General features: G+C 44.6%; 2 protein-coding genes across 2 annotated transcripts; both read right to left on the bottom strand.

Annotated features, from left to right (window-relative positions):
- Positions 1–1,380: 1,380 nt before the first annotated feature.
- Positions 1,381–18,071, bottom strand: LOC130360980 (uncharacterized). The gene is made up of 8 exons (XM_056563540.1): positions 16,660–18,071; positions 14,548–15,210; positions 13,797–14,430; positions 8,970–8,985; positions 7,877–7,967; positions 7,423–7,753; positions 3,892–4,586; positions 1,381–1,711 (listed from the first exon to the last, which is right to left on the bottom strand). The coding sequence occupies exons 1-8, from the start codon at positions 18,042–18,044 to the stop codon at positions 1,381–1,383; spliced, it is 4,146 nt and encodes a 1,381-aa protein (XP_056419515.1). The 5' UTR covers positions 18,045–18,071.
- Positions 18,072–41,203: 23,132 nt separating this feature from the next.
- LOC130360981 (uncharacterized) lies at positions 41,204–43,201 on the bottom strand. Its single transcript, XM_056563542.1, has 3 exons — positions 43,150–43,201; positions 42,063–42,153; positions 41,204–41,939 (listed from the first exon to the last, which is right to left on the bottom strand). Exons 1-3 carry the CDS (start codon positions 43,199–43,201, stop codon positions 41,204–41,206), a joined length of 879 nt encoding a protein of 292 aa, XP_056419517.1.
- Positions 43,202–72,089: the final 28,888 nt, after the last annotated feature.

Genomic DNA, 72,089 nt, shown 5'->3' on the forward strand with positions numbered 1-72,089 from the left:
GGTGATCTGATACTCAACATCCCCATTCATGGTAAAATGAGGAAATTTCTGGTCAGCTTCTGGTTCCTCTGGTACTACCGCGACATTTGCCCCTGCAGTTCCCAGAGCGGGGTGTCTCACTTGGTCAGTCCCAAAGTTACCCCGAGACTAGATTTAAGACCTGTTGGCCAGGTAGGGAAGTATCTTCTTCTTCCGCCGCTAACACCTGCAAGGGAAAAAGGTCATCCCTACACATTTCAGGTGGACCCACATTTTGCATCCTGCCCGTCATTGGTACCATTGTTTGCAATGGTTGTCTCACATGTCCCATTATTAACAGGGAGAGGTACAGATTCTGCCGGAGTTTCTTCCCAAACTGGAGAAATACTTCCCCTTTTCCACTCCCAGAACAATGCCTAATATAACTGCATACATAAGTATTTTTACTACCCTGACTTTGTAGGTCACAGTTCCAGATGGAGTAATCAACTTAACAGGGGCCACAGGGTAAGCTACAATATCCCCGTGGATGCATAGCACTCTTATGTGTTTGTTCGGCACATAGTCCCTAGCTACAAGGCTGGCCCGAACCAAAGATACCAGGCTACCCGAGTCCAAAAGGGCCTTCACGGTGCAGTCATTTATCTTTACCATACAAACGTGTGGCTCAGTCTCTGACCCTGGATCGGCTGCACAAGCAGGTTCTGCAAATAGCGACTGTCGCCGGCTAGCGTCACACACCATATGCTCTGTGGAAAGATAGGTGGCTATGTGTCCCCATTCATGGCAACTCCAGCACTGGAGGGGTCCCTGGCCTCTTTAGCAGAGAGTGTCTCTTCTAGGACTGATGGGGCCTTGCGGTTCAGAATCAGACTTCTGCCCTCTCCCAAACTCTAGAGCCCTGCTCTCTCTCACACTTTTTCACATACCTCCAGCTCGAACTCTCTTACCCACAGATGTCATGAGTTTGATGGTCCTGAAAGGTGTCCAGAAGTAATGGTCCACACCACCTATTCCACGATCTGGGCTGGTGTAGAGGATTCTGGTTCCAGCCACTTTCGTACCAGGTGTCCACTGGAGAACTGAGAGTTCTTACTAAAGGTGAACATCTGGAGTATCTAGGAGTGGAAATTATTTTTTATTCTTAGATAATTTTGTTGTAGATAGAGTCACAGCAGCATGAAATATATGTTTCTAAATGTTTTGATTTGTCTTTATATATGATTTTTTTTATATGACAAGAAATTAAAATAAAAAAACAATAAATAATGACAAAAGCATTAGCTTTGATTTTTTTATCGGATACATTATTTTTTAATACATAACTTCACTAAAAGTAATAATCCTTTTGGTTCTGTATAATATCCGCTTATGAAGCTTCCACCTAAAATGAGGCTCCTTCTACTCAGTGCAGATGGGCTCTTCAGCATCCTCAGGCCTGCGGGTCATGTCGCTGGGAAGGATTTCTTCCTTGGGGAAGGGGCTGAAGAACCCTCTCTCTATACAGAGGGCTAGATGGGCTCTCATTTTGCTGTTATCATATGTATATGATGGATTTCCAGTTTCAATTAGAAGCTCAACTGCATTGGCTATTGCATATAGTCCACAGTCAAGGTTGTTTGGCTGCCGTTCCACATCCAGAAATGTCACCACTTTTAGGGGATCATGAGCAACAGAACTGTAAATCTGCTTTAGCTGCCTCTCCCCTGCATGTGAAAGTGTTCTATAAATGCTGTCAGCAATAAAGATGTTACTGTCACGATGCCGGCTGGCAGGTAGTGGATCCTCTGTGCCAGAGAGGGATTGGCGTGGACCGTGCTAGAGGATCGGTTCTAAGTCACTACTGGTTTTCACCAGAGCCCGCCGCAAAGCGGGATGGTCTTGCTGCGGCGGTAGTGACCAGGTCGTATCCCCTAGCAACGGCTCAACCTCTCTGGCTGCTGAAGATAGGCGCGGTACAAGGGAGTAGACAGAAGCAAGGTCGGACGTAGCAGAAGGTCGGGGCAGGCAGCAAGGATCGTAGTCAGGGGCAACGGCAGAAGGTCTGGAATCACAGGCAAGGAACACACAAGGAACGCTTTCACTGGCACTAGGGCAACAAGATCCGGCGAGGGAGTGAAGGGGAAGTGAGGTGATATAGGGAAGTGCACAGGTGTAAACACTAATTGGAACCACTGCACCAATCAGCGGTGCAGTGGCCCTTTAAATCGCAAAGACCCGGCGCGCGCGCGCCCTAGGGAGCGGGGCCGCGCGCGCCGGGACAGAACTGACGGGGAGCGAGTAAGGTACGGGAGCCGGGGTGCGCATCGCGAGCGGGCGCTACCCGCATCGCGAATCGCATCCCGGCCGGAGGTGGTAACGCAGCGCCCCGGGTCCGTGGAACCGACCGGGGCGCTGCAGTGAGGGAAGTGTAGCGAGCGCTCCGGGGAGGAGCGGGGACCCGGAGCGCTCGGCGTAACAGTACCCCCCCCCTTGGGTCTCCCCCTCTTCTTGGGGCCTGAGAACCTGAGGATCAGACTTTTGTCCAGGATATTGTCCTCAGGTTCCCAGGACCTCTCTTCTGGACCACAACCCTCCCAATCCACTAAAAAAAAAGTTCTTCCCCTGACCTTTTTAGAGGCCAAAATCTCTTTGACAGAGAAGATGTCCGAGGAGCCGGAAACAGGAGTGGGAGGAACAGATTTAGGAGAAAAACGGTTGAGGATGAGAGGTTTAAGAAGAGAGACGTGAAAGGCATTAGGGATACGAAGAGAAGGAGGAAGAAGAAGTTTGTAAGAGACAGGATTAATTTGACACAAAACTTTAAAAGGACCAAGATAGCGTGGTCCCAACTTATAGCTCGGGACACGGAAACGGACATATTTAGCGGAGAGCCATACCTTGTCTCCAGGGGAAAAAATGGGAGGAGCTCTTCTTTTCTTATCTGCGAATCTCTTCATGCGAGAAGAAGCCTGTAAGAGAGAATTTTGGGTCTCTTTCCATATGGTGGAAAGATCACGAGAAATTTCATCCACAGCGGGCAGACCAGAGGGCAAGGGGGTAGGGAGGGGGGGAAGAGGGTGACGGCCGTACACCACGAAAAACGGAGATTTGGAGGAAGATTCAGAGATTCTGAAATTATACGAGAATTCGGCCCAAGGTAGAAGATCTGCCCAGTCATCCTGGCGGGAGGAAACAAAATGTCGTAAATAGTCACCCAAGATCTGGTTAATTCTCTCTACTTGTCCATTGGATTGAGGATGGTATGCAGAAGAAAAATTTAATTTAATCTTGAGTTGTTTACAGAGAGCCCTCCAGAATTTAGACACAAATTGGACGCCTCTATCCGAGACGATCTGTGTAGGCAACCCGTGAAGACGAAAAATGTGTACAAAAAATTGTTTAGCCAACTGAGGCGCTGAAGGAAGACCAGGAAGAGGGATGAAATGTGCCATTTTGGAGAATCGATCAACGACCACCCAAATAACAGTGTTGCCATGGGATGGGGGTAAGTCAGTAATAAAATCCATACCAATCAGAGACCAAGGTTGTTCGGGGACAGGTAGAGGATGAAGAAAACCAGCGGGCTTCTGGCGAGGAGTCTTATCCCGGGCACAGATAGTGCAGGCTCGCACAAAGTCCACCACATCAGTCTCTAGAGTCGGCCACCAATAGAAGCGAGAGATGAGTTGCACAGATTTCTTGATGCCCGCATGACCTGCGAGATGGGAGGAGTGACCCCATTTGAGGATCCCAAGGCGTTGGCGTGGAGAAACAAAGGTCTTTCCTGGAGGAGTTTGCCTGATGGAGGCTGGAGAAGTGGAAATCAGGCAGTCAGGAGGAATGATGTGTTGAGGAGAGAGTTCAATTTCAGAGGCATCTGAGGAACGAGAGAGAGCATCGGCCCTAATGTTTTTATCAGCAGGCCGAAAGTGAATTTCAAAATTAAATCGGGCAAAGAACAGAGACCACCTGGCCTGACGAGGATTCAGCCGTTGGGCAGACTGGAGGTAGGAGAGGTTCTTGTGATCGGTGTAAATAATAACTGGAAATCTTGATCCCTCCAGCAGATGCCTCCATTCCTCAAGTGCTAATTTAATGGCTAGAAGCTCTCGATCCCCGATGGAGTAGTTCCTCTCCGCCGGAGAGAAGGTCCTGGAGAAAAAACCACAAGTAACAGCATGCCCGGAAGAGTTTTTTTGTAGAAGGACAGCTCCAGCTCCCACTGAGGAGGCATCAACCTCCAATAGGAAGGGTTTAGATGGGTCAGGTCTGGAGAGCACGGGAGCCGAAGAAAAGGCAGACTTGAGTCGTTTAAAGGCGTCTTCCGCTTGAGGAGGCCAAGACTTGGGATCGGCATTTTTTTTTGTTAAAGCCACAATAGGAGCCACAATGGTAGAAAAATGTGGAATAAATTGCCTGTAATAATTGGCGAACCCCAAAAAACGTTGGATGGCACGGAGTCCGGAGGGGCGTGGCCAATCTAAGACGGCAGAGAGTTTATCTGGGTCCATTTGTAGTCCCTGGCCAGAGACCAAGTATCCTAGAAAAGGAAGAGATTGGCATTCAAACAGACATTTCTCTATTTTGGCATAGAGTTGATTATCACGAAGTCTCTGAAGAACCATACGGACATGCTGGCGGTGTTCTTCAAGATTGGCAGAAAAAATCAGGATATCGTCCAGATATACAACAACACAGGAGTATAGTAGATCACGAAAAATTTCATTAACAAAGTCTTGGAAGACGGCAGGGGCGTTGCATAGACCAAAGGGCATGACCAGATACTCAAAGTGTCCATCTCTGGTGTTAAATGCCGTTTTCCATTCATCCCCCTCTCTGATGCGGATGAGATTATAAGCACCTCTTAAGTCCAGTTTGGTAAAAATATGGGCACCTTGGAGACGATCAAAGAGTTCAGAGATGAGGGGTAGGGGGTAGCGGTTCTTAACCGTGATTTTATTAAGACCGCGGTAGTCAATGCAAGGACGTAGAGAGCCATCTTTTTTGGACACAAAGAAAAATCCGGCTCCGGCAGGAGAGGAGGATTTACGGATAAAGCCCTTTTTTAAATTTTCTTGGACGTATTCAGACATGGCAAGAGTCTCTGGGACGGACAGAGGATAGATTCTGCCCCGGGGTGGAGTAGTGCCCGGGAGGAGGTCAATGGGACAATCATAAGGCCTGTGAGGAGGTAGAGTCTCAGCTTGTTTTTTGCAAAAAACGTCCGCAAAGTCCATATAGGCCTTAGGGAGACCGGTTACATGAGGAAGCACAGGGACACGGCAAGGTTTACTGGGAACCGGTTTTAAGCAGTCCTTGGAACAAGAGGGCCCCCAACTCTTGATCTCCCCAGTGGACCAATCCAGGATTGGGGAATGGAGTTGAAGCCAGGGAAGTCCAAGAAGGATTTCAGAAGTGCAATTGGGGAGGACCAACAGTTCAATCCTCTCGTGATGAGATCCGATGCACATTAGAAGGGGCTCCGTGCGGAAACGTATAGTACAGTCCAATCTTTCATTGTTTACACAATTGATGTAGAGGGGTCTGGCGAGACTGGTCACCGGGATGTTGAACCTGTTGACGAGAGAGGCTAAGATGAAATTTCCTGCAGATCCAGAGTCCAAGAAGGCCACAGCAGAGAAGGAGAAGGCAGAGGCAGACATCCGCACAGGCACAGTAAGACGTGGAGAAGCAGAGTAGACATCAAGGACTGTCTCACTTTTGTGCGGAGTCAGCGGACGTCTTTCCAGGCGGGGAGGACGGATAGGACAATCCTTCAGGAAGTGTTCGGTACTAGCACAGTACAGGCAGAGATTCTCCATGCGGCGTCGTGTCCTCTCTTGGGGTGTCAGGCGAGACCGGTCGACCTGCATAGCCTCCACGGCGGGAGGCACAGGAACAGATTGCAGGGGACCAGAGGAGAGAGGAGCCGGGGAGAAGAAACGCCTCGTGCGAACAGAGTCCATATCCTGGCGGAGCTCCTGACGCCGTTCGGAAAAACGCATGTCAATGCGAGTGGCAAGATGGATGAGTTCATGTAGGTTAGCAGGGATTTCTCGTGCGGCCAGAACATCTTTAATGTTGCTGGATAGGCCTTTTTTAAAGGTCGCGCAGAGTGCCTCATTATTCCAGGATAATTCTGAAGCAAGGGTACGGAACTGTACGGCATACTCGCCAACGGAAGAATTACCCTGGACCAGGTTCAACAGGGCAGTCTCAGCAGAAGAGGCTCGGGCAGGTTCCTCAAAGACACTTCGAATTTCCGAGAAGAAGGAGTGTACAGAGGCAGTGACGGGGTCATTGCGGTCCCAGAGCGGTGTGGCCCAAGCCAGGGCTTTTCCAGACAGCAGGCTGACTACGAAAGCCACCTTAGACCTTTCAGTGGGGAACTGGTCCGACATCATCTCCAAGTGTAATGAACATTGGGAAAGAAAGCCACGGCAAAACTTAGAGTCCCCATCAAATTTATCCGGCAAGGATAGTCGTATTCCAGAAGCGGCCACTCGCTGCGGAGGAGGTACAGGAGCTGGCGGAGGAGATGATTGCTGGAGCTGTGGTAGTAACTGTTGTAGCATAACAGTCAGTTGAGACAGCTGTTGGCCTTGTTGCGCAATCTGTTGTGACTGCTGGGCGACCACCGTGGTGAGGTCAGCGACAACTGGCAGAGGAACTTCAGCGGGATCCATGGCCGGATCTACTGTCACGATGCCGGCTGGCAGGTAGTGGATCCTCTGTGCCAGAGAGGGATTGGCGTGGACCGTGCTAGAGGATCGGTTCTAAGTCACTACTGGTTTTCACCAGAGCCCGCCGCAAAGCGGGATGGTCTTGCTGCGGCGGTAGTGACCAGGTCGTATCCCCTAGCAACGGCTCAACCTCTCTGGCTGCTGAAGATAGGCGCGGTACAAGGGAGTAGACAGAAGCAAGGTCGGACGTAGCAGAAGGTCGGGGCAGGCAGCAAGGATCGTAGTCAGGGGCAACGGCAGAAGGTCTGGAATCACAGGCAAGGAACACACAAGGAACGCTTTCACTGGCACTAGGGCAACAAGATCCGGCGAGGGAGTGAAGGGGAAGTGAGGTGATATAGGGAAGTGCACAGGTGTAAACACTAATTGGAACCACTGCACCAATCAGCGGTGCAGTGGCCCTTTAAATCGCAAAGACCCGGCGCGCGCGCGCCCTAGGGAGCGGGGCCGCGCGCGCCGGGACAGAACTGACGGGGAGCGAGTAAGGTACGGGAGCCGGGGTGCGCATCGCGAGCGGGCGCTACCCGCATCGCGAATCGCATCCCGGCCGGAGGTGGTAACGCAGCGCCCCGGGTCCGTGGAACCGACCGGGGCGCTGCAGTGAGGGAAGTGTAGCGAGCGCTCCGGGGAGGAGCGGGGACCCGGAGCGCTCGGCGTAACAGTTACCATCTCTGAAGCAGGATGTGAATGCGTGACAACGATCGTCATCATAATGAACTTGGACGGAAGGGCCAAACGCTGGTAGAAATCCTCGTATTGCCCCCCAACAGGATTGCAGTCCATTTGACGCAAATTGTGTTTGGAGGATCCTCTGGGAAGCGTCTATGATGTCATCAGTTATCGGCCTTTCCTTACTCTCCAGGATTTCTCTCTGTTTTTTGGTGAGTTTCTCCGGAGATCGCCTTGGTGTAGGTATAGGCATGTTGTATGGTTGGACAGCTTCATGTTCCATTGATCTGTCCAAAATTTGGTCAGATTTGCTGGCTGGGATCTTATGGACAATTATTTCCCGTAGGTCAGCATTGTCTCTTTGAGCTTTCCTTTTATTTCTAAAAAGTTAAAAAAAATGTAAAAACATTTGATTAAAAATATTGTTTAGTAAAAGAGGCATATGTGCCCAGTTTTATTAGCTAATAATAATTAATATATACAGTATATTGCCAGTAACTTACCGGATACAAACAGCCACTATACAACAAGTAAAACCCCACGATAATACTGCAGTCACTGCAGCCACCACAATAATCAGTGTTTTCACATAATCTGTTGGAGAAAAACAGAGAGAAAACTTTATTTATTTATTGGTAACGTACAATGTGTGACCCATGTTCTATATGGTTTATTAGTGTCCGAAATACACTGCGTATCTGAAATCTCTAATCTGTGTCACTGCACGGGGACAATAACATTTGATTTTAATAGTTCAGACTTTTCTGCATGCGGTGATACCAAATATGTTTGGTTATTTAATAGTTTGCCCCCCCCCCCCCCCATTTTGTAGGGTAAAAAATATTTTAGGGGGACAGGCTTGTTCCCATTTATTAAAACTCAGGGCATGCTGGGAGTTGTAGTTGGGTACCATATAGAGAGACACATGCCTAGGGCAACAAGCCCCAACCTATGACTCTCCAGCTGTTGCAAAACTACAACTCCCAACATGTCCTCACTGTCAGGGAATGCTGAGAGTTGTAGTTTTGTATCATAGAGTGACATATGTTAGGGAAGGTTGTCCTCTAGGGATTAAACCATTTGCCTATGCCTAGTCATTTTTCTAAGTATGGTCCCTGCCAGTGGGGGGATTGCACTAAAATTGGGGGATTTGCGACTCTTTTGCAAAAAAAAAGTCACAATGATAAATTCCTAACCACTGCATTTGCAGACAGATTTGACTACAGTGATTTCTCAGCCACCTGCTGAGTGATAAAAAGGTGCAAAAAAAGTTGCACGCAATAATGAAAAAAGAGCTTAAAATATGTCTTGTATTTGGTGCACAAAATGTCCTCCACATTTTTTGGCCAATTTCCCTTCCAGTATTTCTGTAATAAGTCTTCCCCAGTATGTTAGCTAAAGTGTTTCTGCACAGCTTCTGAGGTTTGTACATCTCCTATGTGTTTCCTGTTATCTCAATAGAATTCTTATTGCTAAAGGAAATCAAAGCAATTGGATGCTGTGCTGATGTATTACTCTCTGGTGTCAGCCAGCTAGGGGAGTGCCATATAGACATGAAATATAAAATATGTATTGCAGAAGATTTATATTACATACCTTCCATCTTGCCTTCCTGTCGCCACAAAGACCTCAGGCAGTCGGTCAACATTCTATGTACAGTACCTCAACATTGTGACATCATCACATGTCATCGTGCAAAGGAGAAGTTGACTGGATCTTACTATGGACTTTTTACATGCTTCTATATAAGGCCCTTTTACTTTTTTATGTTGAGGTGTTGTGGTCAAATCAAAAAATTCAAAATTTCCTTCTTCAATCTGCACCCAACATCCTATAATGAGAATGTGAAAGCAGAATTCTGCTGTAGAAAGGACAGAAGGGTTTTGTGTGGCCCCAGCCATACAAACCTAACAAAACAGGTCGGGTTTACAATAGTAAATCAGGACCTATCTATACATCTACGTCATCTTTTTACATTCATTTGAAAGTCAGGACCCTCTTCGCTTCCATAGCCAATTATAGCAAACACAGAAGGTCTGTTTCATTGACCCTCTTTGAATTGTACTCTAACATCTTCTTGATATAGGACAGATTTTACCACCAGAAAGGGGGTTTGGCCATGGACCTGAATGTACCCCCCCCCCAATGCAAATATATAGGAAGATTGTAAACGTGAAATAGCAGGAGAGGGGGAGGAGGGGCAGAGAGCACACTGTTGGCTGGAGGCAGGGGAGCTAATGCAGGGGTACATGGCTTTACAGCAAGAGGCTTTTTTGACCTGAAAAAGTATGTGTTGCATGTGTGATAGCCTGGGGAAGTTGGGTGTAGGGAGTGTAGCTGTGCGGTTACTAAAGTGTGCTTGTTAACCCTTGCTATTCGTGACGCCATGGTAAGGGCCCCTCTGTAATGCTTGTCCTACCGCCACCCTTCCCAAGAGCGATCATTGAATGTCCACAACCGGAGAGTTTGCTGAAAACAGTTGGAACTTTTACTGAAGATTTTATGCAAGCTTCATAACAGGAACAGTCTCTATACATGCAAAATCTCTCGGAGATTGACAGTGGTTGGGACCTTAAGCAATTTAGAGTCCTTAGACTGATGTGCGCTGTCCCATTGGAGTCAGGGGAACTAGTTGCGGTCCAGTAGTCACGCCAGCTTTAGCGGGGATTAGTTTAGAACTCACGATTTAGTTTAGGCTGAGGCCGGTAGGTTTTCTGGCCTAGGGTGTCTTTGAAAGTTGCGCAGATCCGTCCTACTAGTCCGGCATCCACGAGAGCAGCAACCCAAGAGAGCGATAATTGGCTACAGCTCCCTTATATGGGCAGGGGCTTGACTAGAGCTGATTGGAAAACAAAGAAATCCCCAAGGGTAACTGACCCAACGCTATTCATAGCAAAAACAGAAAAACAACTGCGTTTCTATGGATCAAACAATCTTTATTAATACAAAAATGCACAAACAGTGCAAACAATTGGATAAGAGAAATTAAAAAGACATGGAGTGTAATCCAGAAGTGGTAGTCCAATGGACCAGAACTAACAGGCGGTGACTTGGATCATAAGTAAGTATGAATATTACAGGTCAGTGGCTGATCATTACAATAACACCAGGGTAATATGCAATGAAATGTTTATAAAGTGCATTACATTTATCCATATAAGAATAAAACAGCCATAAACATGGTCAACAAAGTGCAATACAGCAGAGATATAACTATAGATATCTCTGCATTCCCCTGAGTTACCAATTAAGGTATCAAAAATGCATATATATTACATGGACAACAGGAGAAAGGTGCATAGAATAGCTAATACAGCCCACACAGCCTGTAAGGAACTGCATAGGAGAAAACTTCAAGTTGACAATAGCTACTACAACCTGGTGTTGGAGGCCCTGGTCACACGCCAGCCCGACGTTTCGCTTCTCACTTCAACTTGAACTCAGTTGAAGAGAGAAGCGAAACATCGGGTTGACTTGTGACCAGGGCCTCCAACACCAGGTTGTAGTAGCTATTGTTAACTTGATGTTTTCTCCTATGCAGTCCCTTACAGGCTGTGTGGGCTCTATTAGCTATTCTATGCACTTTTCTCCTTTTGTCCATGTAATATATATGCATTTTTGATACCTTACCTTGGTAACTCAGTGAAATGCAGAGATATCAATAGTTATATCTTTGCTGTATTGCACTTTTTTGACACAATATTTAGATATGGTTTTCAGTCAGCTCAGCCATTTTGCCATTAAAAGCAATCTGGCAGGTGCACCAGGTGTAATACGTCATGGTTACAGCTCCGAAACCTGAATCACAGGTAGGCATTCCCTGTCTGAACATGCTAGTTCAGTTGATACTTAACAGTAGTATATATAGGATGCATGTAGCATATTTTGTTATGCCATGATTAAGGACCATATGGTTCGAAACGCGTCGGTGTTTCTGCTATGCTTTTATCTTTTTTGTTTCCACCATTTTAAACATATGAATTAAACTTTGGACTTTTAATCTACTTTTTTGGGGAGCTGGATTCTGTTCCTTTTTTGTCAAGTATTGCTCACTCCAAGAATACGGTTGGATGTCAATCCGTGCATCCTTTAATATCTGCAGTTCTCCCCATATACAAGATATATGGCGGTGAGCTGGTTTTCTATATATTGACTTTTTTGACAATGTTTATGGCTGTTTTATTCTTATATGGATAAATGTAATGCACTTTATAAACATTTCATTGCATATCTCCCTGGTGTTACTGTAATGATCAGCCACTGACCTGTAATATTCATACTTACTTATGATCCCAGTCACTGCCTGTTAGTTCTGGTCCATTGGACTACCACTTCTGGATTACACTCCATGTCTTTTTAATTGCTCTCATCCAATTGTTTGTACTGCTTGTGCATTTTTGTATTAATAAAGATTGTTTGATCCATAGAAACGCAGTTGTTTATCTGTTAGAGCTGATTGGTCCAATACTTCTGTCAATCCCCTTCACATAGGATCATGGGTAGCATGTGACCCAAGGACCTCCAAAGGTCCTCCAACATTCCTTAGAGGATTTAACATGGTCACATGACCGAAGGTCCTGCGACGCTAACAAGGTAAGCATACTATACATTATACTAAATATACACATTATTACTAAACATGTACATATAAAAATCACAGAATAGAGGAGAGGCGACTAGGGGCTGTCCCACCTGGGGGACCCTACAAGAGTGTAGATACTCTGGCTTTGGGGACCACCATACAAGGTATGGTATGCAATACGGTACCGGGACACCTCAAACCCCCTTACTTAAAATAAGTCGGCCTCAACGTCTGTCCCCTAAGACAGAGGGACGAAGTGAAGGTTGCTTTATAACAGTCCTGGGCATAACTTTTTCAAATGTCCATTAATCAGGCTGTATATTACTACAAAGCTATTTCACTTTTTTTGAGGTACATACATTTGCATGAGTAAACTCATGAACAGGATTACTTGGTTCATGAATTTAGTAACAGGATGATATTATTATACATGAGATACATCTTACTTAACATTTTTGAATCTCACTAGACATTTTTGAATCTCAGTAGACATTTTTGCCACATTAGCTACCTCTTTAGTACAATGAGGGTTTTACTGGCTTGCCTGAGGCTTTCTACCAATAAACTGGCAACTAGGGTCCATTGGCTACACGCTCTAATCCCTAGAACACAACAGATAAACCTCACCTAGGTTACCTTTTTGATTACTTGTATTATTTTTAGCTCGCAAGATCACCTACTGGCCGGGCAGGGCATCTCGCACACGTAAGAGAGAGAAGAGAACAATTAGTGTACATAATAGTGGCAGGAATTGGAAAATGACTAGGCTACAATTCCTAAAGCGTTTACTTGAGTGTGAGATATTTTTGTTGTTTGGTGTACTAAGTTTAAGTGAGGTAAGTACACTTAAGTGATTAGTTTGAGGTACTATGTTTACAATAATAATTGAGAGGTCAGTCTTGGTACCTTAAGGGTAGTTTCCCTTGTGTATACCTTTGAGACTGACGCAACACCACTTCCTGACTCTCAGGAACCTCATCAAAATACAATTCTCTAGAAACTTCAATCCCCCAGGGACCAACTTGAGGGCTGGGAAGAGGAGTCATATCTTCTGCAGTGCTCAAAAATTTCCACTAGGTGGCAGTGTGTGCTTAAAATTACAGTCCCTATTTGTAATGATTTTTATTGCATTCTATGCAGGGTGAACCTGATTACGGAGCTAAGTTAGCAGCGCTCTGCTCTGACACCGTCTGCAGACATAGTGTCACAGCGCACCGTGATCCATCCATGTTATAACACAGGGACTGAGCGAAAATCTCCTCCTCTGGCTCAACGTTTCACTAGTTGGACCTAGCTTTTTCAAGAGTATGAGGTACAAAAAGCTATGTCCAACTAGCGAAACGTTGAGCAAGAGGAGGAGATTTTAGCTCAGTCCCTGTGTTATAACATGGTTGGATCACGGTGCACTGTGACACTATGTCTGTAGACGGTGTCAGAGCAGAGCGCTGCTAACTGAGCTCAGTGATCAGGTTCATCCTGCATAGAATGCAATAAAAATCATTACAAATAGGGACTGTAATTTTAAGCACACACTGCCACCTAGTGGAAATTTTTGAGCACTATAATTATTAAATTGGAATTTATTAAAAGCTAAGTTTTAGACCGTAGAGGGTCTCTATTCAGGGTTTCCCTGAGGGGATATACATCCCCAAGGTTGTTGTTCAATAAATAAGTGCCCGTAGACCCTCTAGGGGGTATTTGTTAATTTATATCTTCTGCAGGACTGGTGTGACCCATGAGGCTTGGGGAGGAGAGTCCTGGAGTACTTGGAGCTGTCACTGGAGTGCAACTGATGCTGGGCGAGAAGATCAGGGACGTTGGGCAAAAGCTGAACACGGTACGCCATAGATCATTGCAGGCTGATGAGGGGAGAACAGCGGAACGTCTATTGTAGGATGGATTCCCTCTCTTGGAAAATATTCTCTCATTGGCCTTGCTTCTGGGGAAGCAGGAGGAGGCGGCTCTGGCAAGTCGTCCTTCACACACAATCTTATCCTATTTCGGTGGACCACTTGTGGTTGAAACCCTTCCTTCTGTAATTCGTAAACATCCGTGTCAGGATATGGCATTGCCATGACAGTGTAAGGCTCCATCTCCCACAGAGAATCCAGCTTATGTGAGCGAGGGAATTTTCTGAGCCACACTTCGTCTCTAAGCTGCAGTGGCTGAGCGGAGGCATGCGGATTGTAATCCTTTTGCTGCCTGCGCTGGGCCTCGCCCATTTTCTTTTCTACAATATCCTTAGCTTCTTCAATCCTCCTTCGATGCTCATAAACCCAATCTTGAGAGGCCTGAGGGGAATTGTTGAAAGGCGCTTGTAACCCGAAGGCTCTATCCTTGGGCAGTTGGCCATGTTGGCCCGTCATGAGGAAGAAAGGAGTGTATCCTGTAGAGCAGTGGATAGTATTGTTGTAGATCTCCAACAGTTCAGGCAGAAGTCGGGGCCACTCTTCGTGTTTTGACACAGATGCTGCCCTTATCATGTGGATGAATACCTGATTAATCCTTTCGCACAACCCATTCCCTTGAGGGTGATAGGCGGTGGTCCGAAGCTTCTTGCAATCATGGAATTGGCAGAGTTCTTGAAATAACTGAGCCTCGAACGCAGTCCCTCGATCAGTGAGGACCGATTCAGGACATCTCAAGGTTTCGACCCATTGGCTGTAGAAAACTTGAGCAGCTGTTCTGGCAGTAAGATCCTTGACGGGTACAACAACCACCCACTTAGAATAATGGTCCACCATGGTCAGGGCATAGGTATATCCTGATCGGGTAGGGGATAACTTCACGTGGTCTAGAGCAACCAGTTGATTAGGCCTCTTGGTATGAATGTGGTGTAGAGGTGCTCTTGCGCCCTTGCGAGGATTCTTAGTGACGTTGCAGATGGTGCATTCGGCACACCACTTCTCAATATCTCCACGCATTCCCACCCAGTAGAACCTTCTTCTGATGGTAGCCTCGGTCTTGTGGACCCCAAAGTGTCCCGACTGGTCGCGATAGGCATTAAGAACCATGGCTGAGTCCCTTCGAGGGACTAAGATCTGATGCAGGCATTCCCCTGAGACCGGATCCAAGGAATTTCTGCATAGCAGCCACTTGTGGAGGAACAGGCGATTCCTCTCTCGCCACAATCGCTTCAACTCCAGGTCCCCTTGCGCCTTGCGGAGCCTAGTCGGTACTCTCTTCTGCAATAGATAGTCCAAGAGATCCCCCATGACCTGACTCTCATCTTGCAAGGTCTTCCAGGTAAAAAACCTATAAATATGCCACTACAGCGTATAGGGTAAACCCAGCAAGAATAAAAATGTATATAATAAAATAAATAAGAAAATATTAATCTAATAAATCAATAAACATAAATTGAATAAATATAGTTTTAACTTACAAAAAATACATATATCATACACAAGCGAAAAAGATTGATAATATATAGCTATATAACATACATAAAAATAATAATCAATAGCGCAATTTGATAATGTGTATAATTATTTAATAAAAAATGTATATATATATATATATATATATATATGTAAATAAATAAGCTTAAGAAATGCAAAAGATGGCAGGGACGGGAAAAGGATGTAAAAAAGAAAGAAAGAAGTAGATGCGGGGGTCAATTGATCACCAATGGATCATAAAAACACCTGTTGCTATAAAATACGTGCAATGTGACACTCTGTTTAAAGCATAAAAAGTGTATTTAACCTTAGAAATATAAATATGCATAAAGCGCAATGTGCAACACAAAAATATATGTGTATAGAATAAATGTAAAAAAGCAGTGCAAGAGAAACAAAACAAAATAAAGTGCTAAAAGTGAAGGTGTCAGAATGTAAATAATTGACCCCACATGTAAAAAGAAGGTAGGTTCCACGTCCCTGCGATCATCTCCAACGCGTTTCACCGTGACCGGCTTTATCATACTCCTTGATAAAGCCGGTCTCGGTGAAACGCGTTAATGGTGATCGCAGGGACGTGGAACCTACCTTCTTTTTACATATGGGGTCAAGTATTTACATTCTGACACCTTCACTTTTAGCACTTTATTTTGTTTTGTTTCTCTTGCACTGCTTTTTTACATTTATTCTATACACATATATTTTTGTGTTGCACATTGCGCTTTATGCATATTTATATTTCTAAGGTTAAGATACACTTTTTATGCTTTAAACAGAGTGTCACATTGCACGTATTTTATAGCAACAGGTGTTTTTATGATCCATTGGTGATCAATTGACCCCCGCATCTACTTCTTTCTTTTTTTTTTACATCCTTTTCCCGTCCCTGCCATCTTTTGCATTTTTTAAGCTTATTTATTTACATATATATATATATATATATATACATATATATATACATTTTTATTAAATAATTATACACATTATCAAATTGCGCTATTGATTATTATTTTTATGTATGTTATATAGCTATATATTATTATCAATCTTTTTCGCTTGTGTATGATATATGTATTTTTTGTAAAATAAAACTATATTTATTACATTTATGTTTATTGATTTATTAGATTAATATTTTCTTATTTATTTTATTATATACATTTTTATTCTTGGTGGGTTTACCCTATACGCTGTAGTGGCGTATTTATAGGTTTTTTAGTGGTTGTTTTGGGTTTTCCCCAATTTTATTTAGACCACAGTATATAGGACTTCTTTTTAGGTTGTTAAGGTCTTCCAGGTATACAGATCTCCAGGAACCTTAGGAGGCCCAGGGTCATCATCTTCTTGAGCCGTCAGGGTACTCTGACTCACGAACCGCTGGTAAAAGGGTGGCATCTCTACATCTTCCCACACATGTTCCATGGGTGGTTCCTCACCGGGAGCCATACGGGAGAGTACATCCGCTTTGACATTGGTCTTCCCACTTTGATACTTGATGTTGAAGTCGTAGTTGGCCAATCTAGAGGCCCAGCGTTGTTCAATGGCCCCCAGCTTGGCAGTATTCAGGTGGGCCAAGGGATTGTTATCGGTGTAGACCGTAAAAGGAGTAGCCGTCAAATAGTCCTTAAATTTTTCAGTGACCACCCAGACCAAAGCAAGAAGTTCTAGCTTGAAGGAGCTATAGTTAGCATAATTTTTTTCTGCGTCCTGTAGGTATAGGCTGGCATAGGCTATAACTCTCTCTTTACCATATTGTATCTGCGATAGAATGACCCCCAAACCTTCAAAGCTGGCATCAGTGTACAGTCGAGATGGCTGGCTGTAGTCAGGGTACGCTAGAATGGGGGGTTCAGTAAGGAGGTGCTTCAGGGCCCGGAAGGCTATTTCTTGATCTTCATCCCACTGTATCGGGAGTCTTCCATTGCAGTTTTCCTTGGCAACTCCCTGTAACAGAGCAGTCATAGGCCCAGCAATTTGAGCGAAGTGATGGATGAACCGTCTGTAATAGCCCGCAAATCCCAAGAAACTCCGTATGTCACGTACAGTTCTAGGCGTGGGCCACTCTTTCACAGCACTCACTTTATCAGGATCAGGTTGTACTCCTTCGGCACTGATGACATGTCCCAGGTAGTGGAGTTTGGGCTTCAATAAATGGCACTTGGAGGGCTTGACCTTCAGTCCATGTTGTATAAGGACTTGGAAGACTTCTCTGAGATGGTCCAGGTGTTCCTGGTATGTCCGAGAGTAGACAATGACATCATCCAGGTAAAGAAGAACACTTTGAAAGTTCAGGTGCCCAAGGCATCTTTCCATTAAACGTTGAAAGGTTGACGATGCATTGCAGAGTCCAAAGGGCATGCTTTTAAATTCAAAGAGCCCCATCGGATTCACAAATGCAGTCTTTTCCTGATCTTCCTCGGCCATGGGTACCTGCCAGTATCCACTGGTCAGGTCTAGTGTAGAAAAATAGGCTGTGGATCCCAAGGCAGTGAGGGACTCTTCTATCCTAGGAAGAGGGTAGGCATCTTTATGGGTTACATCATTCAATTTCCTGTAGTCCACAAAAAATCGAATGGTTCCATCCTTCTTTTTAACAAGCACCAAAGGAGCAGCCCAGGGGCTCTGGCTCTCCTGAATGACATAAGCCTCCCTCATCTCCTGCAGCATTTTCTTCACCGTCTGGTACATCCCAGGCGCGACTTGCCAGTGCCTCTCTTTGATGGTCGGAATATCTCCGGTTAGACTCCGATGCTGGATCATCATGGTCCGGCCAAAGTCGGTGGGGTGCTTACTGAAAGCTTCCTTGAATTGCCTAGCCACTTGAATGACTCCTCCAACCTGGTCCTGGGTAGGAGTATCTTCGTCCCCTATTTGCAACTGAGTCCACCATGGTTCCACTGGACCCTTTTCGGCCCTTTGGGCAGCCTGAGCAGTCCATTGTCTAGCAACCTGTGGCTTCGACATCAAGTCTCGGGAATCCAGGTGATGTAACTGAGCTATGGGAGTATACTTGGTCAATCTGGTAGCGGCTTGGGAGAGGTTAACTACTCAAACATACATTAATAGTCCTATTTTAGTGCTGGTTGATCCTGGACCTTCACTGGTTACTCCTGGGGTGCGGTCCTCGACCACAGGTTATGCCCGTTTAACCCCTTAAGGAGCTAGGGCATATGGATACACCCTGGCTTTCTAGTACTTAAAGGGGTATTCCGGTGAAAACCTTTTTTCTTTTAAATCAACTGGTGCCAGAAAGTTAAACAGATGTGTAAATTACTTCTATTAAAAAATCTTAATCCTTCCTCTACTTATTAGCTGCTGAATACTAAAGAGGAAATTATTTTCTTTTTGAAATTCTCTCTGATGACATCACGAACACAGTGCTCTTTGCTGATGTAATTATAATTATAATAATAATAACTCTTTATTTATTGTTGTCCTTAGTTGGATTTGAACCCAAGGCCCCAGTACTGCAAGGCAGTAGTGCTAACCACTGAGCCACCATGCTGCCCTTAGCATACATCTGCTATGCACGGTTGCTAAAATGGACAGATGTCAGCAGAGAGCACTGTGTTCGTGATGTCATCAGTGTTCCAAAAAGAAAGGAATTTCCTCTTTAGCATTCAGTAGCTAATAAGTACAGGAAGGATTAAGATTTTTTTAATAGAAGTAATTTACAAATATGTTTAACTTTCTGGCACCAGTTGATTTAAAAGAAAAAAGGTTTTCACCCGAGTACCCCTTTAAGGACCCAGGACGTATCCATACGCCCGTGGGAATTTCGGTACCTGCCGCGTGGTGGGGCGGGGACCGGACCGGGGTGACTGCTGATATCGATCAGCAGACGCCTCGCGCAAATGCCCAGGGGGTTCATCAGATCGGAGGGGGGTTAACTTTTGTTTTCCCCGTCCTGCCAACCCACAATAGACGGGGCAGAACGGGGAACCGAAGGGGACCGGGCGCCGAAGATCCACTTACCCGTCCAGAGGCAGCGGTTGACGGTGATCGGCGTGGGCAGCGGTGTCGTGCGGCAGAAGAGGACGGCTCCCTGGATCGTACGGAAGACGGTAAGTTGCCTAGCAACATCTGGAGGGCTACAGTCTGAGACCACTATACAGTGGTCTCTACACTGTAGCCCTCCAGATGTTGCAAAACTACAACTCCCAGCATGCCCAGACAGCTGTTTGGGCATGCTGGAATATGTAATTTTGCAACAGCTGGAGGGCTACAGTTAGAGACCACTATACAGTGCAGTGGTCTCTAAACTGTATCCCTCCAGATATTGCAAAAACTACAACTCCTAGCATGCCCAAACAGCTGTTAGCAGTCTGGGCAAGCTGGGATCTGTAATTTTGCAGCATCTGGAGGGTCACAGTTTGGAGATCACTGTACAGTGGTTACTAAACTGTAGCTCTCCAGATGTTGCAAAACTGCAAATCCCAGCATGCCCAAACAGCAAACAGCTGTCTCGGCATGCTGGGAGTTGTAGTTGCGTACCTCCAGCTGTTGTATAACTACATCTCCCAGCATGCCCTTTGGCGATCAGTACATGCTGGGAGTTGTAGTTTTGCAACAGCTAGAGGCACACTGGTTGGAAAATACTGAGTTGGGTAACAGAACCTAACTGAAGAATTTCCAACCAGTGTGCCTCCAGCTGTAGCAAAAGTACAACTCCCAGCATGCACGGTCTGCCAGGACATGATGGGAGTTGTAGTTTTGAAACAGCTGGAGGTTTGCCCCCCCCCCCCATGTGAACGTACAAGGTACATTCACACGGGCAGGTTTACAGTAAGTTTCCTGCTTCAAGTTTGGGCTGCGGCAAATTTTTCGCCACAGGGCCACTACACTAACACAAAATGAAGGGTAAAACACTACATATACACCCCCTTACACTGCCCCCCCCCCAATAAAAATGAAAAACGTTTTGTATGGCAGTGTTTCCAAAACGGAGCCTCCAGCTGTTGCAAAACAACAACTCCCAGTATTTCTGGACAGCCACTGACTGTCCAGGCATGCTGGGAGTTTAGCAACAGCTGGAGGCACCCTGTTTGGGAATCACTGGCTTAGAATACCCCTATGTCCACCCCTATGCAATCCCTAATTTAGTCCTCAAATGCGCATGTTGCTCTCTCACTTCGGAGCCCTGTCGTATTTCAAGGAAACGGTTTAGGGCCACATATGGGGTATTTCCGTATGTCGGAATTGCACTACAAATTTTGGGGGCTTTTACTCCTTTTACCCCTTATGAAAAGGAAAAGTTGAGGGCTACACCAGCCTGTTAGTGTAAAAAAATTAAAATGTTTACACTAACATGCTGGTGTTGCCCCATACTTTTTATTTTCACAAGAGGTAAAAGGAAAAAAAGACCCCCAAAATTTGTGAAGCAGATTCTCCTGAGTACGGAGATACCCCATATGTGGGCGTAAAATGGTCTGTGGACGCACAACAAGGCTCAGGAGTGAGAGTGCACTATGTACATTTGAGGCCTAAATTGGCGATTTGCACAGGGGTGGCTGATTTTACAGCGGTTCTGACATAAACGCAAAAAAAGAAATACCCACATGTGACCCCCATTTTGGAAACTACACCCCTCACGGAACGTGACAAGGGGTATACTGAGCCTTAACACTCCACAGGTGTTTCACGAAGTTGGATGGGAAAATGAAAAAAAAAATTTTCACTAAAAATGCTGGTGTTACCCTAAATTATGAATTTTCACAAGGGAAAATAGGAAAAAAGGCACCCCAAAATTTGTAAACCCATTTCTTCTGAGTAAGACCATACACCATATGTGGATGTAAAATGCTCTGTGGGCGAACTACAGTGTTCAGAAGAGAAGGAGCACCATTTCATTTTGAAGAGAAAATTTGTCTGGAATTGAAGGCCACGTGTGTTTACAAAGCCCCCATAGTGCCAGAACAATGGACCCCCCCACACGTGACACCATTTTGGAAACTACACCCCTCATGTAATGTAATAAGGGGTACAGTGAGCATTTACACCCCACAGGTGTCTGACAGATTTTTAGAACAGTGGTCCTGGGGTCCCTGCTGCAGCCGCTTCTCTCCCCCTGCTATCAATGCCACTGCCCCTTCTCTCCCCCTGTTATCGGCGCCGCTGCCCCTTCTCTCCCCCTGTCTAAGGACACCACTGCCCCTTCTCTCCCCCTGCTATCGGTGCCACTGTTTCTCTCCCCCTGTCTATCGGTGCCGCTGCCCCTTCTCTCCCCCTGCTATCGGTGCCGCTGCCCCTTCTCTCCCCCTGTCTAAGGACACCACTGCCCCTTCTCTCCCCCTGCTATTGGTGCCACTGTTTCTCTCCCCCTGTCTATCGGTGCCGCTGCCCCTTCTCTCCCCCTGCTATCGGTGCCTCTGCCCCTTCTCTCCCCCTGTCTATCGGCGCCGCTGCCAATTCTCTCCCCCTGCTATCGGCGCCGCTGCCCCTTCTCTCCCCCTGTCTATCGGTGCCCCTGCCCCATTGCCGGCGCCGATAGCCAGGGGGAGAGAAGCAGCGCTGGCAGACAGGGGGAGAGAAGGGGCAGAGGCACCCATTGCCGGCACCGCTGCCCCATTGCCTCCCCCATCCCCGGTTGTATAATAACTTGTTGCCAGGGTCGGGTCTGCACTGCTGCAGGCCTCCGGTGTGCATCCCCTGCGGTGTTGCTATGCGCTGCGCGGTGCAATGACAAGGCCTGAAGCTGCGTGGACCCGACCCTGGCAACAGGTAATTATACAACCGGGGATGGGGTAGGCAACGGTGCCGCTGCCCCTTTTCTCCCCCTGTCTGTCGGCGCCGGCAATGGGGCAGCGACACCGATAGCCAAGGGGAGAGAAGCGGCGGCAGCAGGGCTCTAGACCCCAGGAAAGGCAGGGGGAGAGAAGCGGGCAGCGACGGCCCCTCTCACCCTGCCATTCCTGGGGGTGTATCGGGGTATACACGCGCACACACATGCACCCTCATTTTACCAAGGATATTTGGGTAAAAAACTTTTTTTACCCAAATATCCTTGGTAAAATGAGGGTGCGTGTTATAGGCCGGTGCGTGGTATACCCCGATAAATACGCTACTCACTGCACCCCTTATTAAATTCTGTGAGGGGTGTAGTTTCCAAAATGGGGTCACATGTGGGCGGGTCCATTGTTCTGGCACCACGGGGGGCTTTGTAAACACACATGGCCCCTGACTACCATTCCAAACGAATTCTCTTTCCAAAAGCTCAATGGCGCTCCTCCAGTTCTGAGCATTGTAGTTCGCAAGCAGAGCACTTGATGTCCACACATGAAAAACTGCATTTTAGGAAAAAAATATGTTTTTTCTCATTTACACATCCAACTTTAACAAAAAGTCGTCAAACACCTGTGGGTAGTAAAGGCTCACTGTACCCCTTGTTACGCTCCTTAAGGGGTGTAGTTTTCAAAATAGTATGCCATGTGGGTATTTTTTGCTGTTCTGGCACCACAGGGGCTTCCTAAATGCGACATGCCCCCAAAAACCATTTCAGCAAAATTTGCTTTCAAAAAGCCAAATGTGACTCCTTCTCTTCTGAGCATTGTAGTGTGCCAGCAGAGCATTTTACGTCCTAACATGGGGTATTTCCATACTCAGAAGAGATGGGGTTACAAATTTTGGGGGGCATTTTCTCCCATTACCCTTTGTAAAAATTGTATATTTGGGGAAAAAACTGCTCTTTAGTGAAAAACATTTTTTTTCATCTACACATCCAATTTTAACAAAAAGTCGTCAAACACCTGTGGGGTGTTAAGGCTAACAGTCCCAAGGTGTGAGTCGGCACTCGTACTCTTTCGTGGTGCTCGTGGATATGTAGTAACAATAGCAAAATGAAATCCCGGCACTCACTGTTTGTTGCTTAGTGAAGATGTGTTTATTCACACAAGGTGGTAGTACAAACTTGACACGTTTCGGCCAATGCCTTGCTCAGACTGACATGCATCACATAACAATGATCGGTACTTATACACTGAAGCCCCTCCCACTACTTCCGGTAACTATAGTGGTCATGGATACCGATATACACAAATCATCAGATTTACAATGCGTTTAACTTATTATTACTACATGTGAATATTTAAATATTTTATCAACCTTTTGAGAATAAATGTACTGATCTTATCAATGCTTGTCCTCTGGCCTCCTCTCATTGTCGTATCTATGAATAAATACAAGGATACAAATTAAGATATATTAAAACAACATCCAGTTATATATTTCTATAGAACAGATGACAGCTCATAGTCTCTATTTAGGCCTCTAGGTTCAAGGGTGGACAACCTGTGAATCCAAAAGGCCTCTTTTTTCCTTAGTAATCTCTTGATGTCACCTCCTCTCCTTGGATGAAATACTTGATCGATTATTTGAAACCGTAATTGTGACACACTATGGCCCATTCTCTCAAAATGATGAGGGATTGGACAAAGTAGATTTTTACATCTGATTGATGACTTATGCCTATTTATGTGGTCCCCCACACACTGGGTGGTCTCCCCAACGTATAGGAGACCGCACGGGCACTTCATCACATAAATGGCATTTTAAGTGTCTCAAGTGCTGAAATGTTGTAGTTTTATTTGTTCTCCTGTGTGAGGATGTGACATGATGTCCCCTTTTATTACATTACTGCACTGTGCGCAGTGGAGGCACGCAAAAGTGCCTTTTCGCTGGGTTCTGAGGACAGATTGTCTGGCTTCGGATTTTTGTGAACCCACATCAGCTCGGACAAGTTTGACCTTCAAGTTTGGGGCCCTTTTATTACAAATCAATGGTGGGTTCACAAATTCCCGAATATTAGGGTACGCTTGTGTTAATATTTGTCAGTGTTTTCTGACTATGGTATCTATCCTGTATAGCAATGGGTGAAACTGTCTGACAAAGGGTATTCTAGGGGGCTTATCCTCCAACCTTATTCTTCTCGCTGATCCTCTAGCCGCCTATAGTATCCTCTCAGGATAACCCCTTTGGCGACATTTGTTCTCTAACTCCATCAATCTTTCCTGTCTTACTTCTTGGTCTGTAACAATACGTTCTACCCTTTGCCTCTGAGCTTTGGGAATTGACTTTTTTACTGCCATGGGGTGTGCACTTTTATAGTGTAACAGCATAAGCGTGCGCACAGGGTGTGCCGGATGTGCCCAGGCACACCCTAATCACCGCGGCCGTGGAGCAAAAGGGGCAGCTTCCCCGGGCCCTGTAATTCCTGGGGGCCCAAAAGCAGCTCGCCCCTTTTGCCCCATGGGCCCTGATAAAGCTGATAAAGGCTGGCGTCAGGGGCCCAGCCAAAATGTTAGTGGGAGGGGGCCCAGGGGGAAGGAGAGGGCCCGGGGGGGGGGGGGTTTGCGCCGCACGCTACCTTTTTATGTTCGCCGCCGTCGTCACTCATCCCCAGGCAGCCAGTACCGCAATGGCTGTCTGGGAGATGGTCACGTGACGTGACGTACGACGTCACGGGCGGCATCATAGAGAGGAGTGGAGCAGAGAGACTCTCCCGCTCCTCTCAGTCACCACACGGCCGCTTCCAGGATCCAGGCCGCATTAGGGGACCCACCGCCGGATATGTGAGTATGTTTAATGTGTGTGTGTGTGTGTGTGTGTGTGTTGGTGGGGGGGGGTATTTATTATATAGTGTGTGTGTGTGTGTGTGGGGGGGTATTTATTATATAGTGTGAGTGTGTGTGTGTGGGGTGGGTGGGGGGGATTTATTATATAGTGTGGGGTGGGTGGGTGGGATTTATTATATAATGTGAGGGGGGATTTATTATATAGTGTGGGGGTGGGGGGATTTATTATATAATGTGAGGGGAGATTTATTATATAGTGTGGGGTGGGGGGGATTTATTATATAATGTGAGAGGGGATTTATTATATAATGTGAGGGGGGATTTATTATATAATGTGAGGGGGGATTTATTATATAATGTGGGGTGGGGGGATTTATTATATAATGTGAGGGGGGATTTATTATATAATGTGAGGGGGGATTTATTATATAGTGTGGGGTGGGGGGATTTATTATATAATGTGAGGGGGGATTTATTATATAGTGTGGGGGTGGGGGGGATTTATTATATAATGTGACGGGGGATTTATTATATAGTGTGGGGTGGGGGGATTTATTATATAATGTGAGGGGGGATTTATTATATAGTGTGGGGGTGGGGGGGGATTTATTATATAATGTGAGGGGGGATTTATTATATAGTGTGGGGGGGTTTATTAAATAGTGTGTGGGGGATTTATTATATAGTGTGGGGGGGGGGGATTTATTATATAATGTGAGGGGGGATTTATTATATAGTGTGGAGGGGGGATTTATTATATAATTAGAGGGGGGATTTATTATATAGTGTGAGGGGGTTTATTATATAGTGTGGGGGGGATTTATTATATAGTGTGGGGGGGGATTTATTATATAATGTGAGGGGGGATTTATTATATAGTGTGGGGGGGATTTATTATATAATGTGAGGGGGGATTTATTATATAGTGTGGGGTGGATTTATTATATAATGTGAGGGGGGATTTATTATATAGTGTGGGGGGGATTTATTATATAGTGTGGGGGGGGGGATTTATTATATAATGTGAGGGGAGATTTATTATATAGTGTGGGGGTGGGGGGATTTATTATTTAATGTGAGGGGGGATTATATAGTGTGGGGGGGATTTATTATATAATGTGAGGGGGGATTTATTATATAGTGTGGGGGTGGGGGGATTTATTATATAATGTGAGGGGGGATTTATTATATAGTGTGGGGGGGGGATTTATTATATATTGTGAGGGGGGATTTATTATATAGTGTGGGGGGGATTTATTATATAATGTGAGGGGGGATTTATTATATAGTGTGGGGGTGGGAGGGATTTATTATATAACGTGAGGGGGGATTTATTATATAGTGTGGGGGGGGATTTATTATATAATGTGAGGGGGGATTTATTATATAGTGTGGGGGTGGGGGGGATTTATTATATAATGTGAGGGGGGATTTATTATATAGTGTGGGGGGGGATTTATTATATAATGTGAGGGGGGATTTATTATATAATGTGGGGGGGATTTATTATATAATGTGAGGGGGGATTTATTATATAGTGTGGGGGGGATTTATTATATAATGTGAGGGGGGATTTATTATATAATGTGAGAAGGGAGGAAATTATGCATGTGAGGGGAGGATAATAATGATTATTATAATCCTCCCCTCACATATATGTAACATCTCTCCCTCACATGTATAATCTGATAATCCCCTCCTCACATTGATTATCCCATCACATATAATCTGAGTATGATATTATATATGTGAGGGGATAATCAATGTGAGGAGGGGATTATCAGATTATACATGTGAGGGAGAGATGTTACATATATGTGAGGGGAGGATTATAATAATCATTATTATCCTCCCCTCACATGCATAATCTGATAATCCCCTCCCCAGTACGTATCCTGTACTGATCCTGTGTTATATCCTGTATTATACTCCAGAGCTGTACTCACTATTCTGCTGGTGAGGTCACTGTGTACATACATTACATTACTTATCCTGTACTGATCCTGAGTTATATCCTGTATTATACTCCAGAGCTGTGCTCACTATTCTGCTGGTGAGGTCACTGTGTACATACATTACATTACTGATCCTGTACTGATCCCGAGTGTGTGTGGGATGGGGGTGGGGGACCGGGGGGGGAACAAAAAAAATTGCTTGCCCAGGGTCCAATCAAAATTAAAGACGGCCCTGTCCATTATACATACACTGTACAGCAATCATACCTCCATTATACATACACTGTACAGCAATCATACCTCCATTATACATACACTGTACAGCAAGCATACCACCATTATACATACACTGTACAGCAATCATACCTCCATTATACATACACTGTACAGCAATCATACATCCATTATACATACACTGTACAGCAATAATACCACCATTATACATACACTGTACAGCAATCATACCTCCATTATACATACACTGTACAGCAAGCATACCACCATTATACATACACTGTACAGCAATCATACATCCATTATACATGCACTGTACAGCAATCATACCTCCATTATACATACACTGTACAGCAATCATACATCCGTTATACATACACTGTACAGCAATCATACCTCCATCATACATACACTGTACAGCAATCATACCTCCATTATACATACACTGTACAGCTATCATACATCCATTATACATACACTGTACAGCAAGCATACCACCATTATACATACACTGTACAGCAATCATACCTCCATTATACATACACTGTACAGCAATCATACATCCATTATACATACACTGTACAGCAAGCATACCACCATTATACATACACTGTACAGCAATCATACCTCCATTATACATACACTGTACAGCAATCATACATCCATTATACATACACTGTACAGCAATCATACATCCATCATACATACACTGTATAGCAATCATACATTCATTATACATACACTGTACAGCAATCATACCGCCATTATACATACACTGTACAGCAAGCATACCACCATTATACATACACTGTACAGCAATCATACATCCATTATACATACACTGTACAGCAATCATACATCCATTATACATACACTGTACAGCAATCATACATTCATTATACATACACTGTACAGCAATCATACCTCCATTATACATACACTGTACAGCAATCATACCTCCATTATACATACACTGTACAGCAAGCATACCACCATTATACATACACTGTACAGCAATCATACCTCCATTATACATACACTGTACAGCAATCATACATCCATTATACATACACTGTACAGCAATAATACCACCATTATACATACACTGTACAGCAATCATACCTCCATTATACATACACTGTACAGCAAGCATACCACCATTATACATACACTGTACAGCAATCATACATCCATTATACATACACTGTACAGCAATCATACCTCCATTATACATACACTGTACAGCAATCATACATCCGTTATACATACACTGTACAGCAATCATACCTCCATTATACATACACTGTACAGCAATCATACCTCCATTATACATACACTGTACAGCTATCATACATCCATTATACATACACTATACAGCAAGCATACCACCATTATACATACACTGTACAGCAATCATACCTCCATTATACATACACTGTACAGCAATCATACATCCATTATACATACACTGTACAGCAAGCATACCACCATTATACATACACTGTACAGCAATCATACCTCCATTATACATACACTGTACAGCAATCATACATCCATTATACATACACTGTACAGCAATCATACATCCATCATACATACACTGTATAGCAATCATACATTCATTATACATACACTGTACAGCAATCATACCGCCATTATACATACACTGTACAGCAAGCATACCACCATTATACATACACTGTACAGCAATCATACATCCATTATACATACACTGTACAGCAATCATACATCCATTATACATACACTGTACAGCAATCATACATTCATTATACATACACTGTACAGCAATCATACCTCCATTATACATACACTGTACAGCAATCATACCTCCATTATACATACACTGTACAGCAAGCATACCTCCATTATACATACACTGTACAGCAATCATACATCCATTATACATACACTGTACAGCAATCATACCTTCATTATACATACACTGTGACTGTACAGCAATCATACATCCAATCCATTATTAATGGATTGGATGTATGATTGCTGTACAGTCACAGTGTATGTATAATGGAGGTATGATTGCTGTACAGTGTATGTATAATGGAGGTATGATTGCTGTACAGTGTATGTATAATGGAGCCTCCAATCAAAAAAAAAGCCTCCAATCCAAAAAAAAGTTTTAATATAGTTTTTCATTTTGTTTGTATTTGTAGGTATGTTTATGTATGTTTGCATGCAAGCAAGAGTGTGTGTGTATATATATCACACACACGCGTGTGCTGCGTGAGTTTGTGCTTTAGGGTGCACACCCTAATGCAATAGGCTGCGCACGCCTATGTGTAACAGACTGTTTCGGTCTGTTTCCTTCCAGAACAAGTCTGTCTTGAGGCCTCCTTTACCATCTTTTAACACCATAGTGTCCAGAAAGCTCACCTGGGTCTGATCACAGACCAAGGTGAATTTCAATTCCGTTCGTACCCCATTGAGATGTTCCATGAACACAAGAAGCAAAGAATGTGGCCTCTCCAAACATTCAAAATAGAGATGGACCTAGAGAGACTGTTCAGGAATATAAAATTTAAGACCTTCTTTGCTGATCAGACACCCCTGGGAGCGGGTCCTCCCGATTTACCAAAAGGTATCTTGGACTTAGGACAATTTAACTTGAGAGTTAAGAGTAGTTTTAATCCTCCTAAAAATCAACATCCAGTTGAAACTTTTGTATTGTTGGTTAAACAGGAGGTGGAACACACAGTGAAACAAATTAAGGAGGATCATGATTCGTACTCAAACCTCACCACTAGCGAGAAAATTGCTATTCAAGAGCTACAGCAAGATAAAAATATCACAATAAAACCCGCAGATAAAGGGGGCTCGCTAGTGGTGATGGATACAATACAGTACAGAAGGGAGATTATGTGCCAATTATCTGATTCGGTCACCTATCAGAAATTGGATAATGACCCGTTACCCCATATAAGACGGAGGATTGATGATTTTAGAACAAGAAATAATTACAAAGAAATCGCACACTTATTTGTTGAAAGAGTCACCAATTATTCCGGTCTTTTATACGGTACCAAAAATACATAAGGATCCACTGAATCCGCCAGGGAGACCTATTGTAGCCTCGGTGGATTCAGTGTTATCTCCCTTAAGTGTCTTATTGGAGAAAGCTTTAACCCCTTTAACAAAAAATACAAAGTCCTTTTTGCTGGATACCACAGCATTTTTGCAGGAAATATCGGAAATCCATGATGTCACCAATGAAATGCGGCTCATATCTATTGACATATGCAGCTTGTACACGTCAATAGTTCATGAGAGGGGACTTGAAGCCACAGAGTGGCTTTTAAGTACAAGTGATTACACTGAGGCACAAAAAAAAAATTCTGCAACTGTTGCGCATTGTGCTAGAGGAGAACTATTTCCTCTATAAGGACAGTTTTTATTTACAGACACAGAGATCGGCAATGGGGGCGAATGTGGCCCCCACATACGCAAATGCATATATGGCACATTTTGAGGAGACACACGTGTACCCACATCACCTCTTCCAGCGGTACATCAAAATCTGGAAGAGGTTTATTTATGAAGTGTTTTTTTGAGTATGGGAGGGGCCACATTCTTTGCTTCTTGAGTTCATGGAACATCTCAATGGGGTACGAACGGAATTGAAATTCACCTTGGTCTGTGATCAGACCCAGGTGAGCTTTTTGGACACTATGGTGTTAAAGGATGGTAAAGGAGGCGTCAAGACAGACTTGTTCCAGAAGGAAACAGACCGGAACAGTCTGTTACACTATAAAAGTGCACACCCCATGGTGGTAAAAAAGTCAATTCCCAAAGCTCAGAGGCAAAGGGTAGAACGTATTGTTATAGACCCAGAAGTAAGACAGGAAGGATTGATGGAGTTAGAGAACAAATTTTGCCAAAGGGGTTATCCTGAGAGGATACTAGAGGAGGCTAGAGGATCAGCGAGAAGAATAAGGTTGGAGGATAAGCCCCCTAGAATACCCTTTGTCAGACAGTTTCACCCATCGGTATACAGAATAGATACCATAGTCAGAAAACACTGGCAAATATTAACACAAGCGTACCCTGATATTCGGGAATTTGTGAACCCACCATTGGTTTGTAATAAAAGGGCCCCAAACTTGAAGGTCAAACTTGTCTGAGCTGATGTGGGTTCACAAAAATCCGAAGCCAGACAATCTGTCCTCAGAACCCAGCGAAAAGGCACTTTTGCGTGCCTCCACTGCGCACAGTGCAGTCATGTAATAAAAGGGGACATCCTGTCACATCCTCACACAGGAGAACAAATAAAACTACGACATTTCAGCACTTGCGACACTAAAAATGCCATTTATGTGATCAAGTGCCCGTGCGGTCTCCTATACGTTGGGGAGACCACCCAGCGCGTGGGGGACCGCATAAATAGGCATAAGTCATCAATCAGATGTAAAAATCTACTTTATCCAATCCCTCATCATTTTGAGAGAATGGGCCATAGTGTGTCACAATTACGGTTTCAAATAATCGATCAAGTATTTCATCCAAGGAGAGGAGGTGACATCAAGAGAAAAAAGAGGCCTTTTGGATTCACAGGTTGTCCACCCTTGATCCTAGAGGCCTAAATAGAGACTATGAGCTGTCATCTGTTCTATAGAAATATATAACTGGATGTTGTTTTAATATATCTTAATTTTTATCTTTGTATTTATTCATAGATACAACAATGAGAGGAGGCCAGAGGACAAGCATTGATAAGATCAGTACATTTATTCTCAAAACGTTGATAAAATATTTAAATATTCACATGTAGTAATAATAAGTTAAACGCATTGTAAATCTGATGATTTGTGTATATCGGTATCCATGACCACTATACTTACCAGAAGTAGTGGGAGGGGCTTCAGTGTATAAGTACCGATCATTGTTATCTGATGCATGTCAGTCTGAGCAAGGCATTGGCCAAAACGAGTCAAGTTTGTACTACCACCTTGTGTGAATAAACACATCTTCACTAAGCAACAAATAGTGAGTGCCGGGATTTCATTTTGCTATTAAGGCTAACAGGACCCCTTGTTACATGCCTTGAGGGGTGTAGTTTCCAAAATGGTATGCCATGTGGGGTTTTCTGCTGTTCTGGCACCATAGGGGCTTTCTAAATGTGACATGCCCCCAAAAATCGTTTCAGCAAAATTCACTCTCCAAAATCCCATTTTCGCTCCTTCCCTTCTGAGCCCCATAGTGCGCCCGACGAACACTTTACATACACATATGAGGTATTTCCTTACTAGGGAGAAATTGGGTTATAAATTTTGGGGGGCTTTTTCTCCTATTACCACTTGTAAAAATTCAAATACTGGGTCTACAAGAACATGCGAGTGTAAAAAAATAAAGATTTTGAATTTTCTCCTTCACTTTGCTGCTATTCCTGTGAAACACCTAAAGGGTTAACACACTAAATGTCATTTTGGATACTTTGTGGGGTGCAGTTTTTATAATTGGGTCATTTGTGGCGTATTTCTAATATGAAGGCCCTTCAAATCTACTTCAAAACTGAAATGGTCCCTGAAAAATTCAGATTTTGAAAATCTTGCGAAAAATTGGAAAATTGCTGCTGAACATTGAAGCCCTCTGATGTCTTCCAAAAGTAAAAACATCTTTATGATGCAAACATAAAGAAGAAATATTGTATATGTGAATCAATATATAATTTATTTAGAATGTCCATTTTCCTTATAAGCAGAGAGCTTCAAAGTAAAAAAAATGCAAAAATTTCTATTTTTTCATCAAATTTTGGAATTTGTCACCAAGAAATTATGTAAGTATCGGCAAAATTTTACCACTAACATAAAGTAGAATATGTCACGAAAAAACTATCTCGGAATCAGAATGAAAAGTAAAAGCATCCGAGAGTTATTAATGCTTAAAGTGACAGTGGTCAGATGTTCAAAAAATGGCCGGGTCCTTAAGGGGTTAAAGCCCAATATTGGCCCTTCCAGTGTCCAGTCTTATTGCAATGACTACAGGCAGGTCGTTGAGTCCCATGTGGTCTCACAGGAGGGGTACTAGGTGGTCTGGCAGGGCGAGGGGCAGGCTCTTTAAGTGAAGGTGAGTTAGTCCTGCCTACCATCTCTTTAAAAGCTTTGTTCAACTGATCAATGTCCTGCCGTACATATTGTAAGTCATTAGCCCAGGGACTAGAGGGAGTCGAGACAGCTGTAGGCTGAGGCGTGGTTACGGTCGGGGCCGGGGCTACGAATGAGTCTACAGAGGGGGGCCTAACTTCTTCCGCCTTGGGCCCTGACTCAATGATTTTGATAGCTAACCTCTTGAAGTCGGGGAAAGCCATGTCGGGGTTCGGTGATGCTAGCATGCTAAGTTGGGCCTTATCCCACTTATTCTGTGCCCCATCTATGAAACGGTCCATCAACACCCTGTTACCCTGATCGGGTGTAATACCATCTAGCTTTTGTACTGCTTCTAAAGCGTTCTGTAGGGCTAAAGCATAAGCCCGAAGAGTCTCACCTGGCTTCTGACGTCGCTCATACATTCTTAAACGTACCTCAGAGGGGGAGTGAGATACAAAAATTCTCTCTACTGTAGCCTTGTCGGCCGGTGGCCAAGTGCGTACCTCCTCCAATGCAGGCCCTTGCAACTGCCCTGTAAGTAACTGCACCTGTTGATGAGGGGGAAAAGCATAAAACCCGAAGAGGCTGTATATCTTCTCCTTGAAGTCCCTCAATGTAAAAGCGTCACCCTTGTAGTTTGGAAGGACGGGATTTTCCAGGAAGACAGGTGCAGCGGCAGATGTTCTTGAGATGAGTGCAGCAGCTGGAGATGAATCAGATTGAACTGGGCCGGCTGACTGTGCTGGTTCTGCGGAGGAAACCACTGGAGCACCACCATCTTGTTGAATAAGGGGTGCAGGTGCCGCAGGTGCTGGAACAGGCATTTGAGCAGGTTTTGGAGGTGAAGCAGGTCCTGGAAGCGGTATTGGTGCAGCCGGATCCGACATTTTGATAAACGGAGCTGGCCCTTTAAATGAAGCTCAGGAACGTCGGTCCCTTTAAGAGATGCAGCTGTTCTTTAATCTGGAACTTGAGTGCGTAGATCTCGAACTTGAGAGCACTGATCTGTAAATTGAGTGCGTTGAGCTGGAACTTGAGTGCGACGATTGGGAGTTGAAGTGAGTCCAGCCAAGATCTTAACTTAGCGATCTGGTACTTCAGGGTTTGATACTTTGCTGGCTCTGCAAAGCTTTCAGTCCTCTGCAACACTCTGCGTTTCTTTACTGTTCTGACTGTGCTTTTCTGTAGGTCTTCCGTTTGAGGCTCAGCCAAGATGGCCGCCGCGGCTCCGGAGACCTCGGTGGGTGGAGTTTCAGGATCTCGCGCGCGGGAAGGACCAGCGCTGCCTTTAACCCCCTTGCACTGCGAATTGCGGCTCCGCTATACTTTTCGCCTCCCCCTTACTTTTCGTGTGCACTTTTTGCACACAGCGCCAGAAACACAGTCCCGTAGCCTTGAATGAAATTCACAATACATAAATAAAGTCCTTTACATAGGGGGAGTACACTCTAATTGGTGGCAACAGCTGGAGGCACACACCCGTATCCTGTTCGTGACGCCAAAAAGCTATGTGATAGCCTGGGGGAGTTTGGTGTAGGGAGTGTAGCTGTGCGGTTACGAAAGGGTGCTTGTTAACCCTTGCTATTTGTGACGCCAGGGTGCGGGCTCCTCTGTAATGCTTGTCCTACCGCCACCCTTCCCAAGAGTGATAGGGAGGTAGAGAATAATTGAATGTCCACAACTGGAAAGTTTGCTGAAAACAGTTGGAACTTTTACTGAAGATTTTATGCAAGCTTCATAGCAGGAACAGTCTCTATACATGCAAAATCTCTCGGAGATTGACAGTGGTTGGGACCTTAAGCAATTTAGAGTCCTTAGACTGATGTGTGCTTTTCCACTGGATTTAGGGGAATTAGTTGCGGTCCAGTAGTCACACTAGCTTTAGCAGCGATTAGTTTAGAACTCACTGGCCTAGCGTGTCTCTGAAAGTTGCGCAGATCCGTCCTGCTAGTCCAGCATCCACGAGAGCAGCAACCCAAGAGAGCGATAATTGGCTACAGCTCCCTTATATGGGCAGGGGCTGGACTAGAGCTAATTGGTCCAATACTTCTGTCAATCACATTCACATAGGATCATGGGTAGCATGTGACCCAAGGACCTCCAAAGGTCCTCCAACATACCATAGAGGAATTAACATGGTCACATGACCGAAGGTCCTGCAACGCTAACAAGGAAAGCATACTATACATTATACTAAATATGCACATTGAGGGGAATTTATCAAAGCTGCTAAGTGACTTTTTTTGCTTATTTTATGCGCATAAATTGTCGCATGTGCACCAAAGCAACTTTTCGTGCAACTTTTTGAAGGTATGTGATCTTAAGCAAGTTTTGTTAAAATTCCTAGATAAGCAAGTTTTCTATTTTTCACTTTGCAGTAGTAGTGAATTTATTATGGCGACATTCGCAAAAAAAAAAGTTGCATGTAAGTAAAAAACAACAATCTTTTGAATTTCACTTATGTACGCAATATCAATGGGGCTGGTAATCTGCTTCTGAATTAATGGCAATTTCCCTTGAATTTGTGCTATTTATTAAAAAATGTTTCCACAAAACTCTACAATCTAAAAAATCCCCTCCAGCGCATTTATAATGTGACCCCGCCGGCGCATTTGTCTTAATTTTCCCGTGCCACGCTATATTTGACAAAATATAGATGTGCTGGGGGCTGACATATAGCGTTATCTGCCCCCCACATCGCTTCTATATACATATGCAGCAGCCGCTCTATGAATGAATAGTATATCTGTCAGCATCATCTGGCCGGGCGGCTGCTGGATACGCTGCTGACATATATACTTGTCACATATTGCGCATTTGTCATAATTTTCCCATGCAGCGGCATTTATATGTATATATCTATACCCCCGGCCAGCGCATTTACAATGTGACCCCTCCGCCGCAGTTGTCAATCGTGCAGCGCTATATGTGAAGAGTATATCTATCAGAACGCATCCAGCAGCTGCCCGGCTGATGATACGGATAGATATACTATTCATTCAAGGAGCGGCGGCTGCATATGTATGTAGAAGCGATGTGGAAGCAGATAACGCTATATTTCTGCCCCCCCCAGCACATCTATATACATATGCAGCCGCCGCTCTATGAATGAATAGTATATCTATCCGTGTCATCAGCCGGGCGGCTGCTGGATGCGTTCTGATAGATATACTCTTCACATATAGCGATGCACGGTTGACAACTGCGCCGGCGGGGTCACATTATAAATGCGCTGGCCGGGGGTATAGATATATACATATAAATGCGCTGGCGGGGGTCATATTTTTATTAATGCACTGATGGGGGTATATATTTTATATATATATATATATATATATATATATATATATATATATATATATATTATATATTAACTTAACAAGCCGCCGACACCTGCGACTACACTGCGCTGCCACCGGCTTCTGTATACACTGTAAAAATTCATAGTCCCCGCCGCCGGGAGAGGGGAGCTCAGATTGGTCAATAGCTATTGACCAATCAGAGCTCCCGTGGTCCGGCGACGGGGATTATGAATTATGACAGTGTATACAGAAGCCGGCGGCAGCGCAGTGTAGACGCATGCACCGCCAGTTTGTTAACTTCATTAATTCGGATCACAACAGATCTCCAGTGAATGATTTGCTGCGATCCGCATTTAATTTAAAAAGCCGGCGGTACATGCAGCTACACCGCGCTCTTATGCTCCAGAATACGCTGTCATAATTCATAATCCACGGCGCCGGGAGACAGGAGCTCTGATTGGTGAACAGCTTTTCTCCAATCAGAGCTCCCGTCTCCCGGCTGGGATTATGAATTAAAAACTGTATATAGAAGCCGGCGGGGGAGTGCAGCTGCATGTACTGCCAGCTTTTTAACTTAAATGCGGATTGCATAACAAGCCGGTGGTACATGCGTCTACCCCGCGCTGCCACCGGCTTCTATATACAGAGTCTGTCCCATTATGGGAGTAGTTGTAGTACCGCAGCATTGCTGAGGGATGGCACTTGCACATCCCCCGGCTGTGGGACTTTTAGGACTACTACTCCCATCATGGACAGACTTTGCCCATAATGGGAGTTTTAGTTTTTTTAGGTTTAAATCGCACCGGGTCATTCTGCAGAGACCCGATGCGATCCGCATTTATTAAGTTAGCAAGCCGGCGGCACATGCATCTACACTGCGCTGCAGCCGGCTCCTATATACACTGACATAATTCATAATCCCCGCCACCGGAACACGGGAGCTCTGATTGGTCAATAGCTATGCTTTCCTAACTTGTTGCAACCCAATGACTAGTTTAGATTGAGCGTCCTGCACTTCCAACTCCGTTTTCCACAACTGAAATACAGTTTCTCGCAGATAGTGGAGTGCCACCCTTTTAAGAATAAAATAAATGTTTGTGGATTTTTTGATGGTTGATTCTGTCCTTTTGTATTGTTGGTGTTGAGGATCTCTTCTGGTTTAATGATATATCTATTTTTATTTTTGGATCTCTTTTGGTTTTAAAATATATATCTGTTTTGGTGCATTTTGGGCACACACCTGGCTTGTTGTTCCATTTGGATTGAGCCCATCACCATCTTCTCTATGTAACAAGCAGCATTTTTTTTATTGATCCAGGGATTTGTCTGCTTTTCATACTTACTAAGAAGGTTTTTTGTTTTTTTTTTGTTCAGGTAGGAAAACTAGTCTACATTTGTTTATCAGATTTATAGAACTTCACATAGAATTCTGATTATTTTATTAGAAAATTCAAATTGAAGTGTGGTTTCTTTATTAATTTATTTAGGGATGAAATGTAACACTTTTTATTGTAAATAATGTGGAAGCTCGTGTTATTACTATGTCATTTTTAGGTTACAAAAATCAGTCTTTTATTCATTAAATCAGTCTTCTTTTTTTCCCAGATTCGATTTTCCTGTCCATTTATTACAACAGAGAGAAACATTTTCATGGAACTGTTCACATTATGCTAAGTTGTGATGCAATTCTCCCAAAATTACTGAAAATGTGGTGTCCCAGGACAAAAGGCTGTCCTTTGGGCTAAAGATTGCCTCAGGCATACCTGCTGTTAATATATATATATATATATATATATATATATATATATATACACATATATATATATACATATATATATATATATATATATATATATATATATATATATAGGGCCTACTGCTCCATTGTCTGACCTGTTATAATATAGTTATGTTATTATATGTATTAATAATGCACTATATCTTTAATGGATTGTGGCAGAGTGACCATGTGACCCTGATGCCCGAATTGGAATCCCTAAATCACCCCTTATATAGTGTACTGGGAGGAGTTGTTTAGTTGTCAAAGCCTGGCAGTAAGCAAAGCTCTTAAGAAAAATCTCTTCTTCATTCAGTGAGTTATGTCTCTCAAGTCAGAATGTGCTGCTAATAGTCTTAAAGGGGTACTCACCCCTGGACATCCTATAACCTATCCAAAGGCTCCCTGCAGCAAATGTATGAAAAAGAGGCACTACACCAATTAAGGGATCCAGCCTGCTATAAAAGACTAACATATAATCCAATTTCAAAATTTAAGGTGGAGCTAGTTGGTATACTGGATAGAGCATTTGAAGAAGGACTTCTGAATCAAAAACAGAGACCATGCCTGGTGACAGAATACCCAACAACAGCCACATTATGTTTACTACCTAAGGTGCATAAACAGGCAAGCAATCAACCAGGTAGACCAATTGTTTCTGGGAACAATAGCTTATGTGAAGCGGTCAATAAATGTTGGTAATCTCCTACTTCCAGCAACAGTAAAGATAGTTGTCTGTAACCTTGAATCGGTGTATTCATTACCTCGCGCCTGGCGCAGGAGAAACTATCTCAACCTCAGACCATGTAGTCATCACAAACCTATCTATACACCCTGTATACATATAAGTGGTATAGTATTTTGTACCTGTTAATCTGTCACGGGCCTAGATACTGTGGAAGTCCAGGCAAAAGTAATCAACATCTGGTGTTTTACTCAATATTTTAAAAGAACTATAGCGCATATTTTTCCCCTCGTAAGTGCATACCACATACCTACATCTAAGTGTTGTATTTTTTTGTTCCGACTAAAGTCTCAAGGGCCTAGATAGTGTGAAATTCCAGGCAAAAGTATTCACCGGCTGGTGTTGTACACAAATACTTATTTAAGCATACTGTAGCGCATTTTTCTGCCCTCATAAGTGCATACAACATACATACACCTAAGTGGTGTACTCTTTTGTACCTGTTAATCTGTCAAGGACCTAGATACTGTGAACATCCAGGAAAAAGTAATCCCAGGCTGGGGCTACAGAAGTACGGTGTTGGGGCACTTAATTGGCATGTGGGGCATGATTCACAGTACCTTTTCACTTCTTCATACACCCCAGGCCAGAAAAACCTTTGGAGGACCCTCTCTTGTGTTTTGTTGGTCCCCAAATGCCCCCCCCCCCAACACATTTTATGAGCCATGTCCAGTACCATGCGTCGGTATGGTTTTTGCACCCGAAGCGGTTCCCCAATTTTATTGTTCATTTTGGTGATCTGATACTCAACATCCCCATTCATGGCAAAATGTGGAAATTTCTGTTCAGCTTCTGGTTCCTCTGGTACACCATTTACTACCGCGACATTTGTCCCGGCAGTTCCCAGAGCGGGGTGCCTCACTTGGTCAGTCCCAAAGTTACCCCGAGACACTTCTAGATTTAAGACCTCTTGGCCAGGTAGGGAAGTTTCTTCTTCTTCCGCCGCTAACACCTGCAAGGGAAAAAGGTCATCACTACACATTTCAGGTAGACCCACATTTGCATCCTGCCTGTCATTGGTACCATGGTTTGCAATGGTTGTCTCACATGTCCCATTAATAACAGGGAGAAGTACAGATTCTGCCGGAGTTTCTTCCCAAACTGCAGAAATACTTCCCCTTTTCCACTCACAGAACAATGGGAAATCGCGGCCTAATATAACTGCATACATAAGTCTTTTTACTACCCCGACTTCGTAGGTCACAGTTCCAGATGGAGTAATCAACTTAACAGGGGCCACAGGGTAAGCTACAATATCCCCATGGATGCATAGCACTATTATGTGTTTGTTCGGCACATAGTCCCTAGCTACAAGGCTGGCCCGAACCAAAGATACCAGACTACCAGAGTCCAAAAGGGCCTTCACGGAGCAGTCATTTATCTTTACCATACAAACGTGTGGCTCAGTCTCTGACCCTGGAACGGCTGCACAAGCAGGTTCTGCAAATAGCGACTGTCCCCGGCTAGCGTCACACACCATGGACTCTATGGAAAGAGGGCAATAGGTGGCTATGTGTCCCCATTCATGGCAACTCCAGCACTGGAGGGGTTCCTGGCCCCTGTTAGCAGAGAGTGTCTCTTCTAGGACTGATGGAGCATTACGGTTTAGAATCAGTCTTCTGCCCTCTCCCAAACTCTAGAGCCCTGCTCTCTCTCACACTTTTCCACACACCTCCAGCTCGAACTCTCTTTCCCACAGATGTCACGGGTTTGATGGTCCTGAAAGGTGTCCAGAAGTAATGGTCCACACCACCTTTTCCACGATCTGGGCTGGTGTAGAGGATTCTGGTTCCAGCCACTTTCGTACCAGGTGTCCACTGGAGAACTGAAAGTTCTTACTAAAGGTGAATATCTGGAGTATCTAGGAGTGGAAATTATTTTTTATTCTTAGATAATTTTGTTGTAGATAGAGTCACAGCAGCATGAAATATGTAATGTTTCTAAATGTTTTGATTTGTCTTTATATGTGATTTTTTTATATGACAAGATATTTAAATAAAAAAACAATAAATAATGACAAAAGCATTAGCTTTGATTTTTTTATCGGATACATTATTTTTTAATACATAACTTCACTATAAGTAATAATCCTTTTGGTTCTGTATAATATCCGCTTATGAAGCTTCCACCTAAAATTAGGCTCCTCCTACTCAGTGCAGATGGGCTCTTCAGCATCCTCAGGCCTGCGGGTCATGTCGCTGGAATGGATTTCTTCCTTGGGGAAGGGGCTGAAGAACCCTCTCTCTATACAGAGGGCTAGATGGGCTCTCATTTTGCTGTTATCATATGTACATGATGGATTTCCATTTTCAATAAGAAGCTCAACTGCATTGGCTATTGCATATAGTCCACAGTCAAGGTTGTTTGGCTGCCGTTCCACATCCAGAAATGTCACCACTTCTAGGGGATCATGAGCAACAGAACTGTAAATCTGCTTTAGCTGCCTCTCCCCTGCATGTGAAAGTGTTCTATTAATGCTGTCAGCAATAAAGATGTTACCATCTCTGAAGCAGGATGTGAATGCGTGACAACGATCGTCATCATAATGAACTTGGACGGAAGGGCCAAACGCTGGTAGAAATCCTCGTATTGCCCCCCAACAGGATTGCAGTCCATTTGCCGCAAATTGTGTTTGGAGGATCCTCTGGGAAGCGTCTATGATGTCATCAGTTATCGGCCTTTCCTTACTCTCCAGGATTTCTCTCTGTTTTTTGGTGAGTTTCTCCGGAGATCGCCTTGGTGTAGGTATAGGCATGTTGTATGGTTGGACAGCTTCATGTTCCATTGATCTGTCCAAAATTTGGTCAGATTTGCTGGCTGGGATCTTATGGACAATTATTTCCCGTAGGTCAGCATTGTCTCTTTGAGCTTTCCTTTTATTTCTAAAAAGTTAAAAAAAATGTAAAAACATTTGATTAAAAATATTGTTTAGTAAAAGAGGCATATGTGCCCAGTTTTATTAGCTAATAGGAATTAATATATACAGTATATTGCCAGTAACTTACCGGATACAAACAGCCACTATACAACAAGTAAAACCCCACGATAATACTGCAGTCACTGCAGCCACCACAATAATCAGTGTTTTCACATAATCTGTTGGAGAAAAACAAAGAGAAAACTTTATTTATTTATTGGTAACGTACAATGTGTGACCCATGTTCTATATGGTTTATTATTGTCTGAAATACACTAAGTATCTGAAATCTCTAATCTGTGTCACTGAACGGGGACAATAACATTTGATTTTAATAGTTCAGACTTTTATGCATGCGGTGATACCAAATATGTTTGTTTATTTAATTGTTTTTTTCCCCCCATGTTGTAGGGTAAAAAATATTTTAGGGGGACAGGCTTGTTCCCATTTATTAAAACTCAGGGCATGCTGGGAGTTGTAGTTGGGTACCATATAGAGAGACACATGCCTAGGGCAACAAGCCCCAACCTATGACTCTCCAGCGGTTGCAAAACTACAACTCCCAACATGTCCTCAATGTCAGGGAATGCTGAGAGTTGTAGTTTTGTATCATAGAGTGACATATGTTAGGGAAGATTGTCCTCTAGGGATTAAACCATTTGCCTATGCCTAGTCATTTTTCTAAGTATGGTCCCGGCCTGGGGGGGACTTGCACCAAAATTGGGGGATTTGCGAGTCTTTTGCAAAAAAAAAGTCACAATGATAAATTCCTAACCACTGCATTTGCAGACAGATTTGACTACAGTGATTTCTCAGCCACCTGCTGAGTGATAAAAAGGTGCAAAAAAAGTTGCACACAATAATGAAAAAAGAGCTTAAAATATGTCTTGTATTTGGTGCACAAAATGTCCTCCACATTTTTTGGCCAATTTCCCTTCCAGTATTTCTGTAATAAGTCTTCCCCAGTATGTTAGCTAAAGTGTTTCTGCACAGCTTCTGAGGTTTGTACATCTCCTATGTGTTTCCTGTTATCTCAATAGAATTCTTATTGCTAAAGGAGATCAAAGCAATTGGATGCTGTGCTGATGTATTACTCTCTGGTGTCAGCCAGCTAGGGGAGTGCCATATAGACATGAAATATAAAATATGTATTGCAGAAGACTTATATTACATACCTTCCATCTTGCCTTCCCGTCGCCACAAAGACCTCAGGCAGTCGGTCAACATTCTATGTACAGTACCTCAACATTGTGACATCATCACATGTCATCGTACTAAGGAGAAGTTGACTGGATCTTACTATGGACTTTTTACATGCTTCTATATAAGGCCCTTTTAATTTTTTATGTTGAGGTGTTGTGGTCAAATCAAAAAATTCAAGATTTCCTTCTTCAATCTGCACCCAACTTTCTATAATGAGAATGTGAAAGCAGAATTCTGCTGTAGAAAGGACAGAAGGGTTTTGTTTGGCCCCAGCCATACAAACCTAACAAAACAGGTCGGGTTTACAATAGTAAATCAGGAACTTTCTATACATCTACACCATCATTTCACATTCATTTGAAAGTCAGGACCCCGTTCGCATCCATAGCCAATTATAGCAAACACAGAAGGTCTGTTCCATTGACCCTCTTCGAATTCTACTCTAACAACTTCTTCATTTAGGACAGATTTTACCACCAGAAATGGGGTTTGGCCATGGACCTGAATGTGCCCCCCCCCCAAATGCAAATATATAGGAAGATTGTAAACGTGAAATAGCAGGAGAGGGGGAGGAGGGGCAGAGAGCACACTGTTGGCTGGAGGCAGGGGAGCTCATGCAGGGGTACATGGCTTTACAGCAGGAGGCTTTTTTGACCTGAAAAAGTATGTGTTGCATGTGTGATAGCCTGGGGAAGTTGGGTGTAGGGAGTGTAGCTGGGGGTTACTAAAGGGTGCTTGTTAACCCTTGCTAATGCTTGTCCTACCGCCACCCTTCCCAAGAGCGATAGCGATAATTGAATGCCCACAACCGGAGAGTTTGCTGAAAACAGTTGGAACTTTTACTGAAGATTTTATGCAAGCTTCGCAACAGGAACAGTCTCTATACATGCAAAATCTCTCGGAGATTGACAGTGGTTGGGACCTTAAGCAATTTAGAGTCCTTAGACTTATGTGCGCTGTTCCACTGGATTCAGGGGAACTAGTTGCGGTCCAGTAGTCATGCTAGCTTTAGCGGGGAGTAGTTTAGAACTCACGGTTTAGTTTAGGCTGAGGCCTGTAGGTTTTCTGGCCTAGCGTGTCTTTGAAAGTTGCGCAGATCCGTCCTGCTAGTCCTACATCAACGAGAGCAGCAATCCAAGAGAGCGATAATTGGCTACAGCTCCCTTATATGGGCAGGGGCTTGACTAGAGATGATTGGAAAACAAAGAAATTCCCATGGGTAACTGACCCAACGCTATTCATAGCAAAAACAGAAAAACAACTGCGGTTCTATGGATTAAACAATTTTTATTAATACAAAAATGCACATTTGGATAAGAGCAATTAAAAAGACATGGAGTGTAATCCAGAAGTGGTAGTCCAATGGACCAGAACTAACAGGCGTTGACTTGGATCATAAGTAAGTATGAATATTACAGGTCAGTGGCTGATCATTACAATAACACCAGGGAGATATGCAATGAAATGTTTATAAAGTGCATTACAGTTATCCATATAAGAATAAAACAGCCATAAACATGGTCAACAAAGTGCAACACAGAAGAGATATAACTATAGATATCTCTGCATTTCCCTGAGTTACCAATTAAGGTATCAAAAATGCATATATATTACATGGACAACAGGAGAAAAGTGCATAGAATAGCTAATACAGCCCACACAGCCTGTAAGGAACTGCATAGGAGAAAACTTCAAGTTAACAATAGCTACTACAACCTGGTGTTGGAGGCCCTGGTCACACGCCAACCCGACGTTTCGCTTCTCGCTTCAACTTGAACTCAGTTGAAGCGAGAAGCGAAACGTCGGGTTTGCGTGTGACCAGGGTCTCCAACACCAGGTTGTAGTAGCTATTGTTAATTTGAAGTTTTCTCCTATGCAGTTTCTTACAGGCTGTGTGGGCTGTATTAGCTTTCTATGCACCTTTCTCCTGTTGTCCATGTAATATATATGCATTTTTGATACCTTAATTGGTAACTAATAGTTATATCTCTGCTGTATTGCAGTTTTTTGACACAATATTTAGATATGGTTTTCAGTCAGCTCAGCCATTTTGCCATTAAAAGCAATCTGGCAGGTGCACCAGGTGTAATACATCATGGTTACACCTTCAGAACCTTAATCACGGGTAGGCGTTCCCTGTCTGAACATGCTAGTTCAGTTGATACTTATAAGTAGTATAGGATGCATGTAGCATATTTTGTTATGCCATGATTAAGGACCATATGGTTCGAAACGCGTCTGCATTTCTGCTATGCTTTTATCTTTTTTGTTTCCACCATTTTAAACATATGAATTAAACTTTGGCCTTTTAATCTACTTTTTTTGGGAGCTGGATCCTGTTCTTTTTGTCAAGTATTGCTCACTCCAATAATACGGTTGGATGTCAACCCGTGCTTCCTTTAATATCTGCAGTCCTCTCTACATACAAGATATATGGCGGTGAGCTGGTTTTCTTTATATTTACTTTTTTGATCATGTTTATAGCTGTTTTATTCTTATATGGATAAATGTAATGCACTTTATAAACATTTCATTGCATATCTCCCTGGTGTTATTGTAATGATCAGCCACTGACCTGTAATATTCATACTTACTTACGATCCCAGTCACTGCCTGTTAGTTCTGGTCCATTGGACTACCACTTCTGGATTACACTCCATGTCTTTTTAATTGCTCTTATCCAATTGTTTGTACTGTTTGTGCATTTTTGTATTAATAAAGATTGTTTGATCCATTGAAACGCAGTTGTTTATCTGTTAGAGCTGATTGGTCCAATACTTCTGTCAATCACCTTCACATAGGATCATGGGTAGCATGTGACCCAAGGACCTCCAAAGGTCCTCCAACATTCCTTAGAGGATTTAACATGGTCACATGACAGAAGGTCCTGCGACGCTAACAAGGTAAGCATACTATACATTATACTAAATATACACATTATTACTAAACATGTACATATAAACATCACAGAATTAGAATAGAGGAGAGGCGACTAGGGGCTGTCCCACCTGGGGGACCCTACAAGAGCGTAGTTACTCTGGCTTTGGGGACCACCATACAAGGTACGGTATGCAATACGGTACCGGGACACCACAAACCCCTTACTTAAAACAAGTCGGCCTCGACGTCTGTCCCCTAAGACAGAGGGACGAAGTGAAGGTTGCTTTATAACAGTCCTGGGCATAACTTTTTCAAATGTCCATTAATCAGGCTGTATATCACTACAAAGCTATTTAACTTTTTTTGAGGTACATACTTTTGCATGAGTAAACTCATGAACAGGATTACTTGGTTCATGAATTTAGTAACAGGATGATATTATTATACATGAGATACATCCTACTTAACATTTTTGAATCTCAGTAGACATTTTTGCCACATTAGCTACCTGTTTAGTACACTGAGGGTTTTACTGGCTTGCCTGAGGCTTTCTACCAATAAATTGGCTACTAGGGTCCATTGGCTACACGCTCTAATCCCTAGAACACAACAGATAAACCTTACTTAGGTTACCTTTTTGATTACTTGTATTATTTTTAGCTCGCAAGAGCACCTACTGGCCAGGCAGGGCATCTCGCACACGGAAGAGAGAGAATAGAACAGTTAGTGTACATAATAGTGGCAGGAATTGGAAAATGACATAGCCTACAATTCCTAAAGCGTTTACTTGAGTGTGAGATATTTTTGTTGTTTGGTGTACTAAGTTTAAGTGAGGTAAGTACACTTAAGTGATTAGTTTGAGGTACTATGTTTACAATAATAATTGAGAGGTCAGTCTTTGTACCTTAAGGGTAGTTTCCCTTGTGTATACCTTTGAGACTGACGCAACACCACTTCCTGACTCTCAGGAACCTCATCAAAATACAATTCTCTAGAAACTTCAATCCCCCAGGGACCAACTTGAGGGCTGGGAAGAGGAGTCATATCTTCTGCAGGACTGGTGTGACCCATGAGGCTTGGTGAGGAGAGTCCTGGAGTACTTGTATCTGTCACTGGAGTACTTGGATCTGTCACTGGAGTGCAACTGATGCTGGGCGAGAAGATCAAGGACGGTTGGGCAAAAGCTGAACACGGTACGCCATAGATCATTGTAGGCTGATGAGGGGAGAACAGCGGAACTTCCATTGTAGGATGGATTCCCTCTCCTGGAACATATTCTCTCATTGGCCTTGCTTCTTGGGAAGCAGGAGGAGGCGGCTCTGGCAAGTCGTCCTTCACACACAATTTTATCCTATTTCGGTGGACCACTTGTGGTTGAAACCTTTCCTTCTGTACTTCGTAAACATCCGTGTCGGGATATGGCATTGCCGTGACAGTGTAAGGCTCCGTCTCCCACAGAGAATCCAGCTTATGTGAGTGAGGGAATTTTCTGAGCCACACTTTGTCTCCAAGCTGCAGTGGCTGAGCAGAGGCATGCCGATTGTAATCCTTTTGCTGCCTGCGCTGGGCCTCGCCCATTTTCTTTAATACAATATCCTTAGCTTCTTCAATCCTCCTTCGATGCTCATAAACCCAATCTTGAGAGGCCTGAGGGGAATTGTTGAAAGGCGCTTGTAACCCGAAGGCTCTATCCTTGGGCAGTTGGCCATTGTGGCCCGTCATGAGGAAGAAAGGAGTGTATCCTGTAGAGCAGTGGATAGTATTGTTGTAGATCTCCAACAGTTCAGGCAGAAGTCGGGGCCACTCTTCGTGTTTTGACACAGATGCTGCCCTTATCATGTGGATGAATACCTGATTAATCCTTTCGCACAACCCATTCCCTTGAGGGTGATAGGCGGTGGTCCGAAGCTTCTTGCAATCATGGAATTGGCAGAGTTCTTGAAATAACTGAGCCTCGAACGCAGTCCCTCTATCAGTGAGGACCGATTCAGGACATTCCAAGATTTCGACCCATTGGCTGTAGAAAACTTGAGCAGCTGTTCTGGCAGTAAGATCCTTGACGGTTACAGCAACCACCCACTTAGAATAATGGTCCACCATGGTCAGGGCATAGGTATATCCTGATCGGGTAGGGGATAACTTCACGTGGTCTAGAGCAACCAGTTGATTAGGCCTCTCGGTATGGATGTGGTGTAGAGGTGCTCTTGCGTCCTTGCGAGGATTCTTAGTGACGTTGCAGATGGTACATTCGGCACACCACTTCTCAATATCTCCATGCATTCCCACCCAGTAGAACCTTCTTCTGATGGTAGCCTCGGTCTTGTGGACCCCAAAGTGTCCCGACTGGTCGTGATAGGCATTAAGAACCATGGCTGCGTCCCTTCGAGGGACTAAGATCTGATGCAGGCGTTCCCCTGAGACCGGATCCAAGGAATTTCTGCATAGCAGCCCCTTGCGGAGGAACAGGCGATTCCTCTGTCGCCACAACCGCTTCAACTCCAGGTCCCCTTGCGCCTTGCGGAGCCTAGTCGGTACTCTCTTCTGCAATAGATATTCCAAGAGATCCCCCATGACCCGACTCTCATCTTACAAGGTCTACCAGGTATACAGATCTTCAGGAACCAGGAGGCCCAGGGTCATCACCTTTTGAGCCATCAGGGTACTCTGACTCACGAACCGCTGGTAAAAGGGCGGCATCTCTACATTTTCCCACACATGTTCCATGGCTGGTTCCTCACCGGGAGCCATACGGGAGAGTTCATCCGCATTGATATTGGTCTTCCCACTTCGATACTTGATGTTGAAGTCGTAGTTGGCCAATCTAGAGGCCCAGCGTTGTTCAATGGCCCCCAGCTTGTCAGTGTTCAGGTGGGCCAAGGGATTGTTATCGGTGTAGACCGTAAAAAGGAGTAGCCGTCAAATAGTCCTTAAATTTTTCAGTGACCGCCCAGACCAAAGCAATAAGTTCTAGCTTGAAGGAGCTATAGTTAGCATAATTTCTTTCTGCGTCCCATAGGTGCCTACTGGCATAGGCTATAACTCTCTCTTTACCATATTGTATCTGCGATAGAATGACCCCCAAACCTTAAAAGCTGGCATCAGTGTACAGTCGAGATGGCTGGCTTTAGTCAGGGTACGCTAGAATGGGGGGTTCAGTAAGGAGGCGCTTCAGGGCCCGGAAGGCTATTTCTTGATCTTCATCCCACTGTATCGGGAGTCTTCCATTGCAGTTTTCCTTGGCAACTCCCTGTAACAGAGCAGTCATAGGCCCAGCATTTTGAGCGAAGTGAGGGATGAACCGTCTGTAATAGCCCGCAAATCCCACACAGTTCTAGGCGTAGGCCACTCTTTCACAGCACTCACTTTATCAGGATCAGGTTGTACTCCTTCGGCACTAATGACATGTCCCAGGTAGTGGACTTTGGGCTTCAATAAATGGCACTTGGAGGGCTTGACCTTCAGTCCATGTTGTATAAGGACTTGGAAGACTTCTCTGAGAGGGTCCAGGTGTTCCTGGTATGTCCGAGAGTAGACAATGACATCATCCAGGTAAAGAAGAACACTTTGGAAGTTCAGGCGCCCAAGGCATCTTTCCATTAAACATTGAAAGGTTGCCGGTGCATTGCAGAGTCCAAAGGGCATGCTTTTAAATTCAAAGAGCCCCATCGGGGTCACAAACGCAGTCTTCTCACGATCTTCCTCGGCCATGGGTACCTGCCAGTATCCACTGGTCAGGTCTAGTGTAGAAAAATAGGCTGCGGATCCCAAGGCAGTGAGGGACTCTTCTATCCTAGGAAGAGGGTAGGCATCTTTATGGGTTACATCATTCAATTTCCTGTAGTCCACAAAAAATTTAATGGTTCCATCCTTCTTTTTAACAAGCACCAAAGGAGCAGCCCAGGAGCTCTCCTGAATGACATCAGCCTCCCTCATCTCATGCAGCATTTTCTTCACCGTCTGGTACATCCCAGGCGCGACTGGCCGGTGCCTCTCTTTGATGGGCGGAATATCTCCGGTTAGGATCCGATGCTGGATCATCGTGGTCCAGCCAAAGTCGGTGGGGTGCTTACTGAAAGCTTCCTGGAATTGCCTAACCACTTGAATGACTCCTCCAACCTGGTCCTGGGGAGTATCTTCATACCCTATCTGCAACTGAGTCCACCATGGTTTCACTGGACCCTTGTCCCTTTGGGCAGTCTGAGCAGTCCATTGTCTAGCAACCTGTGGCTTCGGCATCACGTCTCAGGAATCCAAGTGATGTAGCTGAGCTATGGGAGTATACATGGTCAATCTGGTAGCGGCTTGGGAGAGGTTAACCACTCAAACATACATTGATAGTCCTATTTTAGTGCTGGTTGATCCTGGACCTTCACTGGTTACTCCTGGGGTGTGGTCCTCGACCGCAGGGGATGCCCGTTTAACCCCTTAAGGACCTAGGGTGCATGGATACGCCCTGGCTTTCTGGTACTTAAAGGGGTACTCTGGTGAAAACCTTTTTTCTTTTAAATCAACTGATGCCAGAAAGTTAAACAGATTTGTAAATTACTTCTATTAAAAAATCTTAATCCTTCCTGTACTTATTGGCTGCTGAATACTACAGAGGAAATTCTTTTTTTTTGGAATTCTCTCTGATGACATCACGAACACAGTGCTTTTTGCTGATGTCATTATAATTATAATAATAATAACTCTTTATTTATTGTTGTCCTAGTGGGATTTGAACCCAAGGCCCCAGCAATGCAAGGCAGCAGTGCTAACCACTGAGCCACCATGCTGCCCTTAGAATACATCTGCTATGCATCTGCTATGCATGGTTACTAAAATGGACAGAGATATCAGCAGAGAGCACTGTGCTCGTGATGTCATCAGTGTTCCAAAAAGAAAGGAATTTCCTCTGTAGCATTCAGCAGCTAATAAGTACTGGAAGGATTAAGATTTTTTAATAGAAGTAATTTACAAATATGTTTAACTTTCTGGCACCATTTGATTTAAAAGAAAAAAGGTTTTCACCGGAGTACCCCTTTAAGGACTCAGGACATATCCATACGCCCGTGGGAATTTCGGTCCCTGCCGCGTGTCTGGCGGGGACCGGACCGGGGTGACTGCTGATATCGATCAGCAGGCACCCCGCGCTAATGCCCAGAGGGTTCATCAGATCGGGGGGAGGGGGGGTTAACTTTCGTTTTCCCCGTCCTGCCCACCCACAATAGGCGTGGCAGAACGGAGAACCGAAGGGGACCGGACGCCGAAGATCCACTTACCTGTCCAGAGGCAGCAGGCGACGGTGATAGGCGTGGGTGGCGGTGTCGTTCGGCAGAAGAGGACGGCTCCCTGGATCTTACAGAAGCCAGTAAGTTGCCTAGCAACATCTGGAGGGCTACAGTCTGAGACCACTATATAGTGGTCTCTACACTGTAGCCCTCCAGATGTTGCAAAACTACAACTCCTAGCATGCCCAAACAGTAAACAGCTGTCTTGGCATGCTGGGAGTTGTAGTTGCGTACCTCCAGCTGTTGTATAACTACATCTCCCAGCATGCCCTTTGGCGATCAGTACATGCTGGGAGTTGTAGTTTTGCAACAGCTGGAGGCACGCTGGTTGGAAAATGCTGAGTTAGGTAACAGAACCTAACTGAAGAATTTCCAACCAGTTTGCCTCCAGCTGTTGCAAAAGTACAACTCCCAGCATGCATGGTCTGTCAGTACATGTTGGGAGTTGTAGTTTTGCAACAGCTGTAGTTTTGCCCCCCCCCCCCCCCATGTGAACGTACAGGGTACATTCACACGGGCAGGTTTACAGTAAGTTTCCTGCTTCAAGTTTGGGCTGCGGCAAATTTTTCGCCGCAGCGCAAACTCCTAGCGGGAAACTCACACTAACCCGCCAGCGCGAATGTATCCTAAAAACACTACACTAACACAAAATAAAGGGTAAAACACTACATATACACCCCCTTACACTATCCCCCCCAATAAAAATGAAAAACGTATTGTATGGCAGTGTTTCCAAAACGGAGCCTCCAGCTGTTGCAAAACAACAACTCCCAGCATTTCTGGACAGCCACTGACTGTCCAAGTATGCTGGGAGTTTAGCGACAGCTGGAGGCACCCTGTTTGGGAATCACTGGCATAGAATACTCCTATGTCCACCCCTATGCAATCTCTAATTTAGTCCTCAAATGCGCATGTTGCTCTCTCACTTCGGAGCCCTGTCGTATTTCAAGGAAACGGTTTAGGGAGGAATTGCACTACAAATTTTGGGGGCTTTTTCTCCTTTTACCCCTTATGAAAAGGAAAAGTTTGGGGCCACACCAGCCTGTTAGTGTAAAAAAATTTAAATGTTTACACTAACATGCTGGTGTTGCCCCATACTTTTTATTTTCACAAGAGGTAAAAGGAAAAAAAGACCCCCAAAATTTGTGACGCAATTTCTCCTGAGTACGCACAACAAGGCTCAGGAGTGAGAGTGCACTATGTACATTTGAGGCCTAAATTGGCGATTTTCACAGGGGTGGCTGATTTTACAGAGGTTCTAGTTTAAACGCAAAAAAGAAATACCCACATGTGACCCCATTTTGGAAACTACACCCCTCACGGAACGTGACAAGGGGTATATTGAGCCTTAACACCCCACAGGTGTTTCATGAAGTTGGATGGGAAAATGAAAAAAAAACAATTTCACTAAAAATGCTGGTGTTACCCTAAATTTTTCATTTTCACAAGGGAAAATAGGAAAAAAGCCCCCTAAAATTTGTAACCCCATTTCTTCTGAGTAAGACCATACACGATATATGGATGTAAAGTGCTCTGCGGGCGAACTACAGTGTTCAGAAGAGAATGAGCGCCATTTGATTTTGAAGAGAAAATTTGTCCGGAATTGAAGGCCATGTGTCTTTACAAAGCCCCCATAGTGCCAGAACAATGGACCCCATTTTGGAAACTGCACCCCTCATGTAATGTAATAAGGGGTACAGTGAGCATTTACGCCTCACAGGTGTCTGACAGATTTTTGGAACAGTGGTCCGTGAAAATGAAAAATAAAATTTTTCATTTGCACAGCCCACTGTTCCAAAGATCTGTAAAACGCCAGTGGGGTGTAAATACTCACTGCACCCCTTATTAAATTCTGTGAGGGGTGTAGTTTCCAAAATGGGGTCACATGTGAGGGGGTCCACTGTTCTGGCACCACGGGGACTTTGTAAACGCACATGGCCCCTAACTACCATTCCAAATGAATTCTCTTTCCAAAAGCTCAATGGCGCTCCTCCAGTTCTGAGCATTGTAGTTCGCAAGCAGAGCACTTGACACCCACACATGAAAAACTGCATTTTAGGAAATTATTATTTTTTTTCTCATTTACACATCCAACTTTAACAAAAAGTCGTCAAACAACTGTGGGTAGTTAAGGATCACTGTACCCATTGTTACGCTCCTTAAGGGGTGTAGTTTCCAAAATAGTATGCCATGTGGGTATTTTTTGCTGTTATGGCACCACAGGGGCTTCCTAAATGTGACATGCCCCCCAAAAACCATTTAAGCAAAATTTGCTTTCAAAAAGCCAAATGTGACTCCTTCACTTCTGAGCATTGTAGTGTGCCAGCAGAGCATTTTACGTCCTAACATGGGGTATTTCCATACTCAGAAGAGATGGGGTTACAAATTTTGGGTGGCATTTTCTCCCATTAACTTTTGTAAAAATTGTATATTTGGGGAAAAAACTGCACTTTAGTGAAAAACATTTTTTTTAAATTTACACATCCGATTTTAACAAAGAGTCGTCAAACACCTGTGGGGTGTTAAGGCTAACAGTCCCAAGGTGTGAGTCGGCACTCGCACTCTTTCGTGGTGCTCGTGGATATGTAGTAACAATAGCAAAATTAAATCCCGACACTCACTGTTTGTTGCTTAGTGAAGATGTGTTTATTCACACAAGGTGGTAGTACAAACTTGACACGTTTTGGCCAATGCCTTGCTCAGACTGACATGCATCACATAACAATGATCGGTACTTATTCACTGAGGACCCTCCCACTACTTCCAGTAACTATAGTGGTCATGGATACCGATATACACAAATCATCAGATTTACAATGTGTTTAACTTATTATTACTACATGTGAAAATTTAAATATTTTATCAACCTTTTGAGAATAAATGTACTGATCTTATCAATGCTTGTCCTCTGGCCTCCTCTCATTGTCGTATCTATGAATAAATACAAGGATACAAATTAAGATATATTAAAACAACATCCAGTTATATATTTCTATAGAACAGATGACAGCTCATAGTCTCTATTTAGGTCTCTAGGTTCAAGGGTGGACAACCTGTGAATCCAAAAGGCCTCTTTTTTCCTTAGTAATCTCTTGATGTCACCTCCTCTCCTTGGATGAAATACTTGATCGATTATTTGAAACCGTAATTGTGGCACACTATGGCCCATTCTCTCAAAATGATGAGGGATTGGACAAAGTAGATTTTTACATCTGATTGATGACTTATGCCTATTTATGTGGTCCCCCACACGCTGGGTGGTCTCCCCAACGTATAGGAGACCGCACGGGCACTTGATCACATAAATGGCATTTTTAGTGTCGCAAGTGCTGAAATGTCGTAGTTTTATTTGTTCTCCTGTGTGAGGATGTGACAGGATGTCCCCTTTTATTACATAACTGCACTGTGCGCAGTGGAGGCACGCAAAAGTGCCTTTTCGCTGGGTTCTGTGGACAGATTGTCTGGCTTCGGATTTTTGTGAACCCACATCAGCTCGGACAAGTTTGTCCTTCAAGTTTGGGGCCCTTTTATTACAAACCAATGGTGGGTTCACAAATTCCCGAATATTAGGGTATGCTTGTGTTAATATTTGGCAGTGTTTTCTGACTATGGTATCTATCCTGTATACCAATGGGTGAAACTGTCTGACAAAGGGTATTCTAGGGGACTTATCCTCCAACCTTATTCATCTCGCTGATCCTCTAGCCGCCTCTAGTATCCTCTCAGGATAACCCCTTTGGTGAAATTTGTTCTCTAACTCCATCAATCTTTCCTGTCTTACTTCTGGGTCTGTAACAATACGTTCTACCCTTTGCCTCTGAGCTTTGGGAATTGACTTTTTTACCACCATGGGGTGTTCACTTTTATAGTGTAACAGACTGTTCTGGTCTGTTTCCTTCCGGAACAAGTCTGTCTTGAGGCCTCCTTTACCATCTTTTAACACCATAGTGTCCAGAAAGCTCACCTTGGTCTGATCACAGACCAAGGCGAATTTCAATTCCGTTCGTACCCCATTGAGATATTCCATGAACTCAAGAAGCAAAGAATGTGGCCCCTCCGAACGTTCGAAATAGAGATGGACCTAGAGAGACTGTTCAGGAATATAAGACTTAAGACCTTCTTTGCTGATCAGACACCCCTGGGAGCGGGTCCTCCCGATTTACCAAAAGGTATCTTGGACTTAGGACAATTTAACTTGAGAATTAAGAGTAGTTTTAATCCTCCTAAAAATCAACATCCAGTTGAAACTTTTGTATTGTTGGTTAAACAGGAGGTGGAACACACAGTGAAACAAATTAAGGTGGATCATGATTCGTACTCAAACCTCACCACTAGCGATAAAATTGCCATTCAAGAGCTACAGCGAGAAAAAAATCTTACAGTAAAACCCGCAGATAAAGGGGGCTCGCTAGTGGTGATGGATACAGTACTGTACAGAAGGGAGATTATGCGCCAATTATCTGATTCGGTCACCTATCATAAATTGGATAATGACCCATTACCCCGTATAAGACGGAGGATTGATGATTTTCTGAGACAATCTTAAGAACAGGAAATAATTACAAAGAAATTGCGCACTTATTTGTCGAAAGAGTCATCAATTACTCTGGTCTTTTATACTGTACCAAAAATACACAAGGATCCACTGAACCGCCAGGGAGACCTATTGTAGCCTCGGTGGATTCAGTATTATCTCCCTAAAGTATCTTATTGGAGAAAGCTTTAACCCCTTTAACAAAAAATACAAAGGCCTTTTTGCTGGATACCACAGCATTTTTGCAGGAAATATCGGAAATCCATGATGTCCCCAATTAAACTTGGCTCATATCTATTGACGTGTGCAGCTTGTACACGTCAATAGTTCATGAGAGGGGACTTGAAGCCACAGAGTGGCTTTTAAGTGCAAGTGATTACACTGAGGCACAAAAAAAAAAATTCTGCAACTGTTGCACATTGTGCTAGAGGAGAACTATTTCCTCTATGAGGACAGTTTTTATTTACAGAGACAGGGATCGGCAATGGGGGCGAATGTGGCCCCCCCATACGCAAAAGCATATATGGCACATTTTGAGGAGACACACGTGTACCCACATCACCTCTTCCAGCTGGTAAATCAAAATCTGGAAGAGGTTTATTGATTATGTGTTTTGCGTATGGAAGGGGCCACATTCTTTGCTTCTTAAGTTCATGGAACATCTCAATGGGGTACGAATGGAATTGAAATTCAGCTTGGTCTGTGATCAGACCTAGGTGAGTTTTCTGGACACTATGGTGTTAAAGATGGTAAAGGAGGCCTCAAGACAGACTTGTTCCAGAAGGAAACAGACCGGAACAGTCTGTTACACTATAAAAGTGCACACCCCATGGCGGTAAAAAAGTCAATTCCCAAAGCTCAGAGGCAAAGGGTAGAATGTATTGTTACAGACCAGAAGTAAGACAGGAAAGATTGATGGAGTTAGAGAACAAATTTTGCCAAAGGGGTTATCCTGAGAGGATACTAGAGGAGGCTAGAGGATCAGCGAGAAGAATAAGGCTGGAGGATAAGCCCCCTAGAATACCCTTTGTCAGACAGTTTCACCCATTGGTATACAGGATAGATACCATAGTCAGAAAACACTGGCAAATATTAACACATGAGTACCCTAATATTCAGCAATTTGTGAGCCCACCATTGATTTGTAATAAAAGGGCCCCAAACTTGAAGGACAAACTTGTCCGAGCTTATGTGAGTTCACAAAAATCCGAAGCCAGACAATCTGTCCTCAGAACCCAGCGAAAAGGCGCTTTTGCGTGCCTCCACTGCGCACAGTGCAGTAATGTAATAAAAGGGGACATCATGTCACATCCTCACACAGGAAAACAAATAAAACTACGACATTTCAGCACTTGCGACACTAAAAATGCCATTTATGTGATCAAGTGCCCGTGCGGTCTCCTATACGTTGAGGAGACCACCCAGTGTGTGGGGGACCACATAAATAGGCATAAGTCATCAATCAGATGTAAAAATCTACTTTATCCAATCCCTCATCATTTTGAGAGAATAGGCCATAGTGTGTCACAATTACGGTTTCAAATAATCGATCAAGTATTTCGTCCAAGGAGAGGAGGAGAGTATTTTGTCCAAGGAAAAAAGAGGCCTTTTGGATTCACTGGTTGTCCACTCTTGAACCTAGAGGCCTAAATAGAGACTATGAGCTGTCATCTGTTCTATAGAAATATATAACTGGATGTTGTTTTAATATTTCTTAATATTTTTTTTCCAATTTAAAGTTTTAAACAATACCATACAAGAATATAACATCAAGTACGAATAGCGGAATTGGTCACAACTAAACTGTCATTACACTGTACCAGACAGATGAGTCGGATTTGGTACAGTCCAGAAGTAGGGTTCTACAACAGTTCAAGAAGCAACGAATTATCCGACCATCTGAGAAACATTTCTGTTGTGCAAAACATGTGTAAGAACAATAAAATCAAAAAGGGTAAAGAGCATCCAACAGTGACCACATGAGTCAGGGCAAAGAGGAAGAGGGAACAGTAGCAAATAAAACTGTATCAGAAGAAAGAAGAGGAGGAAGAGAGAAGGAAAAGATAGGGACCAAGACAAGGGTAGCGGGAGGGGAGGAGGGGGGGGGGGGAGAGGAGGGAGGAGAGGGTTGAGGAGTAGGGGCGTCCGTCCAGGACTTACAGAACAGGTGCTGGCAGGAAAATGTAAGTGGTAGCTATCAACGTATAGGGGTCCGACACAGGGAAGAGTGTGTACAACACCCCGTGACTACAAGGTCCTATGGGGATAGGTGCAAGGATGTGAAGTCAGGAGAGTTTTGGAATACTACCCAGGGACTCCATATCAGTGTGTACCTCGCCAACTGGTTACATGAATCGGCTGTGAGTTCTTCGATCCTATGTATATGAGTCACTTCTTGCAACCAGGACGAGACCGTAGGCGATGACACTGATTTCGATAACCTCGGTATGACCGTCCTTGCAGCAAGTAACAAGTAGAGAATCAATCTGGAGGTGTGTTTAGGGATTGAGGCAGGAAGGATAGAAAGGAGTGTGATTTCTGGAGTCGGCTGTAAGTGTATGGAGGTTACCTGTTTGATGATGTGCAAGTCGCCCGACCAGAAGGCAGACAGCGAGGGGCAAGAAAGCCAAACATGTGACATTGTGCCCCTATCCGCAAGGCATCGCAAGCACCTGTCAGAGACTCCCGGGTAATAAGCTGCCAGCAAGGGGACTCTGTACCAGCGCGTGAGGACTTTATAATTAGTTTCTTGCGCCTTGCAGGATAGGGAAGCACCATGGCAGTGTCGTATAGCCTTTTTCCAGTCATCCAACGGAATCGGCCGCCCTATCTCTTTCTCCCATTTCTCCAGGAACGGGAGGGGGAGGTCTGTCGCCTCCTCTAACAACATAGCGTAAATGTAGCTAATCGCATGTGGTGTACGAGTGGATGATGTGCATAAGTGTTCAAATTTAGTCAAGGGTCGGTTAAGGTGCAATCTGGTTCGCGACGTCCTGTAAAAATGCTGCAGTTGAGCGTATTGAAGGTGTTGCAAAGCTGTTGGTGGGGTGTTCGTCACTAATGAGGACAGGGGCTTTAGGTTGGAGTGGTCCACCAGGGTGTGGAAGGTTATTCCATTCCCCTGCCAGAAAGACAGGAAGGAGAGTCTAGAATAAGCCGGCACGAAGTCAGGATTGTCAAATAGGGGGATGAGGGGTCCGTCTGTGGGGAACAGTGTTGATTTAGACAAGTATAGCCTGCGCGCACGACGGATCGAACAGAGCGTTGGAGGCAGGCTTCCTGAATTGGATCGTTGTTTGAGGGCGCTAGTACACCAGAAAGAGGCTGCCAAGTCACAGTTCACGTAGGCTGTCTCTAGGGTCACCCATTGTTTAATATCTTTGAAGCAACAACAGTCCAACACCCTGTTCAATACCGCTGCAAGGTAGTAAGATTGCAGGTCCGGGAGTGCTAACCCTCCCTCCCTCTTCCCACAAATAAGCACATGTCGTGCCAGTCTCGATTTACGCTTCGCCCAGACAAAACCCGCCAGGAGTGCTGCCATCTCCCTGAAGAAGGACCTAGGAAGATGGAGAGGAATACAGGAGAAAAGATAGAGCAACCTGAGGAGAACATTCATTTTTATGATATTCACTCTCCCCAACCAGGAGAAATCCTTACCTCCCCACCTCGATAGGTCCCCCCTCAGAGAGGTCAAAAGGGGCTGGAAATTTAATTTATAGGTATCTGACAATTTGGCCATTACCCGAACACCAAGATACTTGAGAAAAGTGGTCTGCCATTTAAAGGGATAGGCATCCTCCAGCTGTCTCATCATTGCTTGTGGAATAGTCAGATTTAGCGCCTCGCATTTAGTAGGATTAAGTTTATAGTTGCTGAATCTTGAAAATTTTTGTATTGTTGCGAGTAGGGAGGGAAGCGATATCAGAGGCTGCGAGAGATATAAAAGGAGGCCGTCAGCGAAGGCCGCACATTTGCTGTGATGCGCTCCAATGTCTAGTCCCCTAATACTAGTATTTTGGTGTATGTCCACCAAAAGATGTTCCATACACAAAATGTATAATAAAGGCGATAGGGGACAGCCTTGGCGCGTCCCATTGCAGATGGTAAATGGCTGAGAAAGACAACCATTGATTCGGATTTGCGCTTGAGGACGAGTGTAGAGGGCCATGATACGGGACAAAATGTTGGTACCTAGGCCTATTTGGGATAGGGTGGCTGACATGAATCTCCAATCCACCCGGTCAAAGGCCTTCTCTGCATCCAGGGAGAGAAGGAAGAGCGGGGAGCCCTCCTGGTGTGCATAGTGAACGGTGGAGAACGTACGCAGGGTATTGTCCCTGGCCTCACTCCCCTTGACAAAACCAACCTGGTCCGGATGAATGTCATGTGGTCCGACAGCCTATTGGCAATCAACTTGCCAAATAATTATAATATAATATATAATATAAATGCCAACAAGAAGGACAACGGAGGAGGATTCGTGTCTGAGATATCATTAAATGCCTTTAACAGGAGCGGGGAAAGGTCAATTTGAAGGGCTTTATAAAATTTCGATGTATACCCATCAGGGCCTGGACTTTTTCCCGCTGGCAGCGAGGCAATAGCTCTCTCCAGCTCCGCCCCTGAGAAAGGGGACTCCAGACTTTGGATCACCTCCCGATCCAGACTAGGCAGGGCCGTCTGTGAGATGTACTGTTGTAATGAGGTACCATGAGTCCGTGAGTCGGGTGAGGTCGAGTGCGTCGGCAAGTTGTACAGGGAAGTGTAGTACTGCCGAAATACTTCTAGTATGTCTGGAGTAAGAGTGCAGGCTGGACCATTGGACGGTTTGATTGAAGAGATAAACAAGGAAGATCTCCTCTCTTTGAGTGCCGCTGCAAGTAGTTTACCCGACTTGCTGCCCCACTCATAGAACAGGCGGCCCGTAAGCTGTTTGTAGTAGGAATGTTGTTTGGATAACAAGGCGAGTAGTTTGCCACGCACTTTAATCAAGTCCCTCATTGTGCTGTCCTGTTGGGAGAGTTTATGTTGTGTTTCCATTCGGTGTAGTGATTGGTGTAGGTGCACAAATTTCGCTGAAGCCTCCCTCTTTAGCCGTGACCCATGTTTGATCAAAACGCCTCTAAGGACACATTTAAGCGCTTCCCACTTTACTATAGGGGAAGTATCATCGTTTGCATGGTCAGAGATAAAGTGTCTAATCGAGCTCTGCAAGTCCTGTAGGCACACCAAGTCCCCAAGCAGGGACTCATTAAGCCGCCAGGAAGTCCCAGGCCTCGATAGGGAGGGGAGCTCCAGCGAACAGGTTACCGGGGCGTGATTCGACAGGATACGAAGGCCTATTGAAGTGTGTAGAATGGAAGGGAGAAGAGTGTGTGTGCAGAAAATATAATCTAAACGACTATACGTTTGTCTGGGGTGGGAGAAAAACGTGTAGTCCCGGTCCTCAGGGTGGTATATAAGACAGGTGTCACTCAATTGCATGGAATGTAGTTTATTGCGTAGAGCTCTTAATTTTCTATGGGGGATGACAGAGGAGCCATAATCCTCCTAAAAATCAACATCCAGTTGAAACTTTTGTATTGTTGGTTAAACAGGAGGTGGAACACACAGTGAAACAAATTAAGGTGGATCATGATTCGTACTCAAACCTCACCACTAGCGATAAAATTGCCATTCAAGAGCTACAGCGAGAAAAAAATCTTACAGTAAAACCCGCAGATAAAGGGGGCTCGCTAGTGGTGATGGATACAGTACTGTACAGAAGGGAGATTATGCGCCAATTATCTGATTCGGTCACCTATCATAAATTGGATAATGACCCATTACCCCGTATAAGACGGAGGATTGATGATTTTCTGAGACAATCTTAAGAACAGGAAATAATTACAAAGAAATTGCGCACTTATTTGTCGAAAGAGTCATCAATTACTCTGGTCTTTTATACTGTACCAAAAATACACAAGGATCCACTGAACCGCCAGGGAGACCTATTGTAGCCTCGGTGGATTCAGTATTATCTCCCTAAAGTATCTTATTGGAGAAAGCTTTAACCCCTTTAACAAAAAATACAAAGGCCTTTTTGCTGGATACCACAGCATTTTTGCAGGAAATATCGGAAATCCATGATGTCCCCAATTAAACTTGGCTCATATCTATTGACGTGTGCAGCTTGTACACGTCAATAGTTCATGAGAGGGGACTTGAAGCCACAGAGTGGCTTTTAAGTGCAAGTGATTACACTGAGGCACAAAAAAAAAAAATTCTGCAACTGTTGCACATTGTGCTAGAGGAGAACTATTTCCTCTATGAGGACAGTTTTTATTTACAGAGACAGGGATCGGCAATGGGGGCGAATGTGGCCCCCCCATACGCAAAAGCATATATGGCACATTTTGAGGAGACACACGTGTACCCACATCACCTCTTCCAGCTGGTAAATCAAAATCTGGAAGAGGTTTATTGATTATGTGTTTTGCGTATGGAAGGGGCCACATTCTTTGCTTCTTAAGTTCATGGAACATCTCAATGGGGTACGAATGGAATTGAAATTCAGCTTGGTCTGTGATCAGACCTAGGTGAGTTTTCTGGACACTATGGTGTTAAAGATGGTAAAGGAGGCCTCAAGACAGACTTGTTCCAGAAGGAAACAGACCGGAACAGTCTGTTACACTATAAAAGTGCACACCCCATGGCGGTAAAAAAGTCAATTCCCAAAGCTCAGAGGCAAAGGGTAGAATGTATTGTTACAGACCAGAAGTAAGACAGGAAAGATTGATGGAGTTAGAGAACAAATTTTGCCAAAGGGGTTATCCTGAGAGGATACTAGAGGAGGCTAGAGGATCAGCGAGAAGAATAAGGCTGGAGGATAAGCCCCCTAGAATACCCTTTGTCAGACAGTTTCACCCATTGGTATACAGGATAGATACCATAGTCAGAAAACACTGGCAAATATTAACACATGAGTACCCTAATATTCAGCAATTTGTGAGCCCACCATTGATTTGTAATAAAAGGGCCCCAAACTTGAAGGACAAACTTGTCCGAGCTTATGTGAGTTCACAAAAATCCGAAGCCAGACAATCTGTCCTCAGAACCCAGCGAAAAGGCGCTTTTGCGTGCCTCCACTGCGCACAGTGCAGTAATGTAATAAAAGGGGACATCATGTCACATCCTCACACAGGAAAACAAATAAAACTACGACATTTCAGCACTTGCGACACTAAAAATGCCATTTATGTGATCAAGTGCCCGTGCGGTCTCCTATACGTTGAGGAGACCACCCAGTGTGTGGGGGACCACATAAATAGGCATAAGTCATCAATCAGATGTAAAAATCTACTTTATCCAATCCCTCATCATTTTGAGAGAATAGGCCATAGTGTGTCACAATTACGGTTTCAAATAATCGATCAAGTATTTCGTCCAAGGAGAGGAGGAGAGTATTTTGTCCAAGGAAAAAAGAGGCCTTTTGGATTCACTGGTTGTCCACTCTTGAACCTAGAGGCCTAAATAGAGACTATGAGCTGTCATCTGTTCTATAGAAATATATAACTGGATGTTGTTTTAATATTTCTTAATATTTTTTTTCCAATTTAAAGTTTTAAACAATACCATACAAGAATATAACATCAAGTACGAATAGCGGAATTGGTCACAACTAAACTGTCATTACACTGTACCAGACAGATGAGTCGGATTTGGTACAGTCCAGAAGTAGGGTTCTACAACAGTTCAAGAAGCAACGAATTATCCGACCATCTGAGAAACATTTCTGTTGTGCAAAACATGTGTAAGAACAATAAAATCAAAAAGGGTAAAGAGCATCCAACAGTGACCACATGAGTCAGGGCAAAGAGGAAGAGGGAACAGTAGCAAATAAAACTGTATCAGAAGAAAGAAGAGGAGGAAGAGAGAAGGAAAAGATAGGGACCAAGACAAGGGTAGCGGGAGGGGAGGAGGGGGGGGGGGGAGAGGAGGGAGGAGAGGGTTGAGGAGTAGGGGCGTCCGTCCAGGACTTACAGAACAGGTGCTGGCAGGAAAATGTAAGTGGTAGCTATCAACGTATAGGGGTCCGACACAGGGAAGAGTGTGTACAACACCCCGTGACTACAAGGTCCTATGGGGATAGGTGCAAGGATGTGAAGTCAGGAGAGTTTTGGAATACTACCCAGGGACTCCATATCAGTGTGTACCTCGCCAACTGGTTACATGAATCGGCTGTGAGTTCTTCGATCCTATGTATATGAGTCACTTCTTGCAACCAGGACGAGACCGTAGGCGATGACACTGATTTCGATAACCTCGGTATGACCGTCCTTGCAGCAAGTAACAAGTAGAGAATCAATCTGGAGGTGTGTTTAGGGATTGAGGCAGGAAGGATAGAAAGGAGTGTGATTTCTGGAGTCGGCTGTAAGTGTATGGAGGTTACCTGTTTGATGATGTGCAAGTCGCCCGACCAGAAGGCAGACAGCGAGGGGCAAGAAAGCCAAACATGTGACATTGTGCCCCTATCCGCAAGGCATCGCAAGCACCTGTCAGAGACTCCCGGGTAATAAGCTGCCAGCAAGGGGACTCTGTACCAGCGCGTGAGGACTTTATAATTAGTTTCTTGCGCCTTGCAGGATAGGGAAGCACCATGGCAGTGTCGTATAGCCTTTTTCCAGTCATCCAACGGAATCGGCCGCCCTATCTCTTTCTCCCATTTCTCCAGGAACGGGAGGGGGAGGTCTGTCGCCTCCTCTAACAACATAGCGTAAATGTAGCTAATCGCACGTGGTGTACGAGTGGATGATGTGCATAAGTGTTCAAATTTAGTCAAGGGTCGGTTAAGGTGCAATCTGGTTCGCGACGTCCTGTAAAAATGCTGCAGTTGAGCGTATTGAAGGTGTTGCAAAGCTGTTGGTGGGGTGTTCGTCACTAATGAGGACAGGGGCTTTAGGTTGGAGTGGTCCACCAGGGTGTGGAAGGTTATTCCATTCCCCTGCCAGAAAGACAGGAAGGAGAGTCTAGAATAAGCCGGCACGAAGTCAGGATTGTCAAATAGGGGGATGAGGGGTCCGTCTGTGGGGAACAGTGTTGATTTAGACAAGTATAGCCTGCGCGCACGACGGATCGAACAGAGCGTTGGAGGCAGGCTTCCTGAATTGGATCGTTGTTTGAGGGCGCTAGTACACCAGAAAGAGGCTGCCAAGTCACAGTTCACGTAGGCTGTCTCTAGGGTCACCCATTGTTTAATATCTTTGAAGCAACAACAGTCCAACACCCTGTTCAATACCGCTGCAAGGTAGTAAGATTGCAGGTCCGGGAGTGCTAACCCTCCCTCCCTCTTCCCACAAATAAGCACATGTCGTGCCAGTCTCGATTTACGCTTCGCCCAGACAAAACCCGCCAGGAGTGCTGCCATCTCCCTGAAGAAGGACCTAGGAAGATGGAGAGGAATACAGGAGAAAAGATAGAGCAACCTGAGGAGAACATTCATTTTTATGATATTCACTCTCCCCAACCAGGAGAAATCCTTACCTCCCCACCTCGATAGGTCCCCCCTCAGAGAGGTCAAAAGGGGCTGGAAATTTAATTTATAGGTATCTGACAATTTGGCCATTACCCGAACACCAAGATACTTGAGAAAAGTGGTCTGCCATTTAAAGGGATAGGCATCCTCCAGCTGTCTCATCATTGCTTGTGGAATAGTCAGATTTAGCGCCTCGCATTTAGTAGGATTAAGTTTATAGTTGCTGAATCTTGAAAATTTTTGTATTGTTGCGAGTAGGGAGGGAAGCGATATCAGAGGCTGCGAGAGATATAAAAGGAGGCCGTCAGCGAAGGCCGCACATTTGCTGTGATGCGCTCCAATGTCTAGTCCCCTAATACTAGTATTTTGGTGTATGTCCACCAAAAGATGTTCCATACACAAAATGTATAATAAAGGCGATAGGGGACAGCCTTGGCGCGTCCCATTGCAGATGGTAAATGGCTGAGAAAGACAACCATTGATTCGGATTTGCGCTTGAGGACGAGTGTAGAGGGCCATGATACGGGACAAAATGTTGGTACCTAGGCCTATTTGGGATAGGGTGGCTGACATGAATCTCCAATCCACCCGGTCAAAGGCCTTCTCTGCATCCAGGGAGAGAAGGAAGAGCGGGGAGCCCTCCTGGTGTGCATAGTGAACGGTGGAGAACGTACGCAGGGTATTGTCCCTGGCCTCACTCCCCTTGACAAAACCAACCTGGTCCGGATGAATGTCATGTGGTCCGACAGCCTATTGGCAATCAACTTGCCAAATAATTATAATATAATATATAATATAAATGCCAACAAGAAGGACAACGGAGGAGGATTCGTGTCTGAGATATCATTAAATGCCTTTAACAGGAGCGGGGAAAGGTCAATTTGAAGGGCTTTATAAAATTTCGATGTATACCCATCAGGGCCTGGACTTTTTCCCGCTGGCAGCGAGGCAATAGCTCTCTCCAGCTCCGCCCCTGAGAAAGGGGACTCCAGACTTTGGATCACCTCCCGATCCAGACTAGGCAGGGCCGTCTGTGAGATGTACTGTTGTAATGAGGTACCATGAGTCCGTGAGTCGGGTGAGGTCGAGTGCGTCGGCAAGTTGTACAGGGAAGTGTAGTACTGCCGAAATACTTCTAGTATGTCTGGAGTAAGAGTGCAGGCTGGACCATTGGACGGTTTGATTGAAGAGATAAACAAGGAAGATCTCCTCTCTTTGAGTGCCGCTGCAAGTAGTTTACCCGACTTGCTGCCCCACTCATAGAACAGGCGGCCCGTAAGCTGTTTGTAGTAGGAATGTTGTTTGGATAACAAGGCGAGTAGTTTGCCACGCACTTTAATCAAGTCCCTCATTGTGCTGTCCTGTTGGGAGAGTTTATGTTGTGTTTCCATTCGGTGTAGTGATTGGTGTAGGTGCACAAATTTCGCTGAAGCCTCCCTCTTTAGCCGTGACCCATGTTTGATCAAAACGCCTCTAAGGACACATTTAAGCGCTTCCCACTTTACTATAGGGGAAGTATCATCGTTTGCATGGTCAGAGATAAAGTGTCTAATCGAGCTCTGCAAGTCCTGTAGGCACACCAAGTCCCCAAGCAGGGACTCATTAAGCCGCCAGGAAGTCCCAGGCCTCGATAGGGAGGGGAGCTCCAGCGAACAGGTTACCGGGGCGTGATTCGACAGGATACGAAGGCCTATTGAAGTGTGTAGAATGGAAGGGAGAAGAGTGTGTGTGCAGAAAATATAATCTAAACGACTATACGTTTGTCTGGGGTGGGAGAAAAACGTGTAGTCCCGGTCCTCAGGGTGGTATATAAGACAGGTGTCACTCAATTGCATGGAATGTAGTTTATTGCGTAGAGCTCTTAATTTTCTATGGGGGATGACAGAGGAGCCCGTGGACGTATCTACCTTGGGGAACATTGGTGTATTAAGATCGCAACACAGGAGGATAGGGCCCGTGGCAAAATCAGACAGTTCCGTCAATGTTCTAAGAAGGAAGGGCACCTGGTCCCTATTTGGTGCATAGATAGAGGCAATGGTGAGAGAGCGACTTGCTATCTCGCAGTTGACAAATATAAATCTGGCGTTGGGGTCTATATGAGAAGAAGCTATTTTAACTGGGAAGGATTTGTGGAAGGCCAACGAGACTCCCTTAGATCTAGATTCTGGATTTACAATATGGAGCCAAGACGTGTAGTATTTAGAGGGGATCGTAGGGACCTGGTCCTTTTTAAAATGAGTTTCTTGTAGTCCGATGATATGAGCCCTCTGTTTATGTAAGGAATATAATAACTTGTTGCGCTTTTCCGGAGTGTTGAATCCCTGTGTGTTTAAGGTGATCAATTTGATGTTAGCTGCCATATTGTGTGTGTGGAGATGATATCAACTTACCAGCTCTGGACAGAGATGCTGGAGGGTCCAATCCGAGGGATGAACAGCAAGTAAGAGGAGGTATCCTGCAAATTAGACAAAAGAACAGAGGGGTCAAAGGAAGAAAGGCATAGCACAGTAAGAAAAAAAAACTTCAAGGAGTGGGAGCAAGGGTACAATAGGAAGTGGTCTTAAGGACCAAAGTATGGATAGGGGCCAGCCCTATCGACATCCTAGTGGGGGTCATCATTTAAGGCACTCCAATGAAGGGTACACAACACAGGTAAGTATAAGAGGTCTAGGGCAGTGGGGCTCAGGCATTATTAGAGACAGTGTGCACTTCCCAGCACATTCTAAAGAAACTGGAGGATTGCTAGGGAAGTGTCAGACTACATTATAGGCACGAAAACTACTACTAGGGTAGACTTACACCTATTCCAGGCTAGATAGTAGGAGACAGAAAGTTAAACTTATAACCAATATCAACTAACAGGGCAAAACAGTAGGTGAGTGGAGACTAGCGGGAGCTAGCCCCCCTGCATGGGAAGTATTAGGTCAAGTCCAACCATTAAGCAATAATAACGATGATGAAGAAACACAGTCAGCACACGGCATGTCTTGTTCTACGGCAGAAGTGGAATCAGGAGTCAGCATGACACAAGAGTTCCTCAGAGAAGTCAAGTCTCGGGATCCCGACGGGAGAAGCGCTGTGTCAGAGACAGCACTCCAGCTCTATCTTGCCGCTGTTGTTGTTTGTCCGGAGGTCTGGCCTGTGGCCAAGTCGCTGACAGGAATACGTTTTCCCAGTCAGGCAAAGGTACCGGTGGCAGTTTGAAAGTAGCAAGGAACGCTGGTAAATCTTCTAGTCTGCGCACAGTTGCAGCCGTGAGTCCATGCTTAGCCGTCAGGGAAAAAGGGAATCCCCAACGGTAAATTATTTTAGCGTTCTGCAGCATGTTAAGCAGAGGTTTAAGAGAGGCTCTCAACTTGAGAGTTCGCAGTGACAAGTCCGGGTACAGATATATTGGGTCGCCATTATAGGTCAGCATCTTCGTTTCTCTAGCTTTGCGCATAATCTCTTCTTTAATTGTGAAGTGGTGAATTCTGCAGATCACGTCCCTTGGCCTATTCGGATCAGGACTTTTGGCTTTCAGGGCGCGATGAGCCATATCAAGTTCTAGAGGGGCATCTTGGGGTTTGCACAAGAGTTCGTTAAATTTTTTTTGTAAAGTCCCTGCAAATTCCTGCGGAGCAACCGTTTCAGGTAGCCCTTTTATTCTCATGTTGTTACGTCTGTTGCGATTGTCCAAATCATCCAGGTGATCAATCAGGTTGGCTTGTCGCATCGTTGTCGCTTTAGCGTTGTTATTTATGGCATGTAGGTGGGCGGAAAATGAGGCGCGGAATTCCTCAAGGTCGCGAACCCTAGTCGACAGTTTAGAGACCTCTTCTTTCACCAGTTTCAAGTCTTTTCTCCATGTGTTTTTCATATCCAGCACCAGAGATTGCATGTCAGCTTTGGTGGGTAGCAACGCCAGGGGGGCCTGAAGCTCAGGAAAGCCTTTCAGAGTATTAGAGGCTGCTTCTGGGGAAGGAAGGGATGGGTCCACTAGTAAGCGGGCATAGCTAGGAGAGCGTTCTGGAGCCATATGTTTACGTGTCGGGTGCACTCTTTCCGTTAAAATGTCATCAGATGAGGAGTGGTCTGACCGTGGGTCCACACGGAGCTGCAGCTTACGGGGAGTCCTGAATAGGGTTTTCTTTGCTGGAGGACTAGCCCCCCAATAGTCGGGGTTGTCACTATCGTTGTCCGTAGCAGAGTCTTGTGACCTCACATTTGTATCAGAGTTCATAGCTGTGGACCAGTCCATCACATCTAGCGGGGGAGGACCAGGGACCACCAAGCAGTTGGGGTGAACACAGGAATCAGTAGGGGTGGGGGGAGCAGGAGAAACTCCACTAGAAGACTTAAGTGAGTGACCAGTAGCCTCCCTGGATCTCTTCTCTGTGGGGGTATTAGCTGTTGCGGGCACTTGGGGATGCAGAGGTGGTGCAGCAGTCATTTCCACAGACCCCTGAGTCTACGCTGCAATGTGAGGGGAAGAGGACTTAATGGCCAGGGCTGCCTGTGATCCGGGCGAGTGTGAGGGCACCACTGAGGCATCAGAGAGCGCAAGATCAGCAGGGGTGCCAGTCCCGTTTGCTGTCGGCCCAGGTGAGTTCATTGGTGGCAGTGTAAGCGGGAGTACTGTGCCCCCAGGGTGTCCCCTGCTCCCATCAGGAGGAGAAGTTGTCTGAGGGGAGGCCCCGCTGTGCAGTGGATCCCCGCACCTCTGCGCAGACATGCGCACGGCCTGCTTCTCCGCCGGTACCTGGAGGCTGATCACGCCGCACTGCTTCAGAGGAGGACAGGAGAGTTCGGCAGCCATCTGGGTCCTCTCCGCCGCTCCGGTCTGTATGTGCGGTCTCCGCGACTCACACTGTGGATCCTGTCGTGCTGCGACGGTCTCTCCTCTGCACGCGCCTCCCAGCGCAGGCAGAAATGGCGAGCGGGAGGTAGCTGTGTTAGGCCACAAGCTGTCGGGAGGCTCTGGTCTGCTGGAGAGGTAGGGAAGGATGGATCCCCGGTGGTCTGCAGGTTTTGGGGCACTTTTAGACTTCTTTTTGCCACGATGTCTGCCTCCCATAGTCCGGTAAAGTGCCTAAATAGCATGAGCCCTGCGGGAGCTCTCACTCAGCGCTGCTCTCCATTAGTGTGCCAAGCCACGCCCCCTCATATCTTAATTTTTATCTTTGTATTTATTCATAGATACGACAATGAGAGGAGGCCAGAGGACAAGCATTGTTAAGATCAGTACATTTATTCTCAAAACTTTGATAAAATATTTAAATATTCACATGTAGTAATAATGAGTTAAACGCATTGTAAATCTGATGATTTGTGTATATCGGTATCCATGACCACTATAATTACCGGAAGTAGTGGGAGGGGCTTCAGTGTATAAGTACCGATCATTGTTTTGTGATGCATGTCAGTCTGAGCAAGGCATTGGCCAAAACGAGTCAAGTTTGTACTACCACCTTGTGTGAATAAACACATCTTCACTAAGCAACAAACAGTGAGTGCCGGGATTTCATTTTGCTATTAAGGCTAACAGGACCCCTTGTTACGTGCCTTGAGGGGTGTAGTTTCCAAAATGGTATGCCATGTGGGGTTTTCTGCTGTTCTGGCACCATAGGGGCTTTCTAAATGTGACATGCCCCCCAAAAACCATTTCAGCAAAATTCACTCTCCAAAATCTCATTGTCGCTCCTTCCCTTTTGAGCCCTATTGTGCGCCCGACGAACACTTGACATACACATGATTTATTTCCTTACTCGAGAGAAATTGGGTTATACATTTTGGGGGGCTTTTTCTCCTATTACCACTTGAAAAAATTCAAAAACTGGGTCTACAAGAACATGTGAGTGCAAAAAAATGAAGATTCTGAATTTTCTCCTTCACTTTGCTGCTATTCCTGTGAAACACCTAAAGGGTTAACACACTTACTAAATGTCATTTTGGATACTTTGTGGGGTGCAGTTTTTATAATTGGGTCATTTGTGGGGTATTTCTAATATGAAGGCCCTTCAAATCTACTTCAAAACTGAAATGGTCCCTGAAAAATTCAGATTTTGAAAATTTTGTGAAAAATTGGAAAAATGCTGCTGAACTTTGAAGCCCTCTGAAGTCTTCCAAAAGTAAAAACATCTTTATGATGCAAACATAAAGAAGACATATTGTATATGTGAATCAATATATAATTTATTTAGAATGTCCATTTTCCTTATAAGCAGAGAGCTTCAAAGTAAAAAATTTTAATTTTTTCATCAAATTTTGGAATTTTTCACAAAGAAATTGTGTAAGTATCGGCAAAATTTTACCACTAACATAAAGTAGAATATGTCACGAAAAAACAATCTCGGAATCAGAATGAAAAGTAAAAGCATCCCAGAGTTATTAATGCTTAAAGTGACAGTGGTCAGATGTTCAAAAAATGGCCGGGTCCTCAAGGTATAAATGGGCTGGGTCCTTAAGGGGTTAAAGCCCAACATTGGCTCTTCCACTGTCCAGTCTTATTGCAATGACAACAGGCAGGTCGTTGAGTCTCAGGTGGCCTCACAGGAGGGGTACTAGGTGGTCTGGCAGGGCGAGGGGCAGGCTCTTTAAGTGAAGGTGAGTTAGTCCTGCCTACCATCTCTTTAAAAGCTTTGGTCAACTGATCAATGTTCTGCCGTACATATTGTAAGTCATTGGCCCAGGGACTAGAGGGAGTCGAGACAGCTGTAGGCTGAGGCGTGG

Source organism: Hyla sarda, chromosome 3, assembly GCF_029499605.1.
Source record: "Hyla sarda isolate aHylSar1 chromosome 3, aHylSar1.hap1, whole genome shotgun sequence".
NCBI lineage: Eukaryota > Metazoa > Chordata > Amphibia > Anura > Hylidae > Hyla > Hyla sarda.

What these genes read in the sequence shown, in the direction of transcription:
- LOC130360981 (XM_056563542.1), bottom strand. Translation starts at nt 43,201, where the DNA reads ATGTTGACCGACTGCCTGAGGTCTTTGTGGCGACGGGAAGGCAAGATG. An exon ending in ACGGGAAGGCAAGATGGAAG is followed by an intron (nt 42,154 to 43,149) that starts GTATGTAATATA and finishes TTTCTCCAACAG; the next exon opens with ATTATGTGAAAACACTGATT. An exon ending in ATAGTGGCTGTTTGTATCCG is followed by an intron (nt 41,940 to 42,062) that starts GTAAGTTACTGG and finishes TTAACTTTTTAG; the next exon opens with AAATAAAAGGAAAGCTCAAA.
- LOC130360980 (XM_056563540.1), bottom strand. Translation starts at nt 18,044, where the DNA reads ATGTACCAGACGGTGAAGAAAATGCTGCAGGAGATGAGGGAGGCTTAT. An exon ending in GGGACTGCGTTCGAGGCTCA is followed by an intron (nt 14,431 to 14,547) that starts GTTATTTCAAGA and finishes CCACATGATAAG; the next exon opens with GGCAGCATCTGTGTCAAAAC. An exon ending in CGATTTAATTTTGAAATTCA is followed by an intron (nt 1,712 to 3,891) that starts CTTTCGGCCTGC and finishes TATTGCTGACAG; the next exon opens with CATTTATAGAACACTTTCAC.